The 52,211-nt window shown below is 34.7% G+C and overlaps 2 protein-coding genes across 2 annotated transcripts; both read left to right on the top strand.

Moving 5' to 3' along the window:
• The first annotated feature begins 1,638 nt into the window (after positions 1–1,638).
• LOC117785885 (retinal homeobox protein Rx) lies at positions 1,639–37,767 on the top strand. The gene is made up of 6 exons (XM_034624147.1): positions 1,639–1,960; positions 3,289–3,435; positions 12,016–13,182; positions 14,175–14,341; positions 35,591–35,756; positions 36,513–37,767. The coding sequence occupies exons 1-6, from the start codon at positions 1,639–1,641 to the stop codon at positions 37,262–37,264; spliced, it is 2,721 nt and encodes a 906-aa protein (XP_034480038.1). The 3' UTR covers positions 37,265–37,767.
• An 11,731-nt stretch (positions 37,768–49,498) lies between these two features.
• LOC117785508 (actin-57B) lies at positions 49,499–51,782 on the top strand. Its single transcript, XM_034623578.1, has 2 exons — positions 49,499–49,655; positions 50,556–51,782. Exons 1-2 carry the CDS (start codon positions 49,616–49,618, stop codon positions 51,644–51,646), a joined length of 1,131 nt encoding a protein of 376 aa, XP_034479469.1. The 5' UTR covers positions 49,499–49,615; the 3' UTR covers positions 51,647–51,782.
• Positions 51,783–52,211: the final 429 nt, after the last annotated feature.

Genomic DNA, 52,211 nt, shown 5'->3' on the forward strand with positions numbered 1-52,211 from the left:
GCAGACCCCAGCTTCACACACACACACACATACACACACTCACACACACATACAGCATGTTACTCTCTCACACACACACACATACACACACACAGAGACAGCAGATAATTACGTTTGGCAAGCTCGTTATGCGTAAGAATAAACGCACATTAAGAGCTCATTAGTTGGCACAAATCGAATCGCTGGCAAAAGGACATGGCCAGGATAACATGGCTAACAGGCTGACTGCGTTGCTCCTTGCCTGGCTGTCTGTCTGTCTATCTGTCTGTCTGTCTGTCTGTCTGTCTGTCGGGGCATTTTTCATTTAACGTGTAATGAAAGATAGCGTAAACGAGCAAATGAGTCGAGTCAAGTGAAGGGAATTGAGCTGAGAGCGAAACTCAAAAACCACAAACTCATGCCAACAGGTAATTGCCATTTCATATCAGCAACTAACACTCATAAATCTAAAGCAAGTAACTCTATAACCATGTGACATTTAAGTAGATTTCCTTGACAGCAATTGAAAGTCAGTTGCAAGTTGCAAGTTGCAAGTTGTTGCGGCGCAATCAGTTTGCAAATTTGTAACAATAGCAGGATATTAACAAAAATCCACTTATGTAGCTACAGCAAGATAGAGAGGCAAATATAGAGCGTAGAAGAGCGAAAGAGAGAGAAGAGAAAAGAGAGAGAGAGCATTAGAAAGAGAGGGAGAGAGAGTGTTGTGTAGCGCACTTGGCAGTAATCAGTTTTTGATGCAATTGTTGACAATAAATAGGCTTCAATTAAGTTGTACGAGTTATTTAGCTAACAGGGTATATCTATTTAGTTAGAGCACATTTTAAACTATAAAAAAATCAAAAAATTTTAAAATTTAATCGACTTGTTTTTGCATATTATTTAAATTTCTAAATAATTTCTTTGTAAATAATAAATAAATATATAACTTAATAAGCGGCATTATTTCCATGCGCCAACAAACAGCTGGCAAACAATAGTTATCGCCTTAGCTAACACACACACATACTCACAACACACACTCGCACACTCGCACAACAATGGCACGCGTGCTGCAAGACAACTGACAACTTGCCCCCTTTGCAACAATAAAAGTAGTGTGATAAAATTCAGCGCGTGCGCTGCCTGTCTCTCTCTCTCTCCCTCGCTCTCTCTCTTTCTATCACTCTACCCGCTTTCTCACTCACTCTCTCACTGTATTTGTGGGTTCTGCTCTCTTGAATCCTGCGCAAGCTCCGCCCCTTTAACACACATACACTCACAACTCACATGCAACCGGTTTCCAATTTGATTCTCGACTTGAGCTCAGCAATTGTTGGTCGCGTCGAGTTGTTTATTGCCAACTCTGCCTTGGCACGGTGCGCAACGGTAACGGTTGAATTACGGTTTCGTTTTGGCCTAACAGAAAAGTGAGCAAAGCAAAAACGCAAAGGCAGCAGAAGAGCACAAGAGAAAAGTGTTAAATTATAGAACCAATTGATGTCAGTTCAAGTTCAACGCCGTCGCCAAAAGTTGAAACAATTTTTAAGCATTAAAATATATTTAAAAAAAAAAACAAGAGTTTACAGTGCAAGTGTATGAGTGTGAGCTATTTAATTTAAAATAAAAAGTAACAATAATATTTGAAATAAAATTAATAAAATGGATATTAAAACCACAGCCGTGACACCTCCCATGGCAGCCACTGTAGACGCCACTGTTGCACCCATTTCGCCCACAGCCGGCAGCATGGAGCAACTGCAGCATAGTAAGCAGACATTTCAGCACATCTTCGAGCAGTTGGTGCAACAGAGCGGCGGCAATCACAAGTTGCAACCGAAGCAACTCGAGCATTTGCGACATTTGCTCGGCAATGTGCGGGATGCAAAGAATCTGCAGTTGATTGTGGAGAAATTCAAGAATCTGGAACAGTTTCAGGAGCACTATGCGCATCTGGGCAACAACAACACTGTGATTACAGAGGGTGAGTGGAAAAATTCCAAATAAAATTCGGTTTATCTGCCGACGGTAACACGTTTTTAAATATTATCAATAAATTAATAGTTATGCATTTATTTTAACCTAAATTAAAATTCTTTTGATTCATAATTTATTTTCAAATTTTATTGGGAAGTCTGGATATAAAATTTGTATGTCAAATATAACAATTTTATTCATTTGTATAAAATATTATCAATAAATTAATAGTTATGAATATATTTTAAACTGAATTAAAATTATATTGATTTATAATTTACTTTCAAATGTAAGTCATATATAACAATTTTATTCATTTTTTTTATTTTAATATATTGTAATAATTATACTTTTAAATTATACCACTACTCAAAAGTTATCTCCCTGCTCAAAAGAAGTATTAAATTTATATTTTTAATTTCATTTTGTGAATTTTTAAATTTAAAGCAATATGATTTCCAAATTCGATTATAACTTACTAATATTTATATAGTTAATATGAGTTTAAATTTATTTATAAAACTAAATTGAAAATGTTTTTTATTTAACTAGATAATTTTTGAGTTTTTATTTTTTAAATTCATTGCTTTTCTTGGCTTTTCCTGCTTTAGGGAGCTGCATGTTTAGTTCCCGGAAAGCGTTTGCCATTAAGGATTACCGCTTTAATTAACACAAATTGTTGCTGCACATGAAAGTAACTGTGTACAGTGTACACACACACACACATATTTATGTATGTGTGCTGCACATACTTATGGCATATTTAAGCTGCGTGTTCACGTTCTTGTTTTGCATTTTGAGGCCGCGTTTCGGACTTATTAACATGCACCCGAAGCCGGCATTTAAAATAATTTGGAAATTATAAACTAATTGCCAAGGCATGCGAGCAACTTGAATATGAAAACATTTGCAGTTTGTTTTTCAAAATTTATTAAAACTATATTAAACGATCGACAGCAGTGGCAGAGACGTCAGCGTCAGCAGCAGCGTCAGCAGCAGCTGCGACTGAGAAAAAAATCGTTGCCTACTTTTTAGCGCATGACAAACTCTCATTAGAATCCACACACACATTTAGTTGCAATTACAGTTTTTAGCTCGTTAAAACTGTAAATAAAGTTGTGTATGGCCGGTGTGTGTGTGTGAGTGTGTGTGTGTGTGTGCACAACATTTTAATACAATTTCAAAATAGCTGACAAATTTGCATAGTTGTTGCTGCTTGCCGTGCACCTAATTGACTTTCCAAACTGTTGGCAAACAGGCTTTTAATTCACATGCATGCACCGCCCAACCACCAAGAACCACCCACTAAACTCTTTCCTCTCTCTTCTCTTACAGACAGCGAATTGTCGCTCAAGGATAATGCACGTAAATTTGGAGCTGGCGGTCAAACTCTGACGCCTCGTCACACAATTGACGCCATACTTGGCCTAAAGAATCGCAATGGCCAAGCACAGGGCCAACTGCAAGCGGAGGGCAGTGATGGTAAGTGGCATTTAAATATTTATTTAATTTCTAAATGTATTTATGTTTAAAGCAATTATACAGCATTAAATTAAATTAAAGGATCAATGTTAATTTATCACAAAAATGTTCAAACAAAATTGAAGTTATAAATAATAATCATATCATGTAGCTACGTGAATAACCCAGCCATTTATTTATTTAAATTATAGTTAAAATATACGATTAAAAATATTAAATAAAGATATAGAAAATATAAGATATTAAGGAAATATGCTTTAAATTTAAAAAATACGGTTTTCAGTAATTTTCGTATATATTTTTAAGGAAACATTTCATGGAAATTTGATTTACAGTCTTTTTTACATCTAATATAAATACCTAAAACTATTTTTAATAAACAACAACAACAAAAACTTTTTTTTTAATTAACGCCTATGTTATTTTTGCCTTTTAGTGTTGTTATATTTTTATTTTGAGAGGAATATAAAGTTTTAAACACTTAGAATTAATAACCTTTATTTTCTTAATATTTTAAGAACTGGAAACAATTTAATAAATAATAATAGAAAATAAAATTTTAGATTACCAATGAAAATAAATTATATAGAATTTAAAATTAAATATTAATAAATAAAATTAAAACTCTAGAGGAATAAAAAAATATTTTTAATTTATTTAACTTTGAATGAGATCAATAAGAATTACAGAATTAAAGAATTTGTTTTTTAATAGTAGATAGACGCTGAGTTGAATAATTGTAATCAACATAGAGTCCTCGAAAAGGATAGTAATTTGAGTCTTAGTCATAAATCAAATTTGTTGTGGCATTATTTACGCATTAGCTGCCAAATCAGACAGCGATAAGCAAAACTGCAAATCGATTTCAATTACAGTTACAACCTTTTGTGCCAAACAATCAACAAACACAATCGCAAAATTATATTAGCATTTGTATTCGCTCTCTCTCTCACTCTCTGTCTCTCACTCTCTCTGTCACTGTCTCAGTGAAGTTGTTATTTGGCCAAGACTCAAACTGGTAACTGACTTCTGACGGGGCTGCACTTTAGTGCCGCCTTTGGCTCGATTCGATGCACGACAGCTGATAAGCTGAAATCAGTCAACGGTAATCGTTAACATGGCCAAAACGTGGATTAGAACTCACAACTTGGCAGCGTAGGCGTTGGCGTTGGCGTCGACGTCGACGTCGCCGTCTTTTGGCCCTGCCATGTTATTGCCTATTCTTGGCCAATTTAAACTTTTATTACACACATATTTCTTGGCTCCTTTCTTTTGGGGCCCAAACAGCTCGTTACCTTGAAGGCTTTTTAACTGGATTATAGTTGGATTTATGCACCGGTGCCACCTTGTGGCAGGTACACGCAAAAGGTGGCCTAATGCCTTAACCCTCTTTATTCGTATAACTCTTGCCATTTATAATTTATTTCATTTTTGTTTTGATTGCCGAAATGCGATTGTCGCACGCCTAATAAAAAAAACACCATCTACTTGCAACTTGTGAAAAATGGGTGGCAACATTCTATTTTATTTTATTTTATTATTATTTTCGATGATTTTTGGCACTGATTTCAAAAGCGTCAGCTTAATCATTTTTTTTGCTCATTTTTTGATTGCAAAAAAAGTGTCAATAGAAAAATGGGAAATGCAGAAATAGTAAAGAAGTTATTTTGATCGAAAAAATTTAACTATATTTAATTGTAATATTTCTGCTTTAAATAATCTTTAAGATAAAATGTAATATTTTAATTAGTTTTTATTTTTATGAATTTATTATTATTTTCAATTTATTATGTTTCTCCTTGATTTTGTCTTTTTTTTCTACTTAAGAAAAAGTGCTATAATAACATAGACAAAGAGAAGTAGAGATCAATTAAATAAGTAGCAATTAATTCAATTAAAGCGCCAAGACAACAAACTTGGTCAATGAGATGCAGCTGACAGCAGCGACAACAACAAAAGCAACAATAATATGTACAACAATTTCAACAACAACAACAAGAATAGCGAAAACAAAATGGTTTTGTGCAAATAAAAAAAAAGTCAACCAGAAAAAGCGCAGCTTAAATGGCCGCAAATTAATTAGAGGCAAGCAAATAAACTGGCTAACTAAGCAGGTGGTTAACAAGGGGCAAGAGAGGTGAAGAGAGAGAGAGAGTGGGGGAGGGGGAGGGGGGACAGGAGGTGGGGTATTAAAGCCAAACCAAACTGGTCAGAGCCTCCAAAGTCATAATCATAATTAAACTGCGGCTAGACACAAGCTGTCAAAAAGCATTTAAACTGACAGCTGGCTGAGGTGGCGTCAAGAGAGAGAGAGAAAGAGAGGGAGGGGAGAAGAGAGACATGCTCATTAAACGCATAAAAGCGTTGGCTGCACAAGTGCATTAGGCGTCAATAAGTGAACATGGATGTGATGTGAGTTGAGTTGAGTTGAGTTGAACTGCATTATTCAAGATCAAGATAAACAGAAGAGCTCAAGCTGAGTGTGAGATAAAGAGGGAGATAGAGATGGAGAAAGAGAAAGAGAGAGAAAGAGCAGAGGTAGACACACTGAGAAAAATAATTACAGCCTCTTCTTGGAATTTGATATTTTTCATTACAACTGAAGTGAAAAAGAAAATAACAAAATTATTACCATAATATAAAAGTAATTTTTTTCTTTACTCCTAAAATTCTTAGGTGAACATTGAAAATTTAAAATGACATTTTTTTTTTGTGCACAACTTTATTAAATTGTATGCTAATTAATAATAATTTTTTAACATTAACTTGTCATTTAATTCAACTTAAAATCAAGAATTTCTTTAGCTTATTAAAATATTCGTCTAAAATATTTAAGTCAAATATTTTTAATAATTAATTTGGAGTTCTTCAAGGATTTTAGCTTGTCTGCAAGGATTATATTCGTAGTCAGCCTTTACCTAATTATATTTATATTTATTTTAAAAATATTGCAGGGTTACACGATTTTAATTTTAGTCTTTAAATTTCATATTAAAATAACATGTATGACCTAAGAAGCATTTTTCTCTAAGTGTAGAGATCGCTCCATTGATTCATCCATATCCACATTCACATTCACATTCATATTCACAATCACATTCATATTGAGAGGCAAGTTGACGCGGCATTAAATTGAGCATTAAAGTCGCTTTAATGATTTTAATGCGTGTCCGAAGCGAGCTAAACGTGCGTCGGTGTTGCGGCTTATTAACCGCTTTTGTTGCCACAGATACAACAACAACAACAGTATTAACAACAACAGTAATAACAACAACAACAACAGCAACATCTCGAATTCAACTCAATCCACTTTACTTTAACACACTTGATTGACAGTTTTGTTTATGGCTTGTTTCGTTTTTTGATATGAGCTCGATATCGTGTATCTTGTATCTTTGTATCTCTGTATCTCTGTATCTTTGTCTGTATCTTCAAGTCGCGCCTGCGCCGGAAGATGTTGAGCATTTTGTGCATTTCCTTTTCAACTCACACTCATACTCATACCTGTTGCCTGTTTGAATGACGAACTTGTTTTTGGGCTAATAACATTTCAATTAGGCCGCCGCCTAATGGCCCAACATTTATTTATCTCTTCTCTTTTTTATTCGAGAAACTGTCAAATCATCTGAGTGACGCGATTAACGTCAATTTGTCCTTAACTATACTTTATGAGTGCTCAGCTCATATTGCCGACAAATTGGAGCAAACCAGGCTCATCGCTTTCGACCAGTTTTGTCTATTGTTTTTTGGACCACGCTCAATTAGCCAACTCAACTCAACTCAACTCATCTTGTCAGTAGCTGGCTTAATTTGAACCTTTTAACATTTCAACTTGACCGTTTTGTGTTGCACATAGTTCAATTTGTTAACAGCCCAATATATTTCCAGCTGCCAACTTTAATTGCCACAGCTAATGGCCATAAACAGAATTTCAAATTTAAATTTAAATTCAAATTCGACTTCAAAATAAAAATCATTTCTTAATTGAACTGTCGATCAGACAATTTGCTTGTTTCAGTATCTATCTCTAACTCTTTTTTTTCAGTCTCTTTCTCTTTTTATTTCTGGTTTTCAAGTCTATGAATGAATACTGAATACATTCAAAAGATCCAAGTCGCTGAAACTTTCACATGTAATAGTGGAACGAATGCAATTTTATTCATCATGGAACAATTCAGTTCATTCATAATTCATTCATTCATTTAAATTTTTATCATCTAAAAAATTTTATATTTTTTCGATCATCAGCCATCTAACATCCAATTTTCCATACCTACCCCTTGACATTTTTTCAAAAACTTTGATCTTTCATAACTTTATCAAAAACTAACCGATTTTCAAGTGGAATGTCGTTTTGATCATGATTTGGCCTTTAAACTGATTCTGCATTTAAATTTTTATCGTCTAAAAAGGTTGATATTTTTTCGATTCTAAGCCATCTATCATCCAATTTTCCATACCTACCCCTTAACATTTTTTCAAAAACTTTGATCTCTCATAACTTTATCAAAACATAACCGATTTTCAAGCGGAATGTCAATTTCTTCACGATTTGGCCTCTAAATTGATTCTGCATTTAAATTTTTATCGTCTAAAAAATTTGATATTTTTTCGATTCTAAGCAAGACATCATCCAATCTTCCATACCTACCCCTTGACATTTTTTCAAAAATTTTGATCTTTCATAACTTCACTAAAAATTTACCGATTTCCAAGCGGAATGTCGTTTTGATCATGATTTGGGCTTTAAATTTATTTTGCATTAAAATTTTTATCATCTAGAAAAATTTGATATTTTTTCGATTCTAAGCAATCTATTATCCAATTTTCCATACCTACCCCTTGACATTTTTTCAAAAACTTGGATCTTTCATAACTTCACTAAAAATTTACCGATTTCCAAGCGGAATGTCGTTTTGATCATGATTTGGCCTCTAAATTGATTCTGCATTTAAATTTTTATCATCTAGAAAATTTGATATTTTTTCGATTCTAAGCAATCTATCATCCAATTTTCCATACCTACCCCTTGACATTTTTTCAAAAATTTTGTTCTTTCATAACTTTGTCAAAACTTAACCAATCTTCAAGCGGAATGTCGTTTTGATCATGATTTACCCTCTAAATTGATTCTGCATTTAAATATTTATCATCTAGAAAATTTGTTAATTTTTCGATTATCAGCCATCTATCATCCAATTTTCCATACCTACCCCTTGACATTTTTTCAAAAACTTTGATCTCTCATAACTGTATCAAAAATTAACCGATTTTCAAGCGGAATGTCAATTTCTTCATGATTTGGCCTCTAAATTGATTCTGCATTTCAATTTTTATCGTCTAGAAAATTTGATATATTTTTGATCATCAGCCATCTAACATCCAATTTTCCATACATTTTCCCTTGACATTTTTTCAAAAATTTTGATCTTTCATAACTTTGTCAAAACTTAACCAATCTTCAAGCGGAATGTTGTTTTGATCATGATTTGGCCTCCAAATTGATTCTGCATTTAAATTTTTATCATCTAGAAAATTTGATATTTTTTCGATTCTAAGCTACTATCATCCAATTTTCCATACTTAAGCATGCATAGGAAAAATTTAATAAATTTACTTACTGGTGACCAAATATATTTAATTTACTTGAGTGAAAAAGGTAGTAAGTAAACTGGCACGTGTGAACAAAGCTGTACGCATAATTGAAATTGAATGCCGCTGAGAATTCAAACGATTCACAGGCCATGTGAGGCGTCATTCATTCATTCACCTCGTTGTTCATTTTTGGGCTCAAGCTCACGCAATTAACGCACGCACTCAGTGTGGGCTCCGATCTGAGTTTGAATATGAGTATGAATCGGAATCCGAGTCCGGGTCTAGGTCTGGGGTCTGAGATTGAGATTGAGATTGAGTTAGCGGCTACTGTGACTGGGTTCCATTGGCAAAAGGCACCTCATGTGGCGCCTTCACGCCTTTTAAATGGTCTTTTCTATTATTTATAATTATTATAATAATTATTATTGTTGTTATTGTGCTACCTCATTTGCCTGTTATATTTCTCTCTCTCTCTCTCTCTCTCTCTCTTTTGCGCATTGTTTTTATATGTTCTTTGTAAAGTTTTCAAGTTAATTTCATTAACGCCACAGTGGCTCAAAATAAAGTGCATGCGGTGCGTGTAAATTTCGATTGATTGCTGAAAACTCAGCTAAGGTTAATTCAGGCCATTTACAGCCGATGTTTATGGTTAATTAGCCAAATATTTGACCCAATTAACAGACTGGAAAATGTGAGAGTACTGATGAAAATCAATATAGACAAGAATTAAGTTCAGACCACATACATACATAATTATTGGCCATTTGTGTGAGACATAATTACATTAGACAATCGCCAGAGTTTAATGATTTGGGCTGGAATTCGATTTATGTAATCGAACTGATTGTTAACTTGGCTTTTAGTTCACTTACACTCAGTACATGCAAATTAATTCCAACTTGGCTACATCAAAAAGCAATTACACAAAAGACTATCAAATAATTACAGATATTCAGCGTATTTTGAGGGCAATTTGAATGGGCAACACTTTTAGCCGCCTTTTCCAAAAGCCAATTTAACACAGAAATTGAATTTGGTTACACAAAAAAACAAGTAAGAATGTCAGTGGAGAGATGCTCGACTGCTATATGCCCAGCACCAGTAAAATCTAATAAAAATTGAATTGAATGAAATGAAACTAAAACACTATTTAAATATACTAAAAGATATATTTAAAATCAACGCTTTAATAGATTCCAATTAAATAAGCATTTCTGATCGTAATTAATCAATATTTTAAGTAATAATAAGGTAAAGAAAAATAAAATAGAAGTAAACAGTTTTAAACTGACGCCCAAGTAATTGTTTGTTGTATTTGCACTACACCATAATAACCAATATCTCATTAATCTTTGCTGTTTATTAGCCGATCAAGTTAAAATTCGTAGTAAATATCCCAAAAGTGCAATACATTTTGTGTACTAAATTTCAAGACGGTAGCTTTAATATTGCTAATATTACTAAATTTTTTCCATTTGCGTGGGCAAAAAAAGGCGTGACAGAATTTAAAAAAAATGCTTTATATGAGTGCACAACAGAAGAGTATTGTTACCAAATTTAGTGGCTCTAGCTCTTATAGATTCAGAGATCTACATGTTCTTACAAAACAAACAGACACTGTCCAAAATTGAATAACCTCTGTAAATTTTTTTTGCTGGGCTAAACACACACTTATTTACTGCAAAAGTCAGTGCAAACAGTAACCACCCACGTGTCCTCCCCTCATTTTCATACTCCCTGCCCGATTTCCCATTTCCCCTTTTCCCGCTTCGCTTCACCTTCAACTCGGCGACAACTAATGACTTCCTTGCATGTCACGTGATATGTGCAAGCGACAACGGCAGCCACTACGCCCATTAGAGCCCACTCTCTCTCCCCTCCCTCTCCTCTCTTCTCCTCTCCCTCTTCTACACTCTACACTACCAACTCATCCTAGTTTACACCCAGGCTTTGTGGCCTTCAGCCATTTGGGGCCTTTCTCAGAATTTTTATTGCCGCACATTGTAAATACGAGGCGACTAATTGAAAGCCGTTTATTAATAGGGCCAACAACAGGTGTGGGGGAAGTTGATGATAGGGGTTGGGGAGGGGAACAGGGGGCTGCTTAAATAACACATTGTTATTACCGAAGCAAGCTTTTAACCACATGGGCAGCGACAGCTTTATGACTTGGCCAACTGTCTAATTAAAATCTAATCAGTCCTCGAGCAATAATATCCTGACGTTTTTACCAATAGTCCAATGTACACTGTACTACATGATTCGATTATATAACTATGACTAATGATCTATGCCTATATAAAAACAGTAAGCATTTAAAGTTGCGGCTTTCGGTTGATAATTAAAACAGAAAAAAATTGTAGCTATCTTAGCTCGAATATTTTTTTGACGATCAATACAGTTAATTTAATCGATTTTAATAAACAATCGATAGTCCAACTATGTTTGGTTCTGCATTAAAATTGGAAATTTTTTTTTTTTTATATATCGCAGGGTATTTTTCATAACTTTTCCCTTGACGCTACTTCAAAAACTTCAATCAGTCATAACTTTGTCAAATCCTAACCGATTTCCTTGCTGATTGTCAACTTTTGTATTATTTGACCTCTTTATTAATTATGCATCAAAATTGGAAAATTAAATTTTTTGTTCCTCACTAGCAATTTTTTCCCTACTTTCCATGACTCTTACTTTTTCCATACTTTGCCTTTGACACTCTTTTAACCAACTTCAAACTGTCATAACTTTGACAAATCTTTACCGATTTCCTTGGGGAATGTCAATATTTTCATCATTTGGCCTCTATTTTGACTCTGCATTTAAATTAAAAAATTAATTTTTTTTTGTTTTCACTGTCTATTTTTTCAAAACTTTCGATATTTGCAACTCAGTTGATTGAAAGCTTGATTATTTTTTCGATTTTTGCTTATCGATTTTAGTTCACATATATCTAAATTGCTATTCATTTTTTCATTATTATATCAGGTGATGGTGATGCCTCGATGGCCGATGATGATGCCACCGATTTGCGCTGCAACATGTCGCTGACGCAGCTGCGCAACATGGACAGCCACATGGCCAACATGTTGCAGCAACATGCGAAGAACGGACTCAATTATGGACCGCCAACACCGGCAGCACCGCCACCACCGCAATCGCAACAACCAGCGGGTCATCATCATGCCACACTGACGGGGCATGCAACATTTGGCTACCACAATGCCTTTGCATTTGGCCAGAGTCACAGTCACAGTCACAATCACGGTCACGGCCACGGTCACGGGCACAATCACGGCTATGGACAGCAGGAGGATGCGGCGGGTAATTACCTCAGTTCCATGCATCAGATGGTCGAGGCCAATCAATTGCAGCCGCCACAGGGATTGCAGGGTGTGACGGTGGCGCCACCTGGCGCCTATGCCAGCCATCAGCAACATTTGGCGGCGCTGGCTGCGCATGCGCAGGAGCAACACAACAAATATGCCAAGTCATCGCCAACAGCAGCAACAGCAACACCAACGACAACAACAACAGCAGCAACAGTTGCTGGCAGCTACTTTCAGCCGGATGCCACAGCAGCAACAGGCAACATTGCAGCCACAGCAGCAACAACAGCAACAGTAAATCGTGACTATGATGAACGTTCAATGTCCTCGACCAGTGAACTGGATGAGGATGAAGATGATGCGGCAAAGTTGCAAGCCGATTGCAGCATTAATATTGATGTTACCACACCGCCAACACCGCGTCCTAGCGGCAACAGCAACAGCAACAACAGCAACAGCACCAAGCGCAAATCCTCCGCCTCCGTCTCCGTCTCCGTCTCCACCTCCGCCTACTGTGATGATAATGAGCCGAAATTAGCCAATGGTCAGCAACTTGGCAATTATAGCATCAGAGCGCGCACTCTCGATGAGGTACAGCAGCAACAACAACAGCAGCAACAACAGCAACAGCAACAACAGCAGCAGCAACACTTTCAGCACGATTATCGCAACAACAACCACAACAGCAACAACAACAACACTCAACCAACTGAGCATGTTGACAACGACAGTCTGGTCAACGGCAGCTGTGCATCTAGCGAGGATCTCAATCAGACCAACAACAGCGAACAGGGCGAGAAAATCACATCCGGCAGCGATGATGAAGGTAAGCTTCCATAAACTGCTCCCATTGCCACTGCAACTGCAACAGAAACTGTTGCTCCATGTTGCTGGCAGCAACATACATCAAAATAAATGAAAAAGTCACAATATTCATTCTTAGCATCGATTTTGGTTTATTAATTTAATACTAACTCTCATTTGTAGACCCTGTACCCTGCAAATTAAAAGGGTCTACTGAGTCTGTCGTAAGTGAAATGAGTATAAGATTTTTACTTTCAATTTGTTAAACATTGTGCTTTAGAACTGTAAATATTGTCAAAAGTTCAAAGTGTTTAATTATGTATTTTAAATATTTGCTAAACCTTTTTTAAAAGTGTAAAGACCCTTTAAGTTTGTGAAAAGGTGTTTGCTTAACTTTTTTATTTATATTTTTAAAGACCCTATATTCTAATAATAAAAAGGTTTGTCTATTGCAAAATGTACTCGAGATTTATATTTTACATTTTTCTCGACCCTTTACTCTTAAAGTACTAAGGGTCTACAAAGTTTGTCAAAAAGGAAGAAAAGTTTTCAACGTATATTAAAAATGTGTAGATCTTCATGATGTATGCTGAAAGTGGCACTGTAATCGTATCACTGTGTACAGCAGCTCACGCTAGTGACGAAAACAGACTCCTAGTGGATAGGGAAGTCGGTTAAGCCCTAAAATATTTGACCTTTACGTTTGCGATCCAAAGTTAAAATCCCGCTCACGAATCTTTTGTTTTAAATATTTTGATTTTTTTTAAATTGTATAATTTGTATTTTCATTTTAAATATACTTTATTTTTCGCAGTATTTATCGTCTTAAAGCAATTAATTTGAACTCTTAGTTTTTGTTTATTTATTTATTTTATTTATTAAAATTTATTGTTACTTCTTACTATTTTTTTTTAATACAAATTTAAAATAAAATAATTGTTATTTCATATTCAATTTATTTAATTGTTGATACAAATCATATATTTGTATTTTATTGATGGTCCTTGATTGCAGGTCAGGACGACAACTGTGCGAAGAAGAAGCATCGTCGCAATCGCACCACATTCACCACATATCAACTGCATGAACTGGAGCGTGCCTTTGAGAAGTCCCATTATCCGGATGTCTATTCCCGTGAGGAACTCGCCATGAAGGTGAATCTGCCCGAAGTGCGTGTCCAGGTGAGTTATCAGCCACGAAATCAGCTGCTTGTATTCAGCTTTTATTTACTAGCCGACTTTTGCTAATTGTGCAATCAAAATGTCGGACATGTCTGAGCCTGTTCGGCCCCAGTCCCGGAAATTAAACAATTTCCCTTAGCTATTTATTTTAACGAAATTAAGTTGTGCCAACTAAAGTTGCTCTACCCTGTGACGGCTGTGACTGCAAGTTGTTAACTTGTTTTGGTCAGCTTGACAAGGATTTATGCTTGCACTTGCTGGCCAACATAGATAATGGCTTGTAACTCATTTGCTTACATGCATTATTTACTTGGCTTTATCGCATTTCATCAGTTTTCGTCACTTACTAACTTTGTTGTTACATTGCATGTAATATACCGCATAACATGCATGATTATATCGCTTACTGAAGCATGAAACTTACGTTACTTGTTAAATTAAATTGTAAATAAGACATAATTTTTAACTTGTGATTGATAGATATGAATTTTATCAGTTATAATCAGTTCTCAGCATTTTTTAAATTATTTCTTTAGACTTTAGTCACTAGCACACATATATATATTTTTAACTGTACATCGCTTTCGTCACTAAATATATTTTTTTGTTACTTCCCAGCTTAATCACTAATCATATTTTGTTACATATATAGACTATTCCCCTTTTAAATCGATTTGATATCGTTAGCTAGTGATTGCACTTTAGTCCCTGACCACATTTTGTGCCCAGTTTAAAGTGGTTGCTTCACCCCCTCCCCATCCAATTCGATTCCACATAAAACTTTCAAAGGAAGAGAGACACAAAGTGCCATAACTTTCTTTCAGTGCATATTAAAATTTATGTCTCAATTGCAAAATGACAATGCAGGGCCAAAAGTTAGTGTTGTGTATGGAGGGGAAAGATATTTATGTTGAGGAAATAATGCACTTTATGAGACTGTGTGTCTTTTTCTCCTCACTTTTTCTCCCCAATGCTCCTATACCCCCTAAGGGGTTTACCTCGCATAGGGTCGATGCATGTCTGGCTGCCATTCGTTTCGGGTGGCAAATTGCGACGTTAACATCGTAAATTCCTTTCACAGCGGTGTAGCATAAAAGACGCCAGTCTAGCAATCGGAGAACTCTACATAAATACTATAAACTACCAAAAAAAAAATAATAAAAATATACTACGATTGAAGGTATTGAAGGCTTTCAAGTGGCAGCAAAAATTCTAATTGCAGTGGACCTCATGACTGACTTGGCATAGTTTTACAATATGTGTTATTCTAAGTCATAAACTGCAAAAGAAAATAGATAGTTTAGGTGGGGAGAAAAGTGCGACAGTCGAGAGTCGACAGTCGCTAAAGGACAATATCAAATTTCATGAAATTTCGTTTCCTCAGACGACAAATCATTTTTATTGACTAAACATTATCGTGCCGCAAAACGCAAAACGTTGCAACGTTGGCGACATTGTCTGTCTGTCCGTCTGTCTGTCTGTCTGTCCGTCTGTCTGTCTGCCTCGATTCGCGGCCTGGCAACACAAATGTATGCACATAAATAAATAAATAAACAAATAGCTAAATATATACGTAAATACCTGAAAAAAGTAAAGGAAGAAACGAAAATATATAAATGAAATACAAAAGTAATGAACCAAAATCGCATAAAAATTTCTTGCACCGACGGCGCTGCGATTTATCAGCGTTTTTCTAGATGGTCGTACGGCCCTCATGTGTCACTTTGTCAAATTGACACGAATTCAAATTATGCCACAACCTAGAACCCTCCTCTTCCTCTTACTCTTTTCTACCCCTTCTCAACCCTTGCTCTGCTGCAGCCCTTTTTACAAGCACTCACAGAATTCGTTCCCCAAAGTTTAACTCGTTTTTTCGATTTAGTGGGCACATCTCTTTTTTTTGGGGTGCTTCCCCTGTTCCTTTGCTGCCCCCCTTTCTCACCCCTTCTGCATGTGTATGTGTTGTGTGTGTGTGTGTGTGTGTAATCGTATTTGCGGTTAGTTTGCATGAAGTTCTAGTTATCGTTACTGGCTGGGAAATTGCTTGGTGTGCAACTCGTTGAAGGTGGAAATTTGTTTTGATTAAGTTTGCACACACACAAAAAAAGGAGGAGGAGAAGAAGAAGAAGTAAGCGAGGAAAATGTGAAGAATTCTACAACCTAGAAGATCAGATACCCTTAAATCAAAGTGGAATATAAGAAATAAATTAAAAAGTGCTTAGCCAAAAGCCTTAATTTAATTTATTTTGCAAATAACGCGCCCAAGGAGGAAATGATTTGATAAAACAGTTTTTTGTAACATTTCCAGCATTACTGATGGTCAAATATTCAATTTAATTATTTTGGTACAAAAACACACCCAAAGATGGAAATTTATTAGAAAATTATAGCTATCAACTTTAACAGCTATATCTGTTGATTTTCTCAACCACATACTATACAAGATAAAATGCTGCTTTTTGGTAATTCTAGCAAATATTCCTCCACGTGTGGGATTTAGAGTAAAGAAGCTAAGTTTTACTCACTAGAGAGGAAAATAAAAATAAAACTTTTATGGGGGTATATTTTAAGAAAATTATAGTCCCAAGCAAACAAAAATGTTTGTAAAAACTTTTGAATAACTCCCCTTAGGGTGGAATTTTTATTTTAAATATAGAAGCACTAAAAATACATTTAAAAATTTATATACAATCGAAATGAACAGAAAAATCAATTTAGTTAGTTTGTACTTAACTAGTTTTATAAGCTAACATTTTCTGGAGAATATTGCCATACCCAGCAGTGTAGTGTATAAAAAGCAAAACCAACTGAGTTGTTTCTTACCCAAAACTCAAAGCAAGAACTCAAAGCCAGGAGTGAAGGAGTGAAGGAGTCAAAGACAGAGTCAGAGTCAGAGTCACAGTCAGAATTGCAGTCAGTCAATCAGTTGAAAGAGGCAGCTGGCAATACAATTTCTTCTTTTACTCGTACTAGATGAGTTCATTTTGGTTTCTATTTCTGAATTTGGTTTCTGGTTTTTTTTTTTTTTTTTTTTTTTTTTTGGTAACTTTGTATTGTCATTGGCAATGATGTTGGTATTGGTATTGGTATCGGTTATGCCACGTGCATTGTAATAGATTTGCTAAATGTTTGTTTAAAAAGTTTGATTGGATTTTGCATTTGATGCATTGTGTTTGTAATTGTTGTTGTTGCTGTTGCTGTTATTATTGTTGTATTGTATGCATTTCTGTGGCTTGTTTGATTGTTGTTTAAATGGCAATATTGCCTGCCACTCGTTCACATTGTAATAGACCTCAACTAACGTCAGCAAAAAAAAAAAAAAAGGAAAAGAAATTCTAAATGAAATTGAAATTGTGTCATTTTGTGTTTCTTGCTTTTTGCTTTATATTTTTGCAAAGCAATTAATCTAAACTCCCCGAAAAAACAGTAGTAAGGATATCTATATCCTCAGCTTATCTCAGATGGTAACCAAAACAGAAAACGCGTTAAGCTCCGTCAAATTAAACAACAGATTAACAGGCTAAACAACCACAAAAAATACACACACAGACAGACTGATAGACTGAAAGACTGAAAGACAGACAGACACATCATTAACACTGCAAAAACACAGTCAGTTCATCAGCTGCCTGTTTCCTTTCTCCTTTCTACTCTCTCTCTGTATTTTCTATATTCCCTTATGATGTGAGCCAAAACATATGGCCCGAAAAGTGCCTCATAGATGACAATTATTTTATTTGGATTACACGCTGACAGCCAACAATTTACTTCGAGGGTCTATAGTCTTGTTTTTTTTCTTATGGCTTAGGATTCCGTGTTTCCCTTAATATTTTAAGGGTTAAATGTGCTCCAATCATACGCCGTATTAAACACAATCGAGTGCGAAAATGCGTCACACTCGAAACACTGAAAAAGAGTTTAATTAAAACCTAATTTAGCATGGCAAAGCAAAGCTAATTGCAACCTCTTAACCACAAATATAACTTGCCAAAAGGGGTTGATTGATGGCGTATAAACATTGATTGACGACAGAGAAACACTATTATATTTTGTAAAAATATATAGAGCTCTTTCTTCTGACTGTTTGACTGACTGATTGGCAATTAACTGAGCACTAACGTTTTTTTTTACAATATTTTCAGTTAAGTTTAATATTTATTTTTATTGATCTATGCTTAAAACGAGTAAATACGTGTTTCAGATTTTATTTTAAATTAAAGCCCTTCAGTGGAATATCGAGGTTGAAAATTAAAATTTATTCCGATTGTCATGAAACTGAATTTCAAAGATCTTTACTTAAAATGAATCGATACGTGTTTCACCGATTTCTAAAATTGCAAACTCTTGTCATAAAATATACTCCGATAAAAGTTAAATTCTTACACAATCAACCTTAAAATATTTGCACAAAAACCTTATCGATTTGCTTCGCTATATTTATGAGAAATCATTAAGCTAAAGTCAAGAAGTTTAATATAAAAATTCTGTAGACATGCGTTGCGTGCTTTGACTTAAGGTTTTCTTGCCTGTTGGCCAAAAGTAAATCAAATGGCAAATATATAAAAACAAATGGAAGGAATAACATACGAGCAAACAGAGAATAAATATATATTTATAGTATATATCTCGTTTGCTTGAGTTTGAGTAGCTTTTAGTGAAATTGTCGAGCATGGCAATTGTTATTAATATTATTAGCAGCAAAAATAAATAAATGAACGAATGCCTGTCAATTATTTAGCATAGTCAAATGATTAAATATCGTAAAAATGTCAAAGGACAATGGCAGGGAAAAAAACATTCATATAATAAACGAGAGACAGAGCGAGGGAGTGAGAGTGAAAGAGAAGAAGTAGTTATTTATCTGCATATTGCGCATACGACGTGTGTGACGTGTGTGTGTGTGTGTGTGTGTGCATAAAAAGCAAACAAATAAAAATGTCATTTCACTAACAAATAAAATAGATTTTTATTGCATTCCACTTGCGCCATGGCCTCAAGTTTTTTTTTCGTTTTTTATGTTTGTTTTTTTTTTTTGCTTTCCTTTGGTATTGTTTTTTATTACGAGTATTATTATAGTTACAGTCTTCATATGGTTCAATGCGAGTCGATTCGATTCGATTTAAATCGCTTTCGCTTTCGTTTTCACATGTCATAATAATAATAATGCATATTAGGTTCATTTTGTGCACTTTTATTGAAATCCTATACAAATCTAATAATCGGAAATAATCAAAAAGCAAAAGAAAACCTACAGCAACTACCAAGTTGTGTCATAAAAATCAAACAAGCCAGGAATACCAAAATTGAGCTCGACAATTGCATGAATCCCTCTTTCTCCTCCTCTCTCTCCCTCTCTCTAGGGAAGTCAGTTCTCAGTTTATTCAAGTTATTGTCAATTGCTCATTGGAGAATTGCTTTCTTTAGATTTCGATTTATCGGGGCACTCTCTGTGATTTGTCCAGCTCCAAAGTGTCCTTTTGATGTGGCCTTCTTAATACTTATATAATTAATGCAAAATACCAAACGACAGCTGCTCTCAATGTCTCTCCCTCCCTCTCTCACACGCTCCCAGTGCGTGGGAGGGAAGTGTGGCAAGGGGGAGGAGGAACAATTAACACATTATGCCACCTTTGACACAAACAAAAGCCACAACAATCAACCCAAACGCAAGGGTAAATAATAATAAATAATAATAAAAGCAGCTAAAGTCAAGTATGAGGGTTGAGTGTGTGTGTGTGTGTGTGTGTCTGGGTGTGTGTGTGTTGCACATCTGCTGCTTATGCTTAACTCAAACTGTCCAATAAAACAAAGCAGACCGCTAAACACTTGAAGCGAGCTGCCTAATTATCAAAAAACAAGCGAACAATGAAACTCAATCAACATTTTTTATTTAAATTTTATTTACCATGCAAAATGGCCGAAAATAGCAGAAAGCCGAAGAGGAACAAGGAAATAAAATGTAGAAAAATAGTGGACAATAATAAGTACGGATTTGGTTGGAGTATTGGGCCGGAATATAATACCATGAATTTTAAATGATTTAATTATTATATTTTTTGAACTGTTTTTCAACTTTAAAATATAGCAAATAAGCGAGATTTATAGTTTTTATAAGACCTACTTTCTTTATTAATCAAATAATATTGGGTCTAATATATATGAAATCAGAATATATAAGTTCATAATGTATTACTTTATATCAGTACATTAAGTTAAATATTTATTTAACGCCATTCGAACAGTCGAACAGTCGGAAAAAATATATTTCAAATAAATCAAAAAATGTCAAGATTTAAACTTATCAAATAATTTTACAATAATTGTAAAGAACTATAAATTTATAACTGAAAAGTTAACAAAGATTGAAAAATCTGGTGCCATTAAAAAAATGTTAATCAGATATGCAAGATGTTTATCTAATATTTGTTTACTTATTCATAATATTTGTTTTAATAGTTCCATACACAAATCATAAACTAGCTTCTCTATAAAAAGAATTCTACATATACTAATTAGAAAATTAAATTTTTATACAGTTTGAAGCTCTTTAAATTAAAATAGATGTAGTCTACTAAGATTATTGACTACTATTATTTTACATTTAATTTAACAAAGCTTTAACATGATTTTATAATTTTCTTTCCTTTCTTTTCCCATTTCAAATTGATACTTCATTCATAAAAATTGATTATTGAGCTGCTCTAGTTTCCCCTACAATTTTATTATGAATATTTTCATGAGACTCAAATTCGAATTGGATCTCTTGAGCATTTGTCTAGCTGAGCTTATTACGGTCACAGCGTAATCGCTATCAGCTTTCACTTTTGTGGCTGGCACAGAGGAGACCACAGGGAGAATAGGGAGGGGAGAGAGGAGAAGAGAGTGCAGGAGACCAGAGAGCTCTGCCGCTTTCAATTAACCCTCATTAGGGGCTCGTTTCACAAAGTAAAAGGGAATGAGATGCCGACAAATTGATGGAGCTTTTTACCTGAGATCGGGAATTCCTAAGCAAATGCGTGTCGCAATTAATTAAGCTGCCAATGCAAAGAGAAAGAGAGGAGAATGGAGTGAGAAGAGAGAGTAGAACTGAGAGATGACGCAGTTGCTTCGAAGGCAGGACGAGAAGTTGCCGCAAGGATAACGTCGTTGACGTTGTCGGCATCGTTTGTTCAGCTATTTTGTTTGTTTGTTGGAGAATTGCCTCTGCCTACTCCTCCTCTGCCTTCTACTCCTCCTTCCCCTCTCTCTTCTTGCTGCATTGGCATCCAATTTCATTCCTTTATGCGACTTATTGAGTTTACTGTAGTACACTCCTGGTTCATTCTTTTTGGCCAGAAGGGTGTCGTCTACGAGTCGCAGTTACCCGTCGTTGTCTCTGCCTTTCGGGCAAAACTTTAAAGCACATTGCCGCATCCTTTTATCTCCCCCTCGCTCTCTCTCTCTCTCTCTCTCTCTTCGAGAGTTGGCGCTGCCAACGTGTGCGTAATTTAAGCTGCAAAACGTGTCCTGCCAACTTGACGCAATGATTGCGCTTTTTGCCAGCTAATGAAATCAAACTGAGACGCGTGCAAGGGATTACTAAATACTCAGTTACACTCAGAGAAAACACGCATATCAAAATTTATACATCATATTTGATTAATGTTACATTTAATATAAAAATAGTAAAACTATCATAAAATTTTCCTTACCAACCCCTTGACATTTTTTCAAATATTTTGATCCCTTATAACTTTGTCAAAACTCAACCGATTTTCATGCGGAATGTCATTTTGTTCATGATTTGGCCCCGAAATTGATTCTACATTCAAATTTTATAGAGTAAAAAAATTTCATATTTTTCGACTATAAGCCAAGAATCATCTAATTTTCCTTACCAACCCCTTGACATTTTTTCAAATATTTTGATCCCTTATAACTTTGTCAAAACTCAACCGATTTTCATGCGGAATGTCATTTTGTTCAAGATTTGGCCCCGAAATTGATTCTACATTAATATTTTATACAGTAAAAAAATTTCATATTTTTCGACTATAAGCCAAGAATCATCTAATTTTCCTTACCAACCCCTTGACATTTTATCAAAAACTTTGATCTCTCATAACTTTTTCAAAACTCAACCGATTTTCATGCGGAATGTCAATTTGTTCATGATTTGGCCCCGAAATTGATTCTACATTAATATTTTATACAGTAAAAAAAATTCATATTTTTCGACTATAAGCCAAGAATCATCTAATTTTCCTTACCAACCCCTTGACATTTTATCAAAAACTTTGATCTCTCATAACTTTTTCAAAACTCAACCGATTTTCATGCGGAATGTCAATTTGTTCATGATTTGGCCCCGAAATTGATTCTACATTCAAATTTTATACAGTTATAAAATGTCATATTTTTCGACTATAAGCCAAGAATCATCCAATTTTCCTTACCAACCCCTTGACATTTTTTCGAAAACTTTGATCTCTCATAACTTTGTCAAAACTCAACCGATTTTCATGCGGAATGTCTTTATGGCTATAGGTTTGCCTCTTAATTCATTCTGCATTCAAAACTATGCAATGGGCCCCACTTGGGTTTTTTCTAAAATTCATGATTTTTCATCTTAAGTTTCAACTTGTAAGGAAAATCTTATGTCATAATAAGTATACAACAATATTTTAGCATTTTTCATTCTGGTTTTAGTAGCTTTCACTAGGAAGGGATGAAACAAGGACAAAGAGAAAGTCTAAGCCAGTTTATTATTTGTTTTGGGCATCATATCGAATTTGGCGTAACCTGTCAACACATTTCAATAAAAATGTATAAATCAAAAGGAATGAAATTATAAATCATTTTGCCTCCCCCGACGACAGCGTGTTTCCACCCCTGGCACAAAATATAAGCACACAAAACATAACCTCACTTGACATTAGGGGTTACAACAGCTACAGCTACAGCTAAAATAAAAAAAAGAGGGCAACAAACATTGCGCTGCATAACCCTCCCCCAACCCCTCTCTCTCACTCTCTTTCCACTCTCGACTCTCCCCTCTACTATCTGCCACCCCTCGCTAACAACCCTGACAGCGTCTGTCCGGAGGGCGCACTCGAAATATGTTTGGCTTAAACTGAAACAAAATACGATCAAATGTAATCAAGCGAATACAATTACAACTACAATGAAATTATGCCGTTTTTTTATGGTAAATTGTAACAGCTAAAATGAACAGAGAAGGGAAGAAAGTAAGAGAGAGACAAAGAGAGAACTGTAACTAAATTTTACTGAGATATCTTTGTGTTTAGCAGCTGCTTAGTTTCATCTCAAACTCAAACTCAAACTCAAGTGCCAAGTCTCAAAGTCCACTTCAAACGTCAAGTGCAATGAGCAAAAAGGGGGTAGATACTTCACCCCCTCATCATACCCTTGTGAAATTATGAATATTATTCAATTTAAGTGCCTAAATGCTGTGTAATGAGTTGCACATCTGTTCGTGTTGAAGGTTTCAAGTGCGACACAAAAGTCAGAGACTTTTTCTGTATAGTCCAAATTTTCGTATTATTATTATTGTATTATGGCACTTGCCGTCATTCTATTATGTGTCAGATGTCAAGTGTACACGGCATCCCTTTAAAAAAAAAAAACATACACAAATCGAATAAGCGAGAAAATTGTTTTTCTTTTCATATTTAACGAGCTGAAAATTGACAAATAAACTGATTAGATCAATCTTAATGATATACATTTATATAAAAGTTATCAAATTTTGTGTAATTGTGTTTTGACTGGAATTAAAGTTGCTCAAGGAGTGGGAAAAATATCTCTTATGCAGAAAATGTACAAGAATTATATATTAGTATAATATATTATTTCTGATTCCTTAACACAATATACCTCAAGTAAATAAATATATGAGCATAGAAAATTAAAAAAATATATTATATTTAGCTAGATGTAATTTCCCAACTTAATTCTTATCTTATTGTTCTAATAAAATATTGTCATAATGAAAAAAATAAAAATCAACAGCGCAATTCAATTATAAGGTAGTCATAGAGAAAAATTCAAAACAAACTAATAAAAAGGATTATTTGATATGAGATTATCTAAGTGTTTTAATTATGGGTTATAAGCAAATATTTATATATTTCTTGAAAATGTTTTAAAAACGATTCTATAAAACTCTAGGACATTTTCAAACTTTTATAATAAATTGAATGTAAAAAAAAAAAAAAAAAAAAAACAACAACAAAAAAAAAAAGACATCTAGTTACTTAAAATTACAAAATTTTGTAGAAATTATTTCAATTTCCTCTGAGCTATTTTGCTGAAAGACTAAAGAATTTTACCAAAAAATTAGGTTATTATATTAGTAGATAAATGTAGAACTTCTTTGGACAAACTATTAAGCTTAAGACTTTAACTAATTTGTAGCTTAACAACACTTTCCAATACAATACCAGAAATTTCTCTTACGAATAATTAATTGAAAAAAAAGGGATTATTTCTACAATTTTAATAAGTATGGGATTGATTTCGAAATCATATTATATGTGTACATGCAATATTTATTAAATTATTCAAAGAGTGCCGCAGTTAAACAAACTCACAGATATTCCCAGAGATTCTCAGATACAAATGCTTGTCAGTTTAAATGAGCCTTGGGCTTAAGTTGTCAAATTAGGCCCGAAAAATCAGAGAGAACAATTTCAATTTGGGCTCATGTGACTCACTGCGAGTCAATCAAAAGAAATTTTCAACGAAATGCGGCAGGTATTACATATGTATTGGTTACCTTTCTATACCCTCCTATACTCTACTCCTTCCTCTCTCTCTTCCCTTTTCTTCCTGAAACGATATGTGAAATGTGACTTAATCAGCTTTATATAAATGCTTGTTTTGACAACGTCTCTCAGCTTGAACTTCATTCTCAGTATTTTTTTTGGGTAACAACCCACACACTCACACACACAAGCTGCTTATTATAATTACATGTATGTATACAATATGTCAAGTAATTGTTGTGACAGCGAAGTACATAAAGATATATATTTATTACTATTTTTTTAAATACTTAAAGCAGAAAAATTCTTTTTTTTACTTCTGAAAACTATACTTAAAAAAAATAAAATAAATAACATACCAACATATTTTTCCACATTTTACTTTGTCAACACAATTGCTTGACGTACTGTAGGGATTTATAAAAAAATACATTTTTATTGGTCTGAAATTTGTGACATGCTTTTTGGGGCTTTTGATTTCCGCATTTAATTAATTTGTGTAACATGCTAATTGGTTTTATGCGTTTTACGCGTATTCAAATCGCTTGTTTATTATTTAATTATTATTTTCAATTTTGTGGTTGTTCTCGTTGCTTTTGTTGTTGTTATTTTTGGTGGTTGCGCGACCTCTATGAATAAATCATAAAACACTTAAATAATTTTCCGTGCACTTGCCACTTTATTATGTGCTAATTAATCACCTAAACAAATTTTTGTTTTCGTCCTCGCTTTGTTGCGTTTTTGCCCCACTGTGGCAACATTTTTTGGCTCACGCAAAATATAATATAATTAAGTTATCAAACCAACAACAACAACAACGGGAACAGCTTGAACAACTTTTAATATATGCAACAAACTTTTAGCCACTGCACACACACACACACAAGCACACACACACACACACACAGGACACACACAACTTTGTAGTCAACTAATTTATTTTGTCATAAGGAATTATTCAAATTATGCGAGTAATCAGCCAGCGTGGAAAACGACAGTCAAAATAACCGCCGGCTAATATTTCGGTTGCTTAGAACTAAATGAAATTCTGCCAGCGAGGGTGGCTACAAAAGTTTTGCAGCTAAGTGCACAAATTAAAAACAAAAAGGAACGCTGCTACATTCAGAAAAGTAATTTTATTTATTAATATTAAAGAAAATCGCTATAAAATTAAAATTAGCGTAGAATTGAAAAAAATTTCTAATTTGCAGAAATATTTTTCCTTAAAATAGAAAGAATTACCCTAAAAAAATCTTTGGGATAAGTTTTCTGTAAATTAAAATGTAGATAAACTTTTGAACTATTAGAAAATAATACCATAATTTAATTTGGTATTTATTAATTTAAAAAAAACAAGTGTGAAAAGCTATAGTCGAGATCCCGATCATAGGATACCCGTTACTTCTTTCAATATATATAAAAGTACTTTAAAGAAATTACTACCTATTAAAAACTACTACTACTACTAAATTCCAACGAACACAATAACAATAAAATTACAATTTTTTTTTTGAGTAACGGGTATAATTATTTCTAGCTTTTTAGAAGAAAAATTCGATTTTTAAGCTATTTTTTAAGGCGAATTTCCCAATTTTAGTGTGAAAATTTACTGTTTTAGGGCGTTTTTACTGTATGACTTTTATGAGTGTACAGGAAAAGGCACTGTAATAAATCAGGGAAGATCTCAGCTACAATGCTGCTCTTGAATAGACAGCATAATAAGTTACAGTGGACTCTAAAAGAAGTTTCCCAACTGCTCTTCTTCTTAAATAACTACTGCTGATATTGAGACAAAGCAGCGATATCAAAGAGAAACCGCTTCATCAAAAAATCAAAAACAGTGACATTCTCTCCCACTCCATCTTTAGCTGCCCCTGCAGTTTAACTCTCCCTCCCTCCCTCCCTCCCCGTACGTCTCACCTTGCAACTGTTGCAAATTAAAAATGCGTCGTGTGTGTGTGTGTGTGTGTGTGAGTGTCAACAAAATGTGAGACAAGCGGAGCGTGTGACAGTCCAACTACCCACGACCCACGACTCAGGTTCCACGTTCCACGACCTGCGACCCACTTCCCACTCTCTTAATAATGCCCACTCTCTTTGACTATTTGCCAGGCAGCTGCTGGGCATATTTGTCGTCCTTTGTCGTCCTTTGTAGCCGATTTAACTGCTTATTAACTGTGCGTGCGACTGTTTCTTGTGTGACGCCCCCCTCCGCCCCTTCCCTTTCACTCCTCCTCTCTTGCCTTCCCTTCTTCCCGCTCTTAACATCTCTGTGCGCTGCTCGGCATGTCAGCAAGTAAATAAATAGCTAATTAAATACAGGGTGACACGTGGCGCAAGCAAACACGCCCTGTCGCATTATTTTCCGCTCTCCCCGCTCTCCTAATACAGTCAAAGTCAGCTAAAGTTAAAGAAGAAGAAGAAGCAGGCCACAATTCAAATTGAAATTGAAAGGAAATTTGAGCGCGTTGATCGAGTGGGTGTTAAATGAGGCAAGCATAAACAGAGAGAGAGCGAGAGAGAGAGAGAAAAGTAACAAGGACTTATCAAAAGGACCTGCTCCCTTTGACTTTTCACATGCGATATTTGAGGCGATAAGTTTGTCTGCGGCTGGCAGCGGTCAAAGAGAGGCAGAAAGGGAGCTGAAGAGGGGAGTGAAAGGGCAAGGGAAACGGAAGTCGTGTGTCTCGCTTTGTATTACTGCGATTTGCTGGCAACCTAAACTATTATTAAGGCTAATGAGGCAGCTAACCAAGGCAGCTCTATAAGGACTTAAATATATATATAAGGTTTACCAGCAGCACTGGGAAAATGTCAATTACATTAGGGTAAATATATTTTCAAAGAGTGTGAATATTCAATTAACTGAGCATACATATAAATATAAACAATAATTATATTCTTTTGTAGAACAAAATATAATGTTAAGTAAGACTTACTGATGTTATAAAAACATTTATTTTTCTATTTTTTTTTTTTGTGCTTTATTCCCCTTATTTATTATAATATCAATTTATACAGAGTTTATACTTTTCTGTTCAAATAAAATATCTTATATATTTATATTCTTTTTATAATCTTAATTACGTTTATTTACAAAAGTTTGTTTTTCAAGGAAAAATGTGGGAGAAATAACCATGATGTGATTTATAAATATATAAAAATATATTCTCTCTTGCAAGGCATCTAAATAAAAAAGTAATCCTTAGTCTAAAAGTTCTCCCTCACTTGAGATATATCTACTTTAAATTAATATATAAACAATAATTATATTCTTTTATAGAATAAAATATAATGTTAAGTAAGACTTACTGATGTTCTAAAAACATTTATTTTTCTATGTTTTTTTTTGCTTTATTTCCCTTATTATTTTACATTTATTAAATGTTTATTACAATATCAATTTATACAGAGTTTAGAATTTTCTTTACAACTAAAATATTTTATGTATTTATTTTCTTTTTATAATGTTGTTTACGTTTATTTACAATAGTTTGTTTTTCAAGCAAAAATGTGGGAGAAAAAACCATGATGCGATTTATAAAAATATAAAAATATATTCTCTCTTGCAAGCCATCTAAATAAAAAAGTAATCCTTAGTCTAAAAGTTCTCCCTCTCTTGAGATATATCTACTTTAAAAAATTTCTATACACTTTAGTCTTTTTATATAAAAAGAAATATATAAGATGTTTGACAAATTATTTGATATTTTATATAATAATGTTTTTTTTCCTGTAATAACTTATAATGAAGTATTAATACTCTGCCGAGCTCGTTTTTCCGATCTGTGCTTTAAAGAGACCAAAGCTCTTTCTTTTTCTTATCAAGCTTTGTCTGAAAGCTCTGCTTAATGAGCTTAAAAATAAAACTTTTAAACAATCTAATTTTAACATTTAAATTTAACTTTCAATTGAATAAACATGTAGAAACTCTTTTTTATAGAAGTTTGCTCCATCTCTTCAGAGTCAGGATTAATTCTGCATAGCTTTCTGTAGTCCTTTTTTTCGAGGAGCTTTCGGAACAAAGGCGGCATCAAGTGTAAATCAATACGCTTGTCGGCTCCTAAACTAATTAAAACATCTTGTGCGCTTTGTGGCAGGGACAAAGCTTTTGTTCGGCTCTAATTTGGTACCGAAAATCGAGTCGAAGACGAAACAGGACGAAACAGGATGCCAGGATGAGGGATGAGGGATGAGGAGTGAGTCGTCCTGTGGCAAGGTCCTGGCTCAGTTGACGGAGCCGGAACTAAAAGCCAACAAAAGAAAAACATGTCATAAACTAGCGCAAAAGGACTCCACGCTGTGTCTCATTGTTCGGGGCTTGGAAATTATGACAGGACCTTGCAAGGACCTGACTGATGTCTGTCTGCCCGCCATATAATTAGGGTTGCCTTTCTGTAGGGAAGGGTCTCGATTCTCCGGCACTGGCAGTTTTTTAATTGAATTAAAGCTTGCACACAAGCAAAGGGAAAATATAAAAATTAAAAATAAAATAAAATGAAAATAAAAAATTATACCCATGCAGATGCATTTGCCAGGACATTAGCTTAGGCGCCGCTATCAATATCCTTGAACGCAACGGGTTGTCTCCCAGCCAGGCTCTAATTATAGAGTCCACATTTCCGAACCCGAACCCGATCCCAATCCCAAACCCGAACCCGAACCCAACCATTTTTCCATGCAATTAATTTCTTATCGCAACGAGTTGAAAGAGTGCAACTTCAATCAAATTGATTGAATTGCATGACATGCGATTCAAAATGGAAATACGTTGATATAATCATACGTTATAGTTGAGTTTAGATTTCATAGCTCGCGATAAACGGCAATTGGCCGGGCCCAAAGGCCAAAGCTAGTTAGCCAAATGGCACAAAACTTTTTCCAATTTGTTAGCCACAAAAACTTTGTTTGGAGATGGAGACGAAAACGGAGACGAAGACGGGGAAGAAAACGGAAGTATGCCAATGAATATGTATAGAAGTAGCTCAACAATGACCGTTATAATGACAAGATGTTGTGTCCTCTTTCTCTACATACACTCAAAAAAATCGTACTCTAAAAATGCGCTAAAAAAATTTAGAGAAAAATTAATTGAGCAAAAAAAGTCCTAAAAAGTCCTTATAAATTCGGTTCTTAAATTATAAAAAAACATATTTTAAAATTAAAAATTTTACCCGTAAATAGTTCCGAAAAACTGACCCTAATTCTTAAAACTCAACCTAAAATCAGCGACATAGTTTTCGAAATTTGTTTTTTTAATTATAGAAATAATTTTGCTTCTGTTACAAAACTTTAATCCTAAAATTGCCTTTATGAAAGTCAATATTTTAACTAAGATTTAGAAAATTGGTCTAAAATAAGCGACTTATTTTTCGAAATTTGTGTATACATATTAAAAAATTCTAGGGTAATATTTGCCCTAAAGAAAATTAATTTTTAGCAAAAAATTTAGAAAATCGCACTTAAAAAGGGACCTCATGTAAGAATTTTATAATTTTTCTAAGTACTAAGAATAATTTTTATTCAGCCACAAAGTAAATTTTCACACTACAATTTTAAAAACTAACCTAAAAATAACGAAATTTCTTCGTATACAATTAGCAAATATTTTGCTTAACTTAAACAAACTCCCCATAACATTTATAAAACTTTACATTTTCGAAAAACATGATTTCAAATATTTATATACAGTACTCTTTTCTAACTTGAAGAAAAGTTATCTTAATTGTAGTGTGATAATTTTAATATCATGTTGCTTTTTTATACAACACAAAAAAATTATAAATTCTCTGAGTGTTTCTTGCCATCTCTGTTGCTCTCTTTCGCTCTCGCTCTTTGCGTAGTTCAAGTTGCAAACAGTTTTATTAAGCTGCTGAGCTCTTGTGTGTTAAAAGTCAATTTTCCAATTTGCAAACTGTCAAAAACATTCGAAAAGCAATTTGTGCCATAGCACATACACACACACACACGCACACACATACGCACGCTAGAGCGAGAGACAGCGTGAGCAAGAGCGAGAGAGAGCGAGTACAAGCGAAATTGCGTATACGCCTTGTATGCTTTTGGGCGACGACACTTTGCGGCAGAAGTTTTCCAATAAAACGGCAAAACTTTGCTGCGAACAAAATTAAAGAAGACGATGAGAATAACGGTTGCCCATGGGGTTGTTCTTCTGCTGCTCTTCTTCTTCGGCTTCTTCTTCTTCTTGCTAGCCGAGTAGTTCAAGCTTACACAGACTTATGAGTTTGTGACAATGTTTGTCAGCTCTATCGGTTAATAAACGGAGCAAATATTTAAAATATTTGTTCAAATATTTTTAGAGATTTTAAATTTTAATAAGATAATTGTTCTAGTAGTTTTGAAGATATAAAATTTTAATAAGATATTTGTTCAAATATTTTTAAAGATTTGAAATATTAGTTAAAAATTTAAGTATTTTTTCTAGCATTTGACATTTTTTTTAGAACTATTAAATTTGTATTCGTTATGGACAGCTAATGATATAACCATTAATAATTATTTTGCCCTTATTTTTGTTATTTCAATTTAAAAATCATTATTAAATATTTTAAAAAATATATTTGTTCATGTTTTTTTCCTCTCATTTTTATTTTTTAAATTATAAATTTATTAATATTTCTTTTAATATTTATTTGACATTTATTTTTGTTTTCTAAATTATTATTTCATTATACAATATTTTAGGTATTTATTTTTTGCTCTCGTTTTTATTTTTTAAATTAATATATTTTTTGACGTTTGTAAATATTTGTTTAAATATTTATTTAACACTTATCTTGATTTATCTTTATTTAATTTGTATTAAATTTATTGTTACTGGGCATTTAAAAGCCGAGCAGCTCGTTTGTAGTTTTCTCACTTTTTATTGTTGCTGTTGTTGTTGTTGTTGTTGTTGTTGTTGTTGTTGGGGGATGATGCTCAACGCCATTTAAGTTTATGGATAAGAGGGGGGATGTCAACCATTTTTCGGAACGTAAATTGTTTGCTGCCAATGTGAAGTTTATGAAAAAGATTAAAGTTGAAAAGTGGTTGACTGGGGGATGGGGCAAGGGGAGGGGGTTGGGTATGGGGGTGGTGCTAAGGGATGGGGGATGCTTGTGGCCTGGCGCGTGCTCTGGGAAAACTCCGGCGCCACATGAATGCCAAATGCCAGCGGCAAAAATGATAATGATGACAATCATGATGATGATGATGATGATGATGAAGCTGCCACATGGGCGGGCAACACAAAATGTTGCAAAATTGAAAATGGCTGAAATGGGCTGCATGTGTGTGTGTGTGTCTGTGTGTGTGTGTGTTTGTTTGTATTTGTGTCGATGGGGTGGAAAATTGAGTTTGGTGCCAGTTGGGGCAGCTTGTAGGAGAGGCAGGGGATGGTAAGGTGAGGGAGGGGAGGGGGGGGATGCTGCCACAACACAGAGCAAGAGCCAAAGATGAAAGCAGACAATTTGCCAGCACTTCATCATCACATTGATGTTTATAATGATGATGTTGATGATGATGGGCGTTTCAGCCATCAATAAAACTCCCCTCTATAGCTGTCTCTTTCATGTTGCTGTCACGCTCTCTCGTTTTTTGGGGCTTATGACGCACCATGAATGGAAATTACAAAATTGATTTTGATGATTTAATTAAAATGAAGAAGCACAAACTCAAATTATAACAGTCGGCGAACGGCAGCAGCAACAACAACAACTACAACAAACTTGGCTTTTGAGTGGCCTCCCTTTGCCCCCTTCCCCTTCCCTCCTGCCTATTCCCTACTCTTCTCCCCACAGCCAAATGTCAATATTCATTTAACATTTGAAACTCTCCCTGTCTCTGTATATGTATATATTTGTGTGTATGTCTGTGTGTGTATGTCTGTATGTGTGTGTGCAAATGTGGCCTAAAGCTGCTAACTTTAATTTATTTTCTTCGTACTGATTTGAGCGACAGGAAATTAGACTTTGAGCTGAGTTTTTGGCTCCTTGAGCTTTGTTATTACTGTCACTCATCTATGCTAATTGAACTATAGATTCATTTTACAGTTAGCCAACTCACTAAACAGTCAAAAGTTACTGTCACAATGTGCACGGCATTTAGACTGTTCTATAGTTAGTCAAGTTATTTAGTTACAGTTCAAAAAGTCTATTTTACACTCATATTTATATTTATACTTGTTTTCTTATTTATTATTTGTTTGATTTTTTTTTTGTTTAAACTATTTACTTGTATTTATTAGGAAAACATTTTTTATTGTAGTTATTATTTATATGAAATTAAGTTTTTTTTTTTAAAGAAACTTCACTTAAAATAAAAAGAAGACTTACTTTTAATAAATTAATTTTTTTATTATAGACATGCTTTATTTCAATAAATTTAGTACGCACATATTTTTAGTTTTTTGAGGTACTTTAATTTTTTATTTGATTTTAATGAACTATATAAACTTACAGTGGAGATTTTTAGCCTCTATTTTGAATTCCATAAACTACATATATTTAATATTTATAATTTGCTATAATTTTCACATTATTAATGTAATTTATTTTTTATTCAGATGGCTCAAGCTATTCAGCAACTGCATTTTATCATTGTAAAAACGAATGGTGGAATAATTCATGTTTATTATATTATTTAAATTGAAATTATTTTCTAATTAAAAGTTAAAATTGCTGCCAATTTATGAAACCTTGCCTTTTAATGGAACAATTAATGTTACGATGATTTACTTAACCGCAATTATTTAATAACAATATTGCATGCATTTGGTAGTGCAATAAAATGTTAATTAGTCACGCTTAAACGTTCTTTTAACTGTTCATTAACTGTTGTATGCAACACACACACACTCTCACACACATACAAATACTTAAATATAAGCAATTACCCAGCAGCCTCAACTACTTATTAGCCTTAATTAGTTGCCAAAGTTGATTTGCTCATGGAAAAGCACAACAGAGAAAATTTTCACTTTCTGTTTTGCCAATAAACGACACTACACTACAAAAGTGGGTGGAAAGAGGATGGAAGGTGGTAGGTGCTTGGTGGGAGAGAGATAGCTATAACTAAAGATCGAAATATGTTTGGTTGCTCAAAGAATATAGGAAATTTACTTATTGAAGCAATTATTAATAGCATTATTAGTTTTTTTTTGTTTCAAGAAAATTTGTTGTGTGCTCTTTTTCAGTTTATCGTACCTAAATCATGTCTAAACATTAAGTATCTAAAATACTAGGGTCGAGTTCAATTGAACTTAATTTTAGTCGGTCTTTTTTCTCTCAGTGTATAGCTGCACGCTCGGCAAATTTGTAATGCAAATCAGTTTCTGCCTGAGCGACAAATTGACAACGAAAATAATTTAACGCGCCATTATGTTTAATTAAACAGACGCAACAACAACAAAAACAATAACAACATCCACACAAACACACATACAATCTCACACAGACTCAAAACAAGCAAAGCAAGGACAACAACAACAACAACATTATGATAATGAAATTTCCATCAAAAATAATTTCTTATTAATTTGCGCAAATTGCATTTAATTACTTTGAGCGCAGCAGCAGCGACGCCGGCGGCGGCAAACGGAAATCTAAAATATGCCAGCCACACTCCACACTGAGTTCCACACTTCCACGTCCCACACTCACCATCCACAAGCAGTCTCTTTAACACGCTCGCTTGCTCGCTCACTCTCATACGGTTGCTCTCTCTTTGCTTTTGCTTTCTCTCTTTTGCGTTTGCCACTAATTAGACAGACGCTTTAACTGCGCGCTGGTTGGCAGAGCTGCTCAAAAGCTCATTGCACACACACACACACATAGTCACGACGAGACAGACAGTTAGACACACGATAATTCTAATTAGAGCTACGGGCAAATTAATTGAATTTTATTTCCACAGCATTTTGGGCCACGTCAATCGTTGTTGTTGATGTTCTTGTTGTTATCGTTGTTGTTGCTTTTGCTCTTACGCCATTTTGTTTGTCCAACTGTCTGTCTGATTTTGGCTGCTGCTTCTGCTGCCTCAGTCGCTGCCTCTGCCGCTGCCTCAGTCGCTGGTTTGTGCGTTCTCTTTAGCTGTCCATCTCGCTCTAGCTTTTGTGTGCGTCTGTTTTCATTAACAATTTGACTGTGGCGGCCATTTTGCTTTTTTGTTTAACTTTGTAGCTTGCTCTTCCTCTCTATGTCTCTCTCGTTTTCACTCTTGCAATTAGGCTCATTCAGTTTTGTAATTATTTTGAATGACCTTAGCGTTGTTGCTATTATTATTATTATTATTTATGTTGTTGCTAATAATGTTCTTGTTGTTGTTGTTCGTCTTCTTCTTCTTGTCTGCTTGCCTGTTTCAATTAGCGCGTCTTCCTTGTGTTGCCTAAATTCGTCAGTGCTGCGTTTAATTGCTCCCGCTGATAATTAACTGACACTTGTCTTTATCACTCTATATCTGTATCTCCATCTCTTTCCATTTCCAGGTCTGGTTCCAGAATAGACGCGCCAAGTGGCGTCGCCAGGAGAAATCGGAGAGTCTCCGTTTGGGACTGACGCACTTCACACAGCTTCCACATCGCTTGGGATGCGGAGCTTCCGGTCTCCCTGTGGATCCTTGGCTCTCGCCGCCGCTGCTGAGCGCGCTGCCAGGTAAGAGAGTGTGGAATAATTGGGAATGGGTTTCAATTGCGCGATATCGATAATTTATCGTTATATAGAAAATATATGCTTGAGCTAAAAAGTACACTCGATACGACATACACTGGGGTGCATCAATTTTTATAGACCCAAAAATGAGAAATGCGGGGACAAAGAATTTACTTTAGAACTACGGTTTCCTAATGAATACGTCTTAGAATTGACCGTAGGTTATGTACTGAATGTAACGAAACTTTTTAATCAAAACTAAAATTTACATGTTGTTTTTTTATGTTCTTAATTCTTTTTAAGTCTACTCAAATTTTATGTAAGATCTAATAATAATCTGTAATAATCAACAATATAGGTCTTGAGCATTTTATATTTAAAATATGCCAACTTTTAGGGAAAAAATACAAAAAGTGGTTTTATAATCGCTGCTTTTATACATATTTTTTAAAAATTGTAGTTCCTGAATGATTTTTCTAAAGGTTAATTCTTAGTTTTAGTCAAATAACTTTATAAAAATATTGGACTCACAAAAATTCTTTAAAATAGACCAAACAAAATGAGTTTGTATTTTTTAGATCTTAAAAACTTTTGAAGTGAAACGTTCTTGATTTTAGAAACTGTTCCATCCATTTTTTTATAGGTGCACGTTTTCTTTTACTCAGTGTCAATATCGCTACATTTTAATGATACTCATTTTTAATTATAAGCAATAAATCACTTGCCACACCCACTGTAACTGCTGTGCTTTCCTTGCAGGTTTCCTGTCGCATCCGCAGGGCGTTTATCCGAGTTATCTGACGCCGCCGCTGAGTCTGGCACCTGGCAACCTGACCATGAGCAGCCTGGCCGCCATGGGGCATCACCATGGGCCGGTGGCGCCACCGCCGCCGCCGCCGTCGCACGGACCGCACAGTGGGCAACTGGCGCCGCCAACGAGCGGGCCACCCCCACCCCCGCCACTGGCAGCGCATCCACACTCGCACACGCACACACACACACACACACACACACACGGACACGGACACGGTCATCATCATGCGGTGCCGTTGTCGCATTTGTCGCCGCATCTGTCGCGAATGTCGCCGCACGCGAATTCGCTGTCGCCGCATCACGTTGTCACGCTCGCTTCGCTGCCGACTGCGACGCCGACGACGCAGTCGACGTCGACGCTGACGACGACTGCATGCTCGACGGCGTCGTCTTCGTCGTCGTCGCTGGAATGCAGCGGACCCGATGTGTGCATGTCACCGCAGAACCTCAGCATTTCCAATGCCGATTCCAATGGCGATCTTCGGGATAACAGCGATGCCGAAGAGCGCAACGAGCGCGAGGAGCGAGAGCGCGAACTGCTCGACGTCGGCAGAGAGAGTCCCCCGCCCAACAGCGCAGCTACCCCCTCCGCCGGCACCCCCTCGGTGGACATGCGCAGCAATTCAATTGCAACGCTGCGAATCAAGGCGAAGGAACATCTCGATAATCTCAACAAGGGTCTAGTCTCCATGGTTTAGCTTTACCCTTGCCATCCACATGCAATCCACAAACTGTTAGCCTTAGTTAAGCCCACATACACATGCATTCCACAACACACACACATTCCACAATCAAAATCCCCTAAGTACTATTATCGTTCCCCATTAATCGTATGTGTTTTTAGTTTAGCGAATTTACCGTTGTAATCTTTAATTTGTATAGCCGAGAAACCAGTGAACCAAGAGTTTTCAATCTCAAAAAAAAACAAAACAAAAATAAAATATACAGGCGTGTTCCAAGTTCCCTAAACGCTGCAAAGCTCCAAAAATAACTATAAATTAAGCATGTTCCGTTTTTCAATTACTTTCTTTTAATTTTTAAACATTTTTCAACACTTTGGTTAAATTGTAGCGAAAGCGTAAATTGGAACACGCCTGCTAAATAGATTTTAGATTTATTTGTATCTTCATAAAAATCCTACATCTAAAACTTAACCCAATGCATATTAGCATTAATAAATAAATAAACAAGTTTTAGCTCACATCGATTTTGAAATTATTCACGTTTTGCATTTTTGTGGGTGGAGGGGAAATTAACATTTTGCCAACTGGCGTTAAATTCAAATTGGAATTGTGATGACCGCAAAATTAGCAGAACGCATTTTCTGCATTGTAATGCGATTAGTGGAATTGGTTTGCGAATTCCATTAATGGAATGTGTGCAAACATGTGTGTGTAAGTGTGAGTGTGTGTGTCACTCCAGTGATTTTCACTGTACAACACTACACTGATTTTGAGGAATATAAATTTTGTAATTTTTAAGTGTTTAAAAAAATTTCAAGGGGTTTGTATGGAAAACTGGATGATAGATGGCGTAGAATCGGAAAAATATCAAATTTTCTAAATGATACAAATTTAAATGCAGAAACGATTAACAGGCCAAATCTTGATCAAAATGACATTCCGCATGAAAATCGGTTAATTTTTGATAAAGTTATGTGAGATCAAAGTTATTGAAAAAATGTCAAGGGGTAAGTATGGAAAATTGTATGATAGACGGCTTAGAATGGAAAAAATATCAAATTTTCTAGATGATAAAAATTTAAATGCAGAATCAATTTAGAGGCCAAATCATGATCAAAACGACATTCCGCTTGAAAATCGGTAAATTTTTAGTGAAGTTATGAAAGATCTAAGTTTTTGAAAAAATGTCAAGGGGTAAGTATGGAAAATTGTATGATAGACGGCTTAGAATCGAAAAAATATTAAATTTTCTAGATGATGAATATTTAAATGCAGAATCAATTTAGAGGCCACATCAAGATCAAAACGACATTCCGCTTGAAAATCGGTAAATTTTTAGTGAAGTTATGAAAGATCAAAGTTTTTGAAAAAATGTCAAGGGGTAACTATGGAAAATTGTATGATAGATGGCTGATAATCGAAAAAATATCAAATTTTCTAGATGATAAAAATCTAAATGCAGATTAAATTAGGGGTCAAATCATGATCAAATTGACATTCCGCTTGAAAATCGGTTAAGTTTTGATGAAGTTATTGGAGATCAAAGTTTTTGAAAAAATGTCAAGGGTAAGTATGGAAAATTGGATAATAAATGACTTAGAATCGAAAAAATATCAAATTTTCTAGATGATAAAAATTTAAATGCAGAATAAATTTAGGGCCAAATCATGATCAAATTGACATTCCGCTTAAAAATCGATAAATTTTTGATGAAGTTATGTAAGATCAAAATCTTTGAAAAAATGCGAGTTTTGACAAAGTTATGAGAGTTTGAAGTACATGTTTCGTAAAGTAGGATCAATATTCGACCTGAGTTGGATGTATGATTCTACATTATTTTTTGTACTATAATGTATTATATTGAGTGTTAAAATATGTGATTGAATAATGAGCCAAACTCAATCTTGCAATTAGCCCAATAAAAACTTTATCAGTGTTGTTAATCTTCAGTTCGAATCTCATTAATGACTCAATCAATAATCAAGGATTTAATAAGCAAGGACTTAAGAGAGAGCGAGCGAGAGACAGAGTGCAGAGAGAGAGAAAGTGCAAAGAGAGACAAATTGAAATAAGTGACAAGCAGCAATTAAATGCAATTAAAAGGGACTAAATGCACAGCAAACAAAGGCGCATAATGACACATAATTGACAGGGAAGGGAAGGGGGTGAGAGCGGGGAGGAATAAGAAGGGGGTGTCTTAGTTAAAGGTAAGAATAAGTACACGTATTTGTGGCAAGTGCGGTAGTCGAATCTAATAAAATAATGAATAAATTATAATTGATTAACGCCGCAGGCAATTAAAATGTAAGCACGCTGACCAATCCCACCCCCACCCCCTGCTGTCCACACACACACACACACATTTCTGCTCTGTTACAATAACAACGACCTCGGCACAGTCTCGCTTGTATGTATGTGTCTTTCACATATGCACAATGATAATTGCAGGCAATTATATCCAAAGCTTATCACACGCACAAAATCTTAAAAAATCTCTCTTTCAAATGCACATACAGTATGTCAAGTAAGTAATGCGACAAATCAGAAACAGACAAGTATTTAATTTGAAAAAAAAAAAACCAAAAAAAGGTTTTCAAAACTTCTTTCAAGTGCATATACTGTAATTCGACGAAAATAATTTTCTTTTTTGTAATTGTTCTAAAAACCATATAAATAAATTAAAAGTGCTTAAAAGTTAAGTACATTTTTTTTTTGGTAAAATCAGAAATATGCAAATATTTTTGAATTAGTCAACACACTTACTTAACCAACTGTAAATAGTTTCTACAGCGGATGGGGTAAATTACTAGCGTAAATCGCCAGGGGAAATGAATAGGAATCGGAATAGGACAAGGTATACTTATAGTTATAGATATAGGGATAGTGGCATGCTAAGGTTGAATTTAGGTTTTATTTGTATTGTGTGGCAATTGCAACATTGCAATCCATTTGAGACACTTAATTAATACATGGGAAAATTACAGTTTTAAATGGAAATGCATTACACCATAAATGCAAGGTTAAAAAATTGAAATGTGTGTAAAATTGCGGAGGAAGCATTTTTTTAATTTAAATATTTATTTTGTGTTCCTATAAAATTTATTTTTTATTTTATAAAGCACTTTTAATAACCATAAAGAATAATTTAAATTATTACTTAAATGAAACATGTTAGTGGCTCCATCTATGAGTCGTTAAAACATTGAAATTGTTTGACAAGCAGTTTACACAGCCGCTGCTTTAGGACAACATGCAAGCAGTTCAACACATTTCAATGCGCTGTTTGCGTACTAAAATTGTGAATATAAAATTGAACAATTAAAATAAATAAAAAGAATTTAAAGCTGTTTTTATTATAATTTTTAAGAAATAAAACACATATTTTGCTGCTTTATATATTGTTCCTATTTGCCCACTGCTTACAGTTACAGCAAGCAGTGCAAGTGGTTGAGATTTGAAAAGCTTTTTGAACTGCAAGCTTTTCAACTGCCAACTGCATGCGAGCTTTCATTGAATGCATTCATCAAGTATAATGGCAATTTCGAGCATTCAATTTCCCAGCTGTCAAACTGTAAATGAAAATTGAAATCAAAAGGGGAAATGCAGGCAATTAATGTGCATTTTATTATTAGCTGCACGCTGATTGAGTGATAAAGAAAATGCAGAAATAAAGGGTGAATAAAACGAAAACAAAGTAGGTGCCAAACACCATATAAGGCGAAAATAAAACAGTCTCCCTCAAGATCAAACAGCATAAAGAAAACACATGTGTGTAGTGAAAGGGAGAGAAACATATATCAACCTCTCGCTTGCACGTTTGTTCTTCCGCTGTGGACCAAAAATAAGTGCAGCACATCAACTGCAGTGAAAGCCAAGTGGATGCCAAGTGGAAGCCAAGTGGAAGCCAAGTGCAAATCAAAGTCCAAGTGAATTGAACTTGAAAGAGCGAATGACGAATTCGAATTCCTGAATCATTTGCAAGCTTTTGCTCGCAGACATAGACTCAAGAGAGAGAGAGAGAGAGAGAGAGAGAGCAAACAAGTGACAAGTGTTCCACAATGCAACAATTCTCTCTTACGCCCGCTCTCTTCGTGTCTGTGTATAAATAGAAATTGTCAAAAACCACCGAGTCCATTGAATGGCGCTTATTGGAGATTCGTTCAACGGAAGCGCCGAAAGCAGCGGGAAGGGGAGGGGGGAAGAAGAGGGCAGATTGACCAGCTGCCCATAAACATTGAACTTCCGATTCAGCTAGCCAAATGTTCAACTACATGCCTACACTAAGGCAAGAAAGTGTTTTGACACAATCAAAAAAATTACACATACATCATTATTCTTTTAAGGACTTTTCTTTTATTTCTTATTTTATTACTCTCCTCTACAGTTTTTAGATTAATTCATAACTCTAATCTAAATTTAAAAAAGAAAAAAATATTTTTATCGTTTGTTTCTTTTATTTATTTATCTAACTAGCTTATATTTTGTCAAGAAAACTTTCTTGACTAATTGTATGTTTCATTACAAATTACACACAAATGTACAATCCACATGCACACACAATACAATACAACACATCCACAATTGGATCCTAAGTATTTAATTTTGCTACCCACAAGATATATCGCATATTGATGACATACAGCTGATCGCGACCGTTTGGTCGATGATGAAAGCGTTGGCGGTATTTCTTTTCATATTTTTTTTTTCTCATTCTTCTTCTTCACATTTCTTTCTCCTTCTAGTTTGTTGTTGTTGCTCTACTATGCGCTTGCTTTTTTGTATATATAAAATAACAATGTTAAAAATAAAAATGTTCAGCACGAAATGAAACCAGCGCCAAAACACACAAACACAACAAATTATCGAACAGCATTTTGTGGATATATCTATCGTCTATATACAAATATATCTAACTGAAAAATTCTACTTTTGCCGCGCACCATAAATGTCCGCGTCATTTATTCCGATTGCTTATAGAGAGCATATGCTGATTTTCAGATTTAGGTTGAACCAAAATTATATTTTAAATATGTTAAATTGTAATGAAAATTTGTATCCATATAATTAATAATACATATACATACAAATAAATTAAAATTGAATTAAATTATATAATCTAATAATATGAAAAGTTTTTAAATATTTAATTAAATTAAAAAATTATTATAAAATTCTTTTTTTTATTTACTGAATAAAAAATATAATAAGTAAAGTTAAATAGTGCAATATCTTAAAATAAGATATTATATTTCTCAGCTATTTTGTGTCAAAATTTCAACCTTCTATGCTTTACCGCTTTGGCTGCACAAAGATCAGTCAGTCAGGACAAAGAATTTTATTGTCATATGTAATTAGTTATATAATCTAACATTATTAGAAAATGTTAAGCCTTTAATATTTACCCAAGTAATAATTACATGAAGAAATTATATTGTTTTTAAACTTATGATCGGAAATTATTGAAAAATGTATTCTTTTAAAATATTTAATCAAGTAATTAATAAAAAAATTTAAAAATATGATGTTTAATGAAAGCATTTTATGTACTTAAAATAGTTGAATCATTTCAAATTTTTAGCCAAGTATTAAATACAAAATTTAATATTATTACTATCATTTTTAGGCCCACTCTAATCTGTGGCAAGCTACGTGTGTATACTACTTATTTGCCATAGAAATATTTCAACATATTGCTGTTGCTCTTCTCTAATATTTTCTATGTTTTTTCTCTATATCTGCTTAGTTCTCTATTTCGTATTTAGTTTTCTGTTCTTGAATATTTTCTGTCCGATCTGGAGACGTACAGTGCGGCATTTTTTTTGTAGACTATGCGAATTGTAGCGCATATCCGAATGTATTTTTGTCGCATTTTGACATCTAGATAAATATATAGATATGGCTATATTCATGAATAATTTAGATATGTATATATGAATGTATTTCACCGGCTTTGCTTATACTTTTTGGATATGGCCACTTGTCTGCTTTGGGTTGAAATTATTGCAGGCAGCACGTGAATCCATTTATGACTAAATATTTGTCTTTGGAAAACTCAATTAGTTTAGGTTGGAAAATGATTGAAAATGGCATTGCTGAGATTTGAAATGCGATATATAAATTTATGTGTATCTGAGTATTTTATTATTATTATTTTAGCAACTGAAACACAATGAGATTCTTTTTAATACCCTAAAATATTCCATGCCAACTCAAATTTTCTGCTCTGGAATATGTTTATGCAACTTCCCTCTCTTTCTGTCTTTAGCTCTATATTTGTGTGTATCTATGTAACCCACTAAAAATAAACCCCATCTCCAGAGGCAGTGCATGCACTCAATTTTCTAGATTCTAAATTCTAATTTGGCTACGGCATACGATTCTGATTGGGATTCCGCATCAGATTCAGATTCAAATACAAATTTAACTGCTGGAACGGGTGTTTATGCGCCTGGTTGACCTGATTTACTTCTTATTCCCCCCCACATGCCACAGGCGGTGCCTCAAATTAGCTGCCAAGTGGTGCATTTTATGATAAACAACAGCCAGTTGCAGTTGCAACTACACACAGAGAAATAATGCATATTTAAAATATATACAGTCATATTTCATTTAAGTAAATCTTATGAAAATATAAAAATTTATAAGAAACACTTTGATTTAATAAAACAAAACGTATTAAAATGTCACAGTTAATATGAAATTGAAAAAAAACAAAGAGAAAAAGACTTAAATATATATAATTAAAATGAAACATTTGTTGTTTAACGTTAAATCTTTATCATTTCAATAATTCACAAAGTTAATTAAAATGTGTTCAATTTGATAATGTTTCATTATATTTATAAAATATTTTGATTTTAATTTGGACATTTTCTTAGCATTTTATGTGAATCAACTAGATATTGTAAAATCGGGTCTACAAATTAAAGATTTGTGTAGCCTATTTAAATATTCGATCAACATATTTAAGTCCAATATTCTTCTTATTTATTTCTGAATTTTTAAGTGTGCTAGAGTATGTATACTGTATACAATAAATATTGATATATACAATTTAAGATTATATGATTATATGATTGATATATATTTAAATACCTATAAAATTTTTGAATATGCAAACTTGTATTTTTTAAAACTCGAAAATGTTTTTCATTTAATAAAATGATATCTTTTTGTTTCAGCAAAATTTCTGCATTATTAACTAATAGCTAATAATAAATAAATAATGAATTTAAATATGTTGAAATTGTGTAAATAATATAAAGTAGTTATGTTAACTACAGCTAAATTTATATTAAATTTATATTTAAAGAGCACTTACCTTTTTTGTCTAATTTTTATCTAATGCCAAATCATAGGACAAACCAACTCAAATGTAAAATATTAAATTTTCAGTGCAATAATTCTTTGAGTGTAGCATGTGGCACGTTGCACGTAGCACGTTGCAGCTGAGAATGCAGCTGCTCGGCTGGACTCTGGTCAGCTGAAGAGCACCACAAAATGCGCTAAGTAAATCATTGACAATCCATTGATGACAATGACGATTAGCTCAATTAGCCACAAAAAGGGCAATTGTGGCTAAAACCCTTTTGCACTCCACACCCGTTCAATTCAATTCAATTCAATACAAATCAATTCAATGCATTGTTTGTTTCACACGCGTGTTTACAAATGTGTGCATAGAGATAAAGGGGAAGAGTATAGAGAAGGGAGACATAAATCCAATAAACTGGCAAAATTAATTTACAATTAATTCAAGGGATAGTTTTTGGTCACTTTGATGAACTGCCAAATTGGCAACTTAATAAAAATGCCGCAAATTCAGTTGAAGTTGTTACGGTTTGAAGGCTTAAGGGTTGCTTCACTCCCACACACACACACACACACACACACACACACAGTGGCAGCAACATCATCATGATTATCATGCCTCATCATGTGGCAGCCACAGTCATGTAACGGCTTGTTGCCTTGGCTTTGGGCGTCTGTGTGCATTTCGCTTGAGCTGTCAAATGCGCAGCGCGTCTCTCCATCCCTTCTCATGCCTCATCCCTGCCCCTTAACCTCTACCCCGTCCTGCCACCCTCACACTGTCTGTGTGATGTGGCGACCACTTTGTCACCCACCAGCCGCCAATGTCACCGTTACAGGCTCAATTGCAATTTGTTTTCGTTGATTCCCATTCCCAGGCAAAACAAGTCAATGAGCTACAGTCGAGATGCTCGACTGCTTGATGCCCAGCAGTCGTACGTACGCAATGAAAAAATAATAATATAAAATAAATAAATAAATGTATGCTAAATGGCTGATGATCGAAAAAAATTAAGTTTCTAAAAAAAAAAAATTAAATGCAGAATCAATAAAGAGGCCAAATCATGATCAAAACGACATTCCGCTTGAAAATCTGATCATTTTTGATGAAGTTATGAGAGATCAAAGTTTTTGAAAAAATGTCAAGGGGTAGGTATGGAAAATTGGATGATAGATGGCTTAGTATCGAAAAAATATCAAATTTTCGAGATGATAAAAATTTGAATGCAGAATCAAGGCCAAATCATGATCAAAATGACATTCCGCTTGAAAATCGGTCAAGTTTTGACAAAGTTATGAGAGATCAAAGCTTTTGAAAAAATGTCAAGGGGTAAGTATGGAAAATTGGACGATAGATGGCTTAGAATCGAAATAATATAAAATATTCTAGATGATACAAATTTAAATGCAGAATCATAATCAAAATGACATTCCACTTGAAAATCGGTTAATTTTTGATGAAGTTATGAAAAATCAAAGTTTTTGAAAAAATGTCAAGCTTGCGATTTAAAATTTTGACCCTTGGCATCAAAATCACATTCTGGCTGGCTTGTTTAACAAAATTTTAATGCAGAATCAATTTTGAAGCAATATCACGATGAATATGATATTTCGATTGAAAATCGGTTGAGTTTTGATAAAGTTATGAACATTTAAAATTGAGGAAATTATGAGTTAACAATTTCGGAAATCTAGATGTTCATACGACAGCAGACAAACGTATACACAAACTAATAAGTCTAGTTACACTTTTGTGTGCTGGGCTAAAATGCTCAGACTCGTTGTTTACTTAGGAACGCGGTGCGGGATTCGGGTTCGAATACGGGTTCGGAAACGGGCATTTTGTGGGAGCAGCATTGGCATTGGATAATTCACAAATGAATCCCTTTAGTGTTGGCAATTGGTGCACGTGCACTAAAACAACAGTGCTGCCAGGATACGTGCTCATTATTAAAATTCCTTGGCCAAAAGCTGATACTTTGACTCTATTTCTATCTCTCTCTCTCTCTCTCTCACTTTGGCTCTTTGACGGCGTTGACAGCGACGCTCCACTGTACAATTGACTGGGTTTTATTAAATTTTGATTTAACCATTTATACAATCTATGTATTTGCCATTGACATTCTAGCTGAGATTTGTGTTTCAGCCTCAAGGCAATCTCTCCTCTGACCTGTGACCTCGGGCCATTGTTTGTCCTTTGGCCTGATGCGATTTGATTGCGATTATGGCGCGAGTTTTGATTGCTCATTTGGAAAAACATTTCAATTTCAATGGTGGGTCGTTTTGGGAACATAATATTGCCATATATATTTGCGATGTTATAAGTAGGTTTAAATAGGGATATAATTAAGTCAACTGGCAACAGGAATGAAAGAAGTTCCCACATTCTCAGTCAAAACTAGAACTGCAAAAATACATTTATTATTTAAAGCACAGCTAAAATATTGAAATTGAACAGTACATATTCAATTTGACATTCTATTTCTATTAAATTTACAAGAAAATATTTTTTACTTATTTAACTGACACCTTTAGACATTTAGAAAATGGAAAATTATATAGTTTTAATTTTCCTATATTGAAAACTATTTAATAGCAAAATATAATTTTTTTAGACAATGGTAGCTCAAGTATATTTATAACATATAAATAGTAATATAAGAGATTACTCCCAGATATAATTTGCTCTTCGTGTAATGGACAGTTTTCATTAAATACATTTTTATTAAAAAAAAGTAAAAGAATATTTGAAAATAGACCATATGCCAAGTAGATATTAATAGATAATTTGTAGAAATATAATTTGTTATTTGCCAGTTGGCGATATAATAATTTTAATTGAAAGGGAACAATCCAATCAAATTTTGAAATGCATATGGATATTTTTTTTTTTAAAATTCTCAACCATAAAACAAAACTATAAAACGAAATTAAAAATTGTTTTAAACTGCTATAACAGTTGCCGCGTAGCCTACAATTTTTTTCAGTATATTGAGATATAAGTGATTTTCAATAAATATTGCATAAAAAACTTTTGGAAAGACATAATTATGTTTAAATTATATTTTCAACTAAACCAAAATACCAAATAAAAAATATTAAAGTCTTAAGCTTAAGACTTTAAAATGAATATGAATTAAAATACTTATGCAATCAGTTTATTAAAATTATTTAAAATTTATAAAGAGGGTATATGCAATTCGTTGTGCTGCTTTTCCACTTTCACTAATTTGGCTATCTAAAAGGGAAATGGGGAAAGAAGCAGCAGACTGAGATTCTGGTCTGTTACTATCCCAGGTTAAATATAGCAAAGCGACAAGCTAAATATATTTATTAACTGAAAAGATATTTTGGCGAATTGAAATGAAAATGAAAATGATAATATGCATATATTAGTCATATCTATTGGCTGTCTGGTTCTAAGCCTTTCCAACTAATATATATGTATATATGCAGTAAAAAACTGGATATATGTCTAACTGATTATTATATGTACCTAAATAGTGCCACAGAAAAGTATGCTCGCATTGCGGCAATAAAATCTTATGGCCTCGCTGTCCTATTTGCGACATAAATCTTTACATTTTTAGTTGGAGCAAAACAACATATTTACTAGACATACGTATATATATATATACATCTGGTATATAGTATCTTTATAGTATGCAGATATGTTTTTGTATTTGTATGGGTGTTATAGAGTATGTTGGAAGTATTTTCTCTTTGGTTCAGAGACTATGCCATAAAACGTAAACATGCCCCACTTAGTTGCTGCTAAAAATAAAATATAAACCTAATTTAAATGGATACCCTGGAAAGGCAGTGTTACCCCCCCAAGCGAGTTGCTAGAAAAGTGCAAAGCAGTTGCATACAATTCACAACTGTAAATAAACAAATTTCCATTTAAATTATGCTCATTACAATGTGCAGAGAGTAAGAGAGAAGATAGGGGGAGAAAGAGTGCAGAAGGCAGGCAAATAAAGTGAGGGCGTGGGCAATTTGTATAATGAGAGCAATGGGAAATCTGACCAAAAATAGAAATGCGAACAGCGGAATTTCATTGAAGGTGCAAACGTGCGCGCCAAAAATGAGAAAATGAGTAAATGAGAACGAAGAACTAAGAACTGAGAGAAATATCGAAAATAGAAAATGAATTTATTACGACATACGAAAAACACGAAAGTTATGAAAAGAACAAAATCAAGTATATGTATTGTAGAGTGGGAATGCGAATGGGAACGAGGCAAAACAAAAACAAAATTAATGTTCGAAATCCCCCCACGACCTAAAAAGTTGAAAAAAAAAATCAAGTTAAATACCAACAAAATCTGTGCAAGCTATGTGTGTGTGTGTATTCCATTTGCTCTCACGCACACCCGCGCAGGCAGCGCAGTCGGCGCAGTCAGCGCAGTCCGCGCAGTCAGCAGCAAAGAGAGCAATCTGTTCAGAGAGTGAGAGCAGCGTTGGCGTTGGCGTGAGCAAGAGATCGCTGGAGCAGCAGCCTTGCCTTATACGGCACTTTTGGACTCGCTACGAAAACGTTTTCGTTTCGTTCGTTTGTTCGCACGAGTACAAGCAAGCAAAACCGATTGCCAACAGCACGCTCGATCAGGCCGAACTGTATACGCTCGCTCGCTCTCTTTCGCACTCGCTCTCGTTCTCGCCTGCTGCAAACGAAGGCAAACGAAGCATTGTCCAAAAGGCGGCCCCCCTATGCTAAGGATCTATTTTTAGGCGCCATACAGCGCAGCACGAAGGTGGGCAGATATCCATGTATCTGTAGCTGTAGCTGTATCTGTATCTTTAGCTGTTTGTTGCTAATGCTGTGGCTGCTTCTAGAACAGGGAGCACAAGGAGAGGGGGAAAGTAGCAGCAGCGCTGTTCAATTTTCTTGGACGCCAAGTAAAATCGGTCGGTTCAGCTCTGGTATAAAATCCGAGTACCAACGCGGTCATACTTTAGTCAGTCAGTTGTGTTCCAAAGCGTACACATTGCCGTAATTCTTAATTTAAATTCACCCGTGGTACCGTAAATTAAACCAAAAACCCATACAAAATGTGTGACGATGAGGTTGCTGCTTTGGTCGTTGACAATGGTGCGTATACCAAAAAAAAAACAGTACATAACATAACAGAACAGATAAAAATAATATCAGTTAACATCAAAAGATCAGCCAACGAAATGGATTATTCATTCAAATAGAAATCAAATGCAAAATGTGGATTATATATTGCAAGGATATTCAGTGACAGTGCTCGCAAGTGACTCTAGAAATTTCGAAATAATTTCAAAATCAATTTAATTTCTTTGGAAATTTTGATAAACTTTTGAACAAAATCAACAAACTGCAGGATATTCAACACATTCCCTTAAAGAATTGTGATATTTCCCTTACATTTTCAAATTTTTCACAGAAATCTGCAAATTTTTTCATCAGTGTTTACATTTTTTGTGTGATTTCTGAGATTTTCCCATATAAAATCCACTTTCTTTTATGTTTTCCCAGTTCTCGAGATCTTTAATCTCATATAAGACATCTGTCTAGATATTATCATAGCAATTAGCTAATTTTCCATCACTTTTTACATATTTATTGTGATCTGTGAGATTTTTCAATTTTATATCCCAGTTTTTTGTGACGATTCCTAGTTTTTCAGACAGATTTTGAGTTTTCTAAACTCATATGAGTCATATAATCAATTCAACCAGCAAGTTTACAATATATTTTCACATTTTTGTGTGATTTGTGAGATTTTCTAATGAAATTTCGCATTTTTCGTAAAGTTTCGTAGTTTTTCAGACAGTTTTTGAGTTTTTTGAACTCATTTGTGGCATTTTTCTAGATAGACAGCAAAATTTTCATCACTTTTCACATTTTTTGTGTGATCTGTGAGATTTTCATATGGATTTTTCCATTTTCCGTTAGGACAGTTTCGAAAATTGTCGATTTTGGTTTGCTAACGAGCGTATTTTGTGTTTGTTCTCGATCATGCAGGCTCCGGCATGTGCAAGGCCGGTTTCGCCGGTGATGACGCACCCCGTGCCGTCTTCCCATCCATTGTCGGTCGTCCACGCCACCAGGGTGTGATGGTCGGTATGGGACAGAAGGACTCGTATGTCGGTGATGAGGCCCAATCCAAGAGAGGTATCCTCACCCTGAAGTACCCAATTGAGCACGGTATCATCACCAACTGGGATGATATGGAGAAGATCTGGCATCACACCTTCTACAACGAGCTGCGCGTTGCCCCCGAGGAGCACCCCGTTCTGTTGACCGAGGCCCCATTGAACCCCAAGGCTAACCGTGAGAAGATGACCCAAATCATGTTTGAGACCTTCAACTCCCCCGCCATGTATGTGGCCATCCAGGCTGTGCTCTCGCTGTACGCCTCCGGCCGTACCACCGGTATTGTTTTGGATTCCGGTGATGGTGTCTCCCACACCGTGCCCATCTATGAGGGTTATGCTCTGCCCCATGCCATCCTCCGTCTGGATTTGGCCGGTCGCGATTTGACCGACTACCTGATGAAGATCCTCACCGAGCGCGGTTACTCTTTCACCACCACCGCCGAGCGTGAAATCGTGCGTGACATCAAGGAGAAGCTGTGCTATGTTGCTCTGGACTTTGAGCAGGAGATGGCCACCGCTGCCGCCTCCACCTCCCTGGAGAAGTCCTATGAACTTCCCGACGGACAGGTCATCACCATCGGCAATGAGCGTTTCCGTTGCCCCGAGTCCCTGTTCCAGCCCTCGTTCTTGGGTATGGAATCGTGCGGTATCCACGAGACCGTCTACAACTCGATCATGAAGTGCGATGTTGATATCCGTAAGGATCTGTATGCCAACATTGTCATGTCCGGTGGCACCACCATGTATCCCGGTATTGCCGATCGTATGCAGAAGGAGATCACCTCCCTGGCCCCATCCACCATCAAGATCAAGATCATTGCTCCCCCAGAGCGCAAATACTCCGTATGGATCGGTGGCTCCATCTTGGCTTCCCTGTCTACCTTCCAGCAGATGTGGATCTCCAAGGAGGAATACGACGAGTCCGGCCCTGGCATTGTCCACCGCAAGTGCTTCTAAGCATTTACACCCCCACCCCCTCCAACACCAACACCACCCCCACCTGCTGCATAATAATGTTGTTGCATCCCTGGTTCTCAACCTTGTTGTGTCTATATTATTATGTTTGCGGGTCAAACACCAACATCTAATCACATCTGAGATGCTTTTATATGTCATTTAACCAAATGTGTCATCCCTTGGTTCCAGATTATTTTTTGTACTGACTGAACACTCTACATATATATATCTTAAATGAAAACGAAACCCCATTTTAATTGTTTTTTTTCCATCTGCGTGTTTTCATCCAAATGTTAATTGTCTGATTATTTTATTAGGAAATGCCATCTCTCTGATTTTGTATATGTATATAACATCTCCAATAGTATTATGGGGTCTATTGTTACGAAATATAAAATAATCAAATCAAATGTAATTTTAATTAAAAAAAATTTATAATTATTTATAAATAAAAACGATTTTTTAGATTTAATTCTTTTCTAAAAAAAAAAACAACTTGGGCTCATCAAGTGCTTGTTGGGGGCTAAAAATCTATCGATCAAGCGATCTATCGATTCTTTTTCAG

This window comes from Drosophila innubila (assembly GCF_004354385.1).
Source record: "Drosophila innubila isolate TH190305 chromosome 2R unlocalized genomic scaffold, UK_Dinn_1.0 1_C_2R, whole genome shotgun sequence".
NCBI classification, from domain to species: domain Eukaryota; kingdom Metazoa; phylum Arthropoda; class Insecta; order Diptera; family Drosophilidae; genus Drosophila; species Drosophila innubila.

Excerpts from the sequence above, each read along its gene's own strand:
- LOC117785885 (XM_034624147.1), top strand. The coding sequence starts at position 1,639 with ATGGATATTAAAACCACAGCCGTGACACCTCCCATGGCAGCCACTGTA. Across the intron at positions 13,183-14,174 it reads ATCCGGCAGCGATGATGAAG|GTCAGGACGACAACTGTGCG; the intron begins GTAAGCTTCCAT and ends CCTTGATTGCAG. Across the intron at positions 35,757-36,512 it reads GCTGCTGAGCGCGCTGCCAG|GTTTCCTGTCGCATCCGCAG; the intron begins GTAAGAGAGTGT and ends CTTTCCTTGCAG.
- LOC117785508 (XM_034623578.1), top strand. The coding sequence starts at position 49,616 with ATGTGTGACGATGAGGTTGCTGCTTTGGTCGTTGACAATG. Across the intron at positions 49,656-50,555 it reads TGCTTTGGTCGTTGACAATG|GCTCCGGCATGTGCAAGGCC; the intron begins GTGCGTATACCA and ends TCGATCATGCAG.